The sequence below is a fragment of the Macrotis lagotis genome, chromosome 1 (assembly GCF_037893015.1).
Source record: "Macrotis lagotis isolate mMagLag1 chromosome 1, bilby.v1.9.chrom.fasta, whole genome shotgun sequence".
Lineage (NCBI taxonomy): Eukaryota > Metazoa > Chordata > Mammalia > Peramelemorphia > Peramelidae > Macrotis > Macrotis lagotis.
The window spans coordinates 922152982-922225070 of record NC_133658.1 but is presented as its reverse complement, the minus strand read 5'-3'; the positions used below and the strand labels follow the sequence as shown (position 1 = coordinate 922225070).

At 39.3% G+C, this 72089-nt stretch overlaps 2 protein-coding genes and 1 pseudogene across 2 annotated transcripts; 2 read left to right on the top strand and 1 right to left on the bottom strand.

Moving 5' to 3' along the window:
* Positions 1 to 21299: 21299 nt before the first annotated feature.
* Positions 21300 to 45586, bottom strand: LOC141509471 (uncharacterized). Its single transcript, XM_074219065.1, has 9 exons — positions 45582 to 45586; positions 42502 to 42670; positions 34676 to 34899; positions 32197 to 32347; positions 26119 to 26245; positions 25158 to 25223; positions 22732 to 22858; positions 22297 to 22647; positions 21300 to 22236 (listed from the first exon to the last, which is right to left on the bottom strand). The coding sequence occupies exons 1-9, from the start codon at positions 45584 to 45586 to the stop codon at positions 21300 to 21302; spliced, it is 2157 nt and encodes a 718-aa protein (XP_074075166.1).
* LOC141492770 (ubiquitin-conjugating enzyme E2 D3 pseudogene) lies at positions 27215 to 28094 on the top strand (annotated as a pseudogene).
* Positions 45587 to 56306: 10720 nt separating the features above from the next.
* Positions 56307 to 57251, top strand: LOC141509467 (olfactory receptor 14C36-like). The gene has a single exon (XM_074219052.1). The coding sequence runs from the start codon at positions 56307 to 56309 to the stop codon at positions 57249 to 57251; it is 945 nt and encodes a 314-aa protein (XP_074075153.1).
* The last annotated feature ends 14838 nt before the right edge of the window (positions 57252 to 72089 follow it).

Here is a 72089-nt window from a genome sequence, read left to right as displayed (position 1 = left end):
TGGAATCTGGAAGATCTGAGTTCAAATGTGATTTCAGACACTGTGTGACCATGGGCAACTTACCCACTCTTTGCCTCAGTTTCCTCACCTGTGAAATAAGGATAATAGCATTTAATTCAAAGGAGTCCTTTAAAGATCATCAAAAGTAGATGTGGAGAAGAGCTTAAACTCATTCCATTTTATCTGTTCTGTCTTGGACACGCCCTGGGGACCTCTTGGGGCAGTTGGTGGTACAGTGGACAGAGAGCAGACCCTGGAGTCAGAAGGATGTCAGTTCAATTCTAGCCCCAGATACTGCTTAGCTTGTTGACCCTGGGCAAATCTTTTCACCTAATTAGCCTGAGTTTCCTCATCTATCAAATGAGTGGAGAAAGGAATGGTCAATCACACCAGTAGCTTTAGCAAGAAAACTCCAAGGAAGGTCAAGGGTAAGAGTGGAATAATTGAACCAGAAAAACAAAAAGGGAGTCTAGTAATACCACCTTTCCCCCTGGGACTCTGAATAATTCCCAAAATTCCCTCTTTCTCCCCAATCTTAGGAGATTAGGCAAGCAGCAGGAGCTTAACAAATGCTAATTAAATAGCAGACTCATAAAGAAGATGCTGCTTTGCCTTTGTGATGGTTATGGTTCTGCTAAAGGTCTGGGAACTCTTCAAGCCAGCTCTTCAGGTTTTTTTTTTTAAAAATTCACTTTTGCGGCAGCTAGGTGGCATACTAGATAAAGCATGGGGCATGGAGTCAGGACTACCTGAGTTCAAATCTGGCCTCAGACACTTAATAATTACCTAGCTGTGTGGCCTTGGGCAAGCCACTTAACCCCATTTGCCTTCAAAAAACCTAAAAAAATATTCACTTTGTCTGTATCTTTTTTAGCCCAAGGGGCTTGCTGTATTTCAGGGGGTTACTTAAGAATTTTAACCAAAACTCCCTGCATGTCCAGCAGCTCAAGGAGAGAGAGAGAGAGAGAGAGAGAGAGAGAGAGAGAGAGAGAGATACACACAGAGAGACAGACAAAGACAGAGGATGGGAGGTAGAGAAAAAGGGAAAGAAAAGAGGTAAAGGGGGGAATACTGAACATATATGGAGAGAGCAAACCCAAGACCCTACAGAATAGAGAGGAAAGAGTGAAGCGGTCATCCGTGCAACTCAGTTTTTATAAAGGAAAACTAAAAAAATAGTAGGGAAGGGGTGGAAATTTGGGGAGGGGAGCCCTGCAGAGAGAGAGAGCATGAGGTGATAAACTTCGAAAAAATAGGTTTAAAACACAGAAGGAGGGAGCAGGGCAATGTTGTTACTTCTGTATTCAATGTCCTCTCTATTTTTGTAAAGAAATGACCCATAGCGGTAGCTAGGTGGCACAGGGGAGGTTCAGCTAGGGGGTGCAATGGATAGAACACCAGCCCTGGATACAGGAGGACATGTATTCAAGTACTGCCTCAGACACTTAGAAATTACCTAGCTGTGTGACCTTGGGCAAGTCACTTAACCCCATTGCCTTACAAAAGCAACAACAAAAAAATTAATTAAATGCTCTCTTAGGTTGAGAATGGACTCACCTGGGGGGGGGGGGGGGGGGTCTGGATGTATTCTGAAGTGAACAGGCAATTTTCAGAAAAAGGTATTGAAACTATTCCATAGTGGTAAGAAAAAATGCTCCAAATCATTTTTATTGATATTTTCTATTATTTTCTCCAACTTACCCTGTTATAAAAGTTTTTCAACATTCATCTATATTTACAAATCCTACAATTTTCTTCCACCCTCTCTTCCCACCTCTCACCTCAGCGGCAGTCTAGAGAATGCTGTATAAATATATTTACGTTTAACATGTTTACATATTAGTCATTTTTGATATGAAGAATTAGGATTACTAAGGGGAAAACAAAGAAAATCATGAGATAGAAGGAAAAACAAGAGAAATTTTTAAAAAGTAAACATAGTGTTCATTCAGATTCTCTTCTTTACTACTACCAAAAAAGCTCCCACAAATATTTTGGAACATCAAGAAATTTCTCCATTTTTCTATAACTTTCTTCTGGATATAGGTCTAGTATTGGTATTACTAAGTCAAAAGGAATGCTCAGTTTAATTTAATTTAATGCTCTTTGGGCACAATTCCATTTTGCTCTCCAGAATGGTTGAGTGATATCACAACTCTATCAACAATACACTAATGTTCCAATCTTTCCTCAATCTCTCCAACATTGTTTTTCCTTTTCTCATTTTACCTAATGTGAGAGTTATGAGGTGGTTCATAGTTGTTTTAAACTGCTTTTTGCTAATCAAGAATGATTTGGAACATTTTATCTTATAATTATAGATAGCTTTAATTTCCTCATTTGAAAACAGCCTGTTCATATCCTTTGACTATTTATCAATGATTTGCAATCTTATAAATTTGGTTCAATTTTCTCTATATATTTTAGAAATGAGACCATTATCGAAACTCTTAGTTGTGGAAATTGTTTCCCACCTTTCTTTTCCTTCCAATCTTGGAAGCATTGGTTTTATTAGTGCAAAAACTTCTTAATTCAACAGAGTTAAAATCAACCATTTGGCAATTTTTAATGTACTTTTTTTCTGATTTGGTCAAAAATTTCTCCCACTTTCCATTGATCTGACAGGATTTCTTAGTCTATTCATTTATCTATGATGTCACCCTTTATGTCTAAATCCTGTATCCAGTTTGACCTTATTTTGAGATAGGCTGTGAGATGTGGGGTTATATGAGTCAATATCCTAATCCACTGATCCATTACTGTTTTGTAACCAACAGAAGTGAGTTTGATGACTGCCACTTTATAGTACAATTATAGGTCTGATAGGGCCAGTCTACCTTCCTTTATATTTTTTTCAGCAGTTCCCTTGCTATTTTTGAACTTTTCTTACTCCAGATGAATTTTGTTACTAGTTTTCTAGCACAGTAAAAACAATTTGATAGGTTGATGGGTTTAATTTGGAAAGATGTCATTTTTATTATATTAGCTTGGCTTATCCATGAGCAAGTAATATTTTTTTATCCAATTGTTTAGGTCTGACTTTATTTGTGTGAACAGTGTTTATAATTGTGTTGATACACTTTCTAGGTTTGTCTTAGGAGGTAGATTCCAAAGTATTTTACGTTGTCCACAATTACTTGAAATGGTTCTCCTCATTTCTTGGCCTTTCGCATTGTTGTTCATATGAAGAAATATTGATGACGCATGTGTGACTTATATGTGTTTTATATCCTGCTACTTTACTGAAATTATTATAGTTTGTAGATGGTTTTCTAGGGTTCTCTCCAACTATACTGTCATGTCATTTGCAAAATGTTAAAACTTTGTTTCCTCTATGACAATTTTAATTCTTTTAATTTCCTTTTTCTTCTCTTGCTAACGCAAACACTTCTAATGCTTTCTCTCTCTCTGTCTTTATATTTATTTATTTATTTTGAAACAGTAAATGGTGGGGGGGTTAAGCAACTTGCGGAAGGTCACACAACTAGATAATTATGAAGTATCTGAGGATGGATTTGAACTCGGGCCCTCTTGAATCCAGGGCCAATGCTCTAGCCACTGCCCCATCTAGCTTCCCCTCCAATGCTATATTGAATAATAATGGTGACAATGGGCATCCTTGTGTCACTGCTAACCTTACTGGAAATACTACTTAGCTAATCCCCAACACATATAGTATTTGTTCATGGTTTTAGATAGATATTGCTTAGTATTTTAAGGAAAAGCTCCATTTATTACTATACTCTCTAGAGTTTTAATATGAATGGATTTATTTTGTCAGTCTTTTTTTAGCATTTATTGAAATAATAAGATTTGTTAGCTTTGTTATTAATATATTCAATTTTTAAATGTTTTCCGAACATTGAACCATTCCTGTGTAACTGGTATAAATCTTACCCAATCATGATACATTACCCTAGTATTAACATGCTATAATCTCTTTGCCAAAATTTAAAGATTTTTCCTTTAATGTTCATTAAGGAAATTAGTCTATAATTTTCTTTGTTTTGACTCTTTCTGGTTTAATAAGCACCATAATCACTCCATAGAAGGAATTTTACAAAACTTCTATGTTTTTAAAATAATTTATATAGAATTGGAATTAGTTGTGCCTTAAATGGTTGGTAGAATTCACTTATAAATCTTTCCCAACCTGGAGATTTTTCCTAGGAAATTTATTGATGATTTTTTAAATTTCTTTTCCTGAAATGGGGTTAAATATTTTATTTCCTCTTTTGTTAATCTGGGTAGTCTGGATTTATGTAAATATTCAAGCAGTTCCCACAGGGTGTTCAAACAGACTGGTATAACTTTGGGCAATATAGACCTGAATTCTCTCTTTAATTTCCTCCTCATTGGTGGTAAGTTCCCCCTTTTCATTGTAGAAATAGGTGAATCCAGATAGTTACTGATTAAAGAAATACAAAATAAAACAACTCTAAGGTATCACCTCACATCTATTATACTGACTAAGATGACAAAAAAAGGAAAATGATGACTGTTGGAGAGGATAATTGGGACTTCAATGCTATGTCCAAAGAGCAGCACAACTGTTCCTAACCTTTGAGCCATCTGTATCATTACTAGGCCTATATCCAGAAGAAATCACGAAAAAAGGAAAAAATCTCATATGGTCAAATGTATTCACAGCAGCTCTTTTTGTAGTGGCAAAAAATTGGGAATTGTGGGGATGGCCATCCACTGCAGAATGGCTGGACGAGATAGTGTGTGTGAATGTTGTGGAGTATTACATAGTTCTATAAGAAATTATGAGTGGTCAGATTTTAAAGATGCCTTCAAAGACTCCTATGGGCAGATATTAAGTGAAGGGAGCAGAACCAAATGAACATTGCGCACTTTAATATTCATTAATAATGGTCCTCCAGGATGGAGGTGGCTCCTCTCAGCTGTCCAGTGACCAAGGACAGTCCTGAGAGGAAACATTGAGAGGAAACAACTGTGGAGTCTGGGGGCAGAGCAAAGAAGGCCATGTTCATGTTTTACAAACTTTTTTTTTCTTTCTACCTCATTTTTAACCCCCTTAGTTCTAATTCCTCTTCCCCAATATGATCAATATGGAAATATGTGGAACACAAATGACCCTGTACAACTTTTACCAGACTCTGAACCTTCCTGGGGAGGGGGAGGGAAAGGAGGGTGGTAGAAAACTGTGGAGGACCTTGAAACAAAAGAAAACAGAAGCAGAGACCAGAGCAAGGTTGCTCCTCTACCTCCTCTCCACTTTTGTATGGAAAGGGCCCTTCAGGAAGGTCCTGCCAGTCTCCAAGACAAGGTGCTCTGAGGCTGATCTTGTTTAAATCTGAGATTGAAGGGCACTCACCTGGGCTGGGGGGCTGGGGCTCCCAGGGGCCATTCCCTCAGGTTCCAGGCTCCCTGCTTGGTCTGGCCTGGGTCCTCTGCAGACTGGAATGGAAAGGGAGGATCCTAGAGGGGCAGAAGTCTGTCCTTGTCCTCCTGGGCAGGGGGTTGACCTAGAGGGAGTTACAGAGGGTGAGACCCCACAAGGGACAGAGAGAGACTCTGGCCTTGCCCTCCGGGAGAGGCTCTAAGTTAAAGAAGGGGGTAGCAGGTTGGGCCCCCTCTCCCCTTTAGGAGACAGAGAGAGCTTTGGGATTCCAGAGGGGATGAGGACAATCAGGTCCAGGACTCCTCCCACTGACTCCCTGGAGGCTTTCCATCCCCTCCCCCAGCACCCCCACGTGTGCAGACACCATCCAGACCACGGACTTCTTGCTTGCCCCAGGAGGGAGGGTCAGCTAGCCATGGAGAGGGCTCTGGCCCTCTGGCCCAGGAATGACCAGGGGAAGCCTGAGACTGAATCCCTTCTGGGAACCAGATCCTGAAAGGGAACTGGGGCTCTGGAAGCTGAGGAGGCAGGGCCCCAGGAGTCTGGGGAAGGGGAGCAGGGGGAAGGTCTCAGAGGCCCCCAACAGAGAGAGATCAGGATGCCCAGAAGGACTCCAGAGGAACATTGAGCCTGGGAAAGCTGGAGGACCATGTTCTGAGGTCTAACTAGGAGCTGGGGGAACTCCTGGGACCTTTTGGGAGAGCAGAAGCTCGGAATCCAGTAGCCAGGGCAGGGAGGGGGGCTGCTCCCTCCAGACACTCACGTCTTGGTCAGATGAACAGGATGAGACCCCAGACAAAGGGCAGCCAGAGGACACCAGGATGTGGGGGTGCAGGGAAGGGGATTGGGCTCCTAATCATTTGAGACCTTCTCCCCATCCAGAGGTGGTTTCCAGGAGTCAGAGACGACAGGTCCAGGAAGGAAGAGAGATGTGGGCTCCAAGAGAGGAAGGCTGAGAGATCTGGGCTGCAAGTAATGAAGGCAGAAGTTTCTCAGCTAGAAAAGTTCTGGATTCTTCTCAGGCCACTTTAGAGGGTTCTCCAAGTCCCTAAAGCCCCACTCAGCCCAGGACCCCTCGTGCTCTTCTCCCCAAGCCCTGCAACCAAACCTTGTGGAAGGCCTTCCTAGAAGTCTCTAGCCACTGGAAGCAGCACTTCTCCACTCCAGACTCCACCCATCCTTAAAACTCCACCCAAGCCTGGACCCACCCAACAATCACCTTCAAGAACTGCTGCATCTGTTCCCCCTTCCCAGAGATTTAGACCCTCCCCCTCCTCAGGAGCAGCAATGTCATGATCCTCTTTGGGCAGCAGACTGAGGGGAAGACTTATAGTCTGAGGGTAAACTGAGGGTCCCTCTGTTACCCTTTAGAACTAATGGTCATTTGTTTTCAACCCAAATGGCTGCTGATCTAGTAGCAGTCTTCCATTGTCTGACCTCACACACAGGGAGGTCAGAACTGGGTGAAAAATTCACCTCAAATATGATAAGAAGGGGATTTGTTTAGAAAGTGTAAGAATCATAAAAGTGTCATTGGAACAAGATGCCCCGGGTCTCTGAATGCCAGGATTGTTGAACTGATCTGGGCAGGAAGGGATTTTCTAAGGACAAAGTTTGTAAATGAAGGCAACTGAAGGCAATCATTTTAGCTCCTGATCCAAGTCCAAAGTAGTATTCATTTTATTCTCCTATGTCTTCTATTTGAAGTTTTTGGAAACTCTTGTGTATAAAATGAAGCTAATGAAAAGTTGATTTCTACAGGGCGATGCAATGATGCCCTTACTAAATTAATCTCTAGATTTTGATGCTCTGAAATGATGAATTTACCTATTTTATTTGAGAGTGTGATACAATGTTTACAAACTATTTAACTATATTTTGCTTTAAATCAAATTAGGATAATTTGTTCTTTGGGAATGGTACCAAAGATCTGTTAAGTTCTCAAATCTAGGATGTGTTTTTGTGGGGTTTACAACAGGTTTCTGGGGACTTTTTCTGAAAAAGTTCCTAAAATGTTCCCAGATCCTTGGGAAGAAGCTGCAATTGTCCAATTCAGATTGAGTAATCAGCCTCCTCCCAGTTCCCAGGGGTGGGGAGAGAGGGCAGGTTTTGAGAAGTTTCTTTTTAATGAAGAAATGATTCAGATCTGATAGATCCTCTGGCCACTGATGATGTGAAGTATAAAACTGAGGAAGAAATAATAATATTGAAAGAAATAATTATTTTTCCTTATTCATAACCCATTATTATTAGTTTAGTAATCAGGAGATTTTTCCTTTTTTTCCCCTTCCTCCTTCAAAGACCTCTCCTTGAAGGTCAGATATTGTGGAGCTGAGATGGGATTAACCCAGGAAACATTCTACTGCATTTTGGGAAGGGCCCACCCACCTGGGAAAGGTGATTTCTGCTGAAATGGGAGAGAATCTTCTCCAGGTGGGCAGCACTAAGCTGACTTGCAATGTCCCCAGTCATGCTGAAAGGGCCTTGAGGGCAGGGACTGGCCCTTTGTGGCCCATGAAGTTTGGAACCAGGCCTGGGCCAGAGGAGTCCCCTGAGAAAAGGTGCCTGAGAGGGATTCAGAGAGGAATCCCTGTGGGAAAGCTCCTGTGACCTGAGCAGAAGCAGGGAGACAAATTTGCCTTGCCTCCTTCAGGGCCCAGAGCTGGGGGCAGCTTCAGGGCTCTCTCTGCTCCAGATCCCTAGAGGAAGAGACTAAGGGTGAAGAGCCCAAGCTGGTCAACACACTGGAAGGAGGGAGAAACTCAGAAACAAACCAGGGAGGAGTAGTGCCCAAGGAGGGAAGAAAAGGTGGAGTATGAAAAACTGAGCTCATGCTCCCATCATTTTTATTTCTTTTTTTAGGTATTTCAGAAGTGGTTGACATTTCGAATTTTCTGGCAAATATACAGCTTAGTTACTAGATTAAGAAACTGAGGCAGCTAGTAAGCATCTCAGGCCAGGTGTGAACTCAGCAAAATGAGCATTCCTGACTCCAGGCTTGGTCCTCTACTCACTGCTCCTCCTGGATGTGCTTTGACCACCCAAATGCCCTGATTTCCCAAAACATCCATATTGAACTTCTATTAATTAGCTTCAGAACAGGAAACAATTTCACAGTCCATTCTTATTTGAGAGTTCCCCAGGCTTTATGAACTTTCCTTTCCACTCTTGTCTTGAGTGACTATACTTAGTTTACACCTGAGAATCAACTATCCAGAAAAACTGAGCATCCTCTTTCAGGGGAAATGGTGGACTTGCAATGAAGCAGGGGACTTTCACACCTCTCTAATGAAACAACCTGAGCTGAACCGAATTTAATGTTCAAGTTCGGGACTCGGGGGAACCAGAGAAAGGGTGGACAAGAAGGACTAATTATGAGAATTGATGTTGAACTGTTTGTATTCCTGCATGGGAAGAAGATGCTGATAACTCCCACGAACTTTCTCATTTATCTGTCAGTTAAAAGGGGCATATATAGATAAGGAGCACAGGAAGGAGCTGCCTATATGGGATAATACAGAATGGTATAATATAGTCAAAAGATAGAGTCAATGGGTGATAAAGGAAAGTGATGGAAGGAAGAGTCAAGAAAAAAGCTTTTTTAATGGAGTGGAAAGGGGGAAGGCAAGGGGGGAATGAATGAGCCTCCATTCTCATCAGAAATGCCTCAGAGAGGAAATAATGCACGCTTAATACGGTGAGGAAATCTGTCTTACCCTAGAGAAAAAATGACAAGAAAGGGATGGGGGGAGGAGATGATAGAAGAAAGTGAAGATTGTGGAGAGAACAATCAATCAGACACAACACGCTTCTGAACAGAGCCAAAGTGAGAGGAGAGAGACAATAGAATAAATGAGAAGGGGGCAGGAATAAAGTGGAGGGAAATAAAGCTAGTAATAGCAACTGTGGGAAAAACTATTGAAGCAACTTCTCTAGTAGCCTTATTAGGCTTTTATTTTTTTCAAAAAGGCAATGGGGTTAAGTGGCTTGCCCAAGACCACACAGCTAGGTAATTCTTAAGCATTTGAGGTTGGATTTGAACTCAGGTATTCCTGACTCCAGGGCCAGTGCTCTATCCACTGCACCACCTAGCCACCCCTCTCTGGTAGACTTATGATAAAGAAGGCATCTCATCCGAGAGACAGAGCCATTGGAAGCTGAACACAGATTGAAGAATACTTTTGTTTTCCTCTCTCACTATTCTTTAGGTTTCTCATCTTTGGGGTGGGGGGAGATTTATGTTTACTCTCACAACAAGATTATCACAATAATATAAAGTGAAAATGAAGAAAGAAAGAAAGAAAGAAAAGAATGTGAAAATCATAATGAAAATTTATAAATTAAAAATTGAGCCAGCATCTAGCAAAAGCGTAGTGGTGAGATGGAGGTAAAGGAAGAGTCCTGAGAAAGGACTTGTTCAGATGAGGTGATAATGGAGACCTTGATGTGAACAGACATCAAACCTCAAACATAACTTAGTTATTTTTTTTTCAGGATATTCATAACATTTTTAGGAGACTAGACCTCATGTTTTAGAATGATGGCATGCCCTAGCAGAGGGTTTATGATTTGCCCATTCTTGAGTGTTCCACTGCCCCCCAATCTTGTGGAAGGCCTTCCTAGAAGTCTCTCCCCACTGGAAGGAGCATTTCTCCACTCCAGACTCCACCCATCCTTAAAACTCCACCCAAGGCTCCAAGTCTACCTGGACCTGCCCAGCAATCACCTTCAAGAACTGCTGCATCTGTTCCCCCCTTCCCTAAGATTTAGACCCTCCTCCTCCTCAGGAGCAGGAATGTCATGATCCCCTTTGGGCAGCAGACTGAGGGGAGGTCTTATAGTTTGAGGGAAAACTGAGGTTCCCTCTGTGACCCTTTAGAACTAATGGTCATTTTTCCTAAACTCCATTGGTTGCTAATCTAGTAGGAGTCTTCCATTGTTTGACCTCAGGGAGAGGGAGGTCAGATCTGAGTGCAAAATTCACCTCAAATATGATAAAAAGGGGATTTGTTTAGAAAGTGTGAGAATCATAAAAGTGTCAATGGAACAAGATGCCCTGGTTCTCTGAATGCCAGGATTGTTGAACTGATCTAGGCAGGAAGGGATTTTCTAAGGACAAAGTTTGTAAATGCAGGGAACTAAGCAGAAGGCAACTGAAGGCAATCATTTTAGTTCCTGATCCAAGTCCAAAGTAGTATTCATTTTATTCTCCTATGTCTTCCACTTGAAGTTTTTGGAAACTCTTGTGTATAAAATGAAGCTAATGAAAAGTTGATTTCTAGAGGGCGATGCAATGATGCCCTTACTAAATTAACCTCTAGATTTTGATGCTGTGAAATGAATTTAGCTATTTTATTTGAGAATGTGGTACAATGTTTACAAATTATTTAACTATATTTTGCTTTAAATCAAATTAGGATAATTTGTTCTTTGGGAACAGCACCAAAGTTCTGTTAAATTCTCCGTATCTAGGATGTGTTTTTGTGGGGTTTACAACAGGTTTCTGGGGACTTTTTCTGAGAAAGGTCCTAAAATGTTCCCAGGTCCTTGGGAAGAAGCTGCAATTGTCCAATTCAGATTGAGTAATCAGCCTCCTCCCAGTTCCCAGGGGTGGGGTTGCAAGGGGCTGGGATTGAATGGCCTGCCCAGGACCATAGGGCCAGGTGGATTCTGGGCCTAAGGGGTGGTATGGGGGCTCAGGGCTTCTTGGCCCCAGGGCCAGGGATCTGTCTGATGTGCCACTCAGTGACCCTACAGCAGAGTCAGAGTGAAAGGAGAGAGAAAATATAGTACATGGTAGTGGAAAAATAAGAAAGGAGGGAGTTGCGATCAGCAATGGCAACATTGGAAAAATATGGAAGTATCTTTTGTGATGGACTTATCATAAAGAATGTGATCCACTCACGGCAGAGTTGATGGTCTTGGAACAAAGACTGAAACACATTTTTTGTTATTATCATTTGGGGGAGGGTGCAGGGCAAGTGGCGCGGGATGGCCTGCCTGGGGCCACATGACAGGGTGATCATTGGGTGTCTGGGGCCGTATTCGGACCCAGGTGCTCCTGGCTCAAGGGCCAATGCTCTGTCTGCCACCCAGCCACCCCTACTATTATTACTATTTTATTTTATTTTGGGTCTTTTTTTTTTCTTCTTTTTGGTTTTTGCAGGGCAGTGGGGATCGGGTGGCTTGCATGTCACATGGCTGGGTGATTATTGGGTTTATGAGGCTGGATATGGACTCAGGTGCTCATGGCTCTAGGGCTGATGCTTTGTCCATTGCACCACCTGGCCATACCTACAATTATTACAATTATTTTTTTATTTTAATTTTTTTCTCCCCCCTTTACTTTTTTGCCCAAGCGAGTCCATCTATATTCAATGGGGTGAGGGGTATGTTGTTTACTTGAAAACAAGTATATCTTATTAATTTAAAGAAAAACATTTGTACAAAATGAGAATAAAAAAAGAAAAAAAAGAAAAAATATCACGAGTGGTCAGACTTTAGAGATGCCTTCAAAGATTCCTATGGGCAGATATTAAGTGAAGGTAGCAGAACCAAATGAACATTGCGCACTTTGATAGTCATTAATAATGGTCCTCGAGGATGGAGGTGGCTCCTCTCAGCTGTCCAATGACCAAGGACAGTCCTGAGAGGAAACACTGAGAGGAAACAACTGTGGAGTCTGGGGGCAGAGCAAAGCAGACCATGTTCATGTTTTACCATTTTTTTTTCCTTTCTACCCCATTTTTTTCCCCTTAGTTCTAATTCCTCTTCCCCAATGTGACCAATAAGGAAATATGTGGAACACAAATGACCCTGTACAACTTTTACCAGACTCTGAAGCTTCCTGGGGAGGGGGAGGGAAAGGAGGGTGGTAGAAAAATGAGGAAGACTTTGAAACAAAAGGAAACAGAAGGAGAGACCAGGGCAAGGTTGCTCCTCTGCCTCCTCTCCACTTTTGTAAGGAAAGGGCCCTTCAGGAAGGTCCTGGCAGTCCCCTAGACAAGGTGCTCTGAGGCTGATCTTGTTTAACCCTGAGATTGAAGGGCACTCACCTGGGCTGGGGGGCTGGGGCTCCCAGGGGCCATTCCCTCAGGTTCCAGGCTCCCTTCTTGGTCCGGCCTGGGTCCTCTGCAGACTGAAATGGAAAGGGAGGATCCTAGAGGGGCAGAGGTCTGTCCTTGTCTTCCTGGGCAGGGGGTTGACCTAGAGGGAGTTACAGAGGGTGAGACCCCACAGGGGTCAGAGAGAGACTCTGGCCTTGCCCTCCGGGAGTGGCTCTAAGGTAAGGAAGAGGGCAACAGGTTGGGCCCCCTCTCCCTTTTTTCTCCCCACTCCCCTTCACCAGACAGAGGGAGCTTTGGGATTCTAGAGGGGATGAGGACAATCAGAGGTCCAGGACTCCTCCCACTGACTCCCTGGAGGCTTTCCTTCCCCTCCCCCAGCACCCCCCACACGTGCAGACACCATCCAGACCACTGACTTCTGGCTTGCCCCAGGAGGGAGGGACAGCTGGCCATGGGGAGGGCTGGGGCCCTCTGGCCCAGGAATGACCAGGAGAAGCCTGAGACTGAATCCCTTCTGGGAACCAGCTCCTGGAAGGGAGCTGAGGCTCTGGAAGCTGAGGAGGCAGGGCCCCAGGAGTCTGGGGAAGGGGAGCAGGGGGAGGGTCTCAGAGGCCCCCAGCAGGGAGATCAGGATGCCCAGAAGGACTCCAGAGAGACACTGAGGCTGGAAAAGCTGTAGGATCATGTCCTGAGGTCTGACTAGTAGCTGGGGAACTCCTGGGACCTTCTGGGAGAGCAGAAGCTTGGGGTCCAGGAGCCAGGGCTGGGAGGGGGGCTGCTCCCTCCAGACACTCACCTCTTGGTCAGATGAGCAGGATGAGACCCCAGACAAAGGGCAGCAGGGGACACCAGGAAGTGGGGGTGCGGGGAAGGGGAGTGGGCTCCAACTCATTTGAGACCTGCACCCCTCACAGCTGCTTTCCACGTGTCACAGACCTCAGGTCCAGGAAGGCTGAGAGATCTGGGCTCCAAGTAATGAAGGCAGAAATTTCTCAGCTAGACAAGTTCTGGCTTATTCTCAGGACCCTTTAGAGGGTTCTCCAACTCCCCAGAGTCCCACTCAGCCCAGGGCCCCTCCTGCTCTTCTCCCCAAGCCCTGCCCCCCAATCTTGTGGAAGGCCTTCCTAGAAGTCTCTCCCCACTGGAAGGAGCATTTCTCCACTCCAGACTCCACCCATCCTTAAAACTCCACCCAAGGCTCCAGGTCTACCTGGACCTGCCCAGCAATCACCTTCAAGAACTGCTGCATCTGTTCCCCCTTCCCTAAGATTTAGACCCTCCTCCTCCTCAGGAGCAGGAATGTCATGATCCCCTTTGGGCAGCAGACTGAGGGGAGGTCTTATAGTTTGAGGGAAAACTGAGGTTCCCTCTGTGACCCTTTAGAACTAATGGTCATTTTTCCTAAACTCCATTGGTTGCTAATCTAGTAGGAGTCTTCCATTGTTTGACCTCAGGGAGAGGGAGGTCAGATCTGAGTGCAAAATTCACCTCAAATATGATAAAAAGGGGATTTGTTTAGAAAGTGTGAGAATCATAAAAGTGTCAATGGAACAAGATGCCCTGGTTCTCTGAATGCCAGGATTGTTGAACTGATCTAGGCAGGAAGGGATTTTCTAAGGACAAAGTTTGTAAATGCAGGGAACTAAGCAGAAGGCAACTGAAGGCAATCATTTTAGTTCCTGATCCAAGTCCAAAGTAGTATTCATTTTATTCTCCTATGTCTTCCACTTGAAGTTTTTGGAAACTCTTGTGTATAAAATGAAGCTAATGAAAAGTTGATTTCTAGAGGGCGATGCAATGATGCCCTTACTAAATTAACCTCTAGATTTTGATGCTGTGAAATGAATTTAGCTATTTTATTTGAGAATGTGGTACAATGTTTACAAACTATTTAACTATATTTTGCTTTAAATCAAATTAGGATAATTTGTTCTTTGGGAACAGCACCAAAGTTCTGTTAAATTCTCCGTATCTAGGATGTGTTTTTGTGGGGTTTACAACAGGTTTCTGGGGACTTTTTCTGAGAAAGGTCCTAAAATGTTCCCAGGTCCTTGGGAAGAAGCTGCAATTGTCCAATTCAGATTGAGTAATCAGCCTCCTCCCAGTTCCCAGGGGTGGGGTGAGAGGGCAGGTTTTGAGAAGTTTCTTTTTAATGAAGAAATGATTCAGATCCGATAGATCCTCTGGCCACTGATGATGTGAAGTATAAAACTGAGGAAGAAATAATATTGAAAGAAATAATTATTTTCCTTATTCATAACCCATTATTATTAGTTTAGTAATCAGGAGATTTTTCCTTTTTTTCCCCTTCCTCCTTCAGTGAACTCTCCTAGAAGGTCATGTAGTCTGGGGTTGAGATTGGATTAACCCAGGAAACTTTCTCCTGCATTTTGGCAGGACCTACCCACCTACAAGTGGTGATTTATGCTGAAATGGGAGAGAATCTACTCCAGGTGAGCAGCACTAAGCTGACTTGCAATGTCCCCAGTCATGCTGAAAGGGCCTTGAGGGCAGGGACTGGCCCTTTGTGGCCCATGAAGTTTGGAACCAGGCCTGGGCCAGGAGTCCCCCAAGAAAAGGTGCCTGAGAGGGATTCAGAGAGGAATCCCTGTGAGAAGGCTCTTGTGACCTGAGCAGAAGCAGGGAGACAAATTTGCCTTGCCTCCCTCAGGGCCCAGAGCTGGGGCAGCTTCAGGGCTCTCTCTGCTCCAGAGCCCTAGAGGAAGAGATTAAGGGTGAAGAGCCCAAGCTGGTCAAGACACTGGAAGGAGGGAGAAACTCACAAACAAACCCTGGAGGGAGCAGTGGGTAAGGAGAGAAGAAAATGTGGAGTATGAAAAACTGACCTCATGCTCCCATCATTTTTATTTCTTTTTTTAGGTATTTCAGAAATGGTTGACTTTTGGAATTTTCTGGCAAATATACAGCTTAGTTACTAGATGAACAAACTGAGGCAGCTAGTAAGTATCTCAGGCCAGGTGTGAACTCAGCAAAATGAGCATTCCTGACTCCAGGCTTGGTCCTCTACTCACTGCTCCTCCTGGATGTGCTTTGACCACCCAAATGCCCTGATTTCCCAAAACATCCATATTTAACTTCTATTAATTAGCTTCAGAACAGGAAACAATTTCACAGTCCATTCTTATCTGAGAGATCTCAGGGCTTTATGAACTTTCCTTTCCACTCCTGTCTTGAGTGACTATACTTAGTTTACACCTGAGAATCAACTATCCAGAAAAACTGAGCATCCTCTTTCAGGGGAAAATGTGGACTTGCAATGAAGCAGGGGACTTTCACACCTGTCTAATGAAACAACCTGAGCTGAACCGAATTTAATGTTCAAGTTCGGGACTCGGGGGAACCAGAGAAAGGGTGGACAAGAAGGACTTAATTATGAGAATTGATGTTGAACTGTTTGTATTCCTGCATAGGCAGAAGATGCTGATAACTCACATGAACTCTCAGTTAAAAGGGTCATATACAGACAAGGAACACAGGAAGGAGCTGCCTATATGGGATAATACAGAATGGTATAATATAGTCAAAAGATAGAATCAGTGAATGGGTACTAAAGGAAAGTGCTGGAAGGAAGGGAAAGGAGAGCAAGAGGGGGTAAGGTATTTCACATAAGAGTCAAGAAAAAAGCTTTTTCAATTGAGTGGGAAGGGGGAAGGCAAGGGGGGAATGAATGAGCCTCCATTCTCATCAGAAATGGCTCAGAGAGGAAATAATATGCATGCTTAATAGGGTAAGGAAATCGATCTTACCCTAGAGAAAAATGAGAAGAAAGGGATGGGGGAGATGATAGAAGAAAAGGAAGATTGTGGAGAGAACAATCAGGTACAACACACCTCTAAACAGAGCCAAGATGAGAGGAGAGAGAGAATAGAACAAATGAGAGGGGGGAGAAATAAAGTGGTGGGAAATAAAGCTAATAACAAAAATTGTGGGGAAAAAATATTGAAGCAACTTCTCTAGTAGCCTTATTAGGCTTTTATTTTTTTCAAAAAGGCAATGGGGTTAAGTGGCTTGCCCAAGACCACACAGCTAGGTAATCATTAAGCATCTGAGGTTGGATTTGAACTCAGGTATTCCTGACTCCAGGGCCAGTGCTCTATCCACTGCACCACCTAGCCACCCCTCTCTGGTAGACTTATGATAAAGAAGACATCTCATCCCAGAGACAGAGCCATTGGAAGCTGAACACAGATTGAAGAATACTTTTGTTTTCCTCTCTCACTACTCTTCAGGTTTCTCATCTTTGGGGTGGGGGGAGATTTGTTTACTCTCACAACAAGATTATTGCAATAATATAAAATGAAAATGAAGAAAGAAAAGAATGTGAAAATCATAATGAAAATTTATAAATTAAAAATTGAGCCAGCAACTAGCAAAAGAGTAGTGGTGAGATGAAGGTAAAGGAAGAGTCCTGAGAAAGGACTTGTTCAGATGAGGTGATAATGGAGACCTTGATGTGAACAGACATCAAACCTCAAACATAACTTCGTTATTTTTTTCAGGATATTCACAACATTTTTAGGAGACTAGACCTCATGTTTTAGAATGATGGCATGCCCTAGCAGAGGGTTTATGATTTGCCCATTCTTGAGTGTTCCACTGTGGCTTCAAAAGCATCACATAGCATTTGGGAATGAAGATGGAGACAAGTAAGCCACCACTAGAGCTCAAGCTGGAGAAGACTTCCACAGCTACCATCGCTTTCCCCTTGCTGCTCTGGTATGTGGGCAAAAATGAGATCCAGACACTACAGAACAGTAGCATGCTAAAAGTGATCAACTTGGTTTCATTAAAGGTCTCAGGAAGGTTTCTGGCCAAAAAAGCTACAATGAATGCCCCCAGGGCCAAAAACCCCATGAGGCCCAGGACAAAGTAGAAAGCAATGAGTGAACCTGTGTTGCACCTCAGGATGATGTGCTCAGTTTCTGAGTGAGGGTCTGTATCTGGCAAGGGGGAGAGAAACCAACAGCCAAAAACCATAGAGTACTGTTGGGAGCCAGGGTCTCTCAGCTGTTTGATACAGTCACAGTAAGAAGACTCAGCAATCACACTGCCTGATGGAACAACATTTCCTTCTTCAATATATATGGATTCCATGTATACCAATATTTATAAGTTTATTACTCATTGCATTATTTACTCACCCTAAAAGTGGAATGACTATAAAGGAAGGATTTCAGAAAAATTCCTTGAATAAAACAGATTGTTAACTCTGTCCAAATTTAACAGGACTGCCTCTCCCTGAGACATACAAAAGGCTTCAACATTATGAAATCTCTGGAAAACCCAACACTGGGAATTCCAAGGAGATATCAGAATACATACAGGGAATACAGATACAAGATGGGTCAGACAGAATTCCAGGGAAATTAAGTTTTGCCCCCCATTATTATACACAGGAATATATGAAAAAGATGGTGAGAAAACAGTTAATATGGGTGAAAGATATGTGAGCTCTAGGGGCCTTAGATTCATGGGAAAAAATAAAAAAGCCACAGAAACCATGGTTTCTACCAACAAGGCCTGCAAGAAAAATTGATTATTGTAAGAGTTAATGGATGGGTGGACAAGCATAAAGACCCTCACTACAGATTGTTAAGGAACTATATCGGTAAACATTACTTACACAGAAAATATAAAAAAAAAACTTTCCATTAATTACTTAAATTTGTAATCACATGATTAAAACTTGTAACCATATGAACTTGTATACTCTTGTGAACAAGGAAATGATCTCAGCTTGTTTGCTTGAAACATACATGATTCTGAATGTAAAAATAAATCCAAGCAGCTGACAGTCAGTCAACCTGCTTCCTGTCTTTACCCACTTGTTGACTCAGCTCATTTCGGCTACTCTCTCCCTCCTGTCAGGTTCCAAGGACCCCTCGGAGGCTGGACCCCTGCAGAGTATCTCTTGAATCAGGGAAGATCTTTCCCCTGCATGTTGATTTTCTTGAGTTTATCCAGTTCTGAGTCACTGCATTCACTTACTTCTGTTATTTCCTTATCTTGTGTGCTCCCTTTCATCTTACATGAACTGATGAGGAGAGAAATGAGGAGAACCTGGAGAACCCTTTGCAGTAAGTATTATCCAAATGCAATGATCACATTAAAGTAAAGGAAAAGATGAAGCTAGTAGCCCAGTGAGTAACGGTCCAAAACAGCAGATGTCTCTGGTACAGGACAATGGAGACGTCTCTCACCACCAAGAGACCTTGTGGCCTCACTGCTAGGAAGGAAGGTTATCTCCATTAACCATGGGCTTGTGGGACTGGATTCCTTTTCTTAGTTATTTTTCTTTGTCAAAAGAGAAAATTCAGACTGAAGAAAGCTTTGTTTCCCTCTGAAATGGCATTGATATTAAGACACACTGTGCCTGGAGCATAAGTCCTATTCAATATTAGATAATTTAATAAAGAATACTTGCAATAAGCTTTATGGAAATGGATTCAATCCATATTTCCAGTTTTTATTTTTATTTTGGCTGTTACCATGAGACAATATTGTAGGAGAAAAGCCTTAGAAAAATTGGTGGTTGTCCTTTCTGGAGGACCAAAATGACATTAGAGCCAAGTTGCAATGTGTCTGTGCTGATTAGACCTGATTAGACCACTATAAGTTTGGAATACTCTCTCAGGTTGCGCACAAAAATTCATGCAAACACCTTGGGGGGAATCTCTAAGCGTGAGCATCTTGAGCTATGTTTTTTTCCTTTGAGCTACTTCAGATCAGATTTTATGACCTTGCCCAAAGAGAAGGTTCCCAAAGCATTTGGTTCATTTCCAAAGAGCTTCCCAGAGTAGAATTTAGAGATTTTTGTTTCTTTTCCAAACAGTAAGTTATTATTATTATTCTTTTTAAAGCAAAATATATGCAGTTATTTAAGAATTTTTAGAGTTTAGAACCACATTCTCTACCAGTTTGATTCTTTGAATCACAGCATCCAGTTGAAAAGAGGAGTGGATTTCTAGGAGTGGCCAGACTTCAGAAAAGTCTGGAAATACCTGCATGAACTGAGGCTGAGTGAAGGAGGCAGAACCACTGTATACATTAACAGCAACACTGAGTGATGATGACCTAGGGTGGCCCCATTGTTTCCCAAGGAGTTCAGTGATAAAGGACAATCCCGAGTCTGTTATGGACAATGCCATCCATGCGGATCCAAACCAAAAACTATGAATGAAAAAGGAAAGCGTATTTTGTCTTTATTTCTTTTTCATGCCCCCCCCCCAGTTCTTATTTCACAGGGGTGACAGCACTGAATTAGGAGAATGGGAGTACCAATCTGACCTCAAGACATTTAACACTTACTAAGCTACATGACATTGGGCAAGTCACTTAACCCTGATTATCCAGCATCCAAGTACATCTCCAATGACCCAGATCCATATCTGGTCATTGAATTCAGATGGCTCTGGGGAAGAAAGTGAGGTTGGTGACTTAGCACAGCGCCCCCCTCCACTCAAATACCCTTCATGGCCTCACCTCTCTAATGTCATAGTATTCTTCAAGAAAGGACAAAGATCATCATCAATAAGGAAATATTTTAATCACGACTGTACATATACAAACTATATCAGATTGCTCACTGCCACAGAGAAGGGAGGATGGTAGACAAATATGGAGCCCAAAAGCTTACAAAAGGATGAATATTGAAAATTATCTTTGCATGCACTTGGAAAAATTAAAAAGAAATTAAGTTAAAAAAATGAGAGGAATTGATTTCCTAAGAAGAGAATTGTATCCTTCTAAGTAATCATTTTTTGAATTAAAATTAACAACATTTCTCATAAATACCTCCCAAAATCAGAAAGAAAAGGGGCAGCTGAGTTCCAATAAGTCCTCAGACACTTAATAATTACCTAGCTGTGTGGCCTTGGGCAAGCCACTTAAACCCCATTTGCCTTGCAAAAACCTAAAAAAAAAAAAACCTAAAAAAAAACAACACAAAGAAAAATCTGAAACATAAAATCAATATTACAGATTTAAAACAAAACCTATTTTTTGACAAAGTAGATTTGAAACAAAATCTGAAACAAAATTTGAAGCAAAACTGCTGCCAATCAATTGACAATCCAACTGAATATATATTTCAAATTATTTTACATAGAAAATAGTCTTATTTCAAATTTCAGACTCAAACTGAAAAAGGAAAGAAAACCATCAGACTCTAAAATATGTGATCTATTAACATTGCTTATGAACAGGAAGTAGAAGTGATTATTGAAGGGATTAGAATTAGTAAATAGCATACCTGGGAAAGATAAGCGACCTTTTCAAAAAAAATGAGATATCAAAGGAATAGATCCAGTCCAAAAAATGGGCATGGGGACTGGGAGGCTTCCATGATTCATCTTTGGTTTACAAGAGATAAAAAAAATGTCTATTCTGTCAATAACTTTTCTTATGCTAACTTTTTGTTATCTATGAATGAAATGAATACCCAGAAATTGTACTGGGAATTGTCAGTTTTTTGGCAAGGTGGAAGTGTTTAGGAAAAGCTTTACATACTAACCCCACTCATAAAGATTCTCTCCAGGGTGGATTCTTTGATGTCCAGTAAGATGAACAGATGAACGTGTATATTAAAAGCTTTGGAATGTAATAGATACTGCTCAGGTTTCTTAGCAGTATTCATTCTCAGACATGGGGCAAGATTTCCCAAATTGATTACATTCACACATTTCACTCCAGGGTGGATTTTCTGATACCTTTGAAATTGGTTGGGCATCTTAAAAAGCCTTTTCATATTGATTATATTCATAATGTCTCTCTCCAGTGTGGATTCTAGGATGTACAGAGAGTTGGGAACTTGTTCTGAAAGACTGTCCACATTGATTGCATTCTTAAGGCTTCTCCCCAGTGTGGATTCTCTGATGTGTAGCAAGCCCAGAGCTCCGTGTGAAAGTTTTTCCACACTGATCACATGCATAAGGCCTCTCACCAGTGTGGATTCTCTGATGGTAAATAAGAGCGGAGCGTTCTCTGAAAGATTTTTTACATTGATCACATTCAAAAGGCTTCTCCCCAGTGTGGATTCTCTGATGAGAAATAAGAGAGGAGCGTTCTCTGAAAGCCTTTCCACATTGATTACATTCATAAGGCTTCTCCCCAGTGTGGATTCTCTGATGTACAGCGAGTCCAGAGCTCTGTGTGAAAGTCTTTCCACACTGATGGCATTCATAAGGCTTCTCCCCAGTGTGGATTCTCTGATGAGAAATAAGAGAGGAGCGTTCTCTGAAAGCCTTTCCACATTCATTACATTCATAAGGCTTCTCCCCAGTGTGGATTCTCTGATGATTAATAAGAGAGGAGTGTCCTCTGAAAGCCTTTCCACAGTGATTACATGCAAAAGGCTTCTCCCCAGTGTGGATTCTCTGATGTACAGCAAGAACGGAGCTCTGTGTGAAAGCCTTTCCACATTGATTACAAGCATAAGGCTTCTCCCCAGTGTGGATTCTCTGATGTACAGTAAGATGGGAGCTCTCTCTGAAAGCCTTTCCACATTGATCACATTCATAAGGTTTGTCCCCAGTGTGGGTTCTCTGATGTACAGTAAGATTGGAGCCAAAAAAGAAAGTCTTTCCACACTGATTACATTGGTAAGGATGCTCTCCAATGTGGATTCTCTGGTGATAAATAAGAGACGAATGTTCTCTGAAAGCCTTTCCACATTGATTACATTTATAAGGCTTGTTCCCAGTGTGGATTCTCTGATGTACAGCAAGTCCAGAGCTCCGTGTGAAAGACTTTCCACACTGATTACATTCATAAGGTTTCTCCCTAGTGTGGATTTTCTGATGATTAATAAAAGAGGAGCGTTGTGTGCCAGTCTTTCCACACTGACTAAATTCATAAGGGTTGTTCCCAGTGTGGATTTTCTGATGTGCTGCAAGTCCGGACCTCTGTGGAAAAGTCTTTCCACACTGATTACATGCATAAGGCTTCTCACCTGTGTGGATTCTCTGATGATTAATAAGAGTGGAACGTTCTCTGAAAGCCTTTCCACACTGATTACATTTAAAAGGTTTCTCTCCAGTGTGGATTCTCTGATGTACAGTAAGACTGGAGCTCCATGAGAAAGTCTTTCCACACTCATTACATTGATAAGGTTTCTCTCCAGTGCAGGTTCTCTGATGCACAGCAACTTTGGAGCTAGGAGAGAAAGTCTTTCCACATTGATTATACTCATAAGGTTTCTCTTCAATGAGGATTTTCCGACGTTCAGTGAAACTGTCATTTCTTTGACAAGTCGTTCCATATTGAGTATATTCATACTGTTTCTCTATAGTGTGGATAAGCTCATGGTTACCAAGATGAGTCCTCTCTTCACCAGAAGCAGTAAAGTCTTTCCAAGAGGTCATTTTCAGATTTGCACTCATCTCATCACACTTGGTCTCTGCATCTGGTGGAAACAAACAGACACATATACATATGAGGATATCCTCTTCCTACTGGCAGAAAGTTGTCCCAGTCAAACAAAAAAGATTTCAACCTTAAATGAGAAGAATCAATCATTTGAAAATAATATAAGCTTATACTTATAATATAATTTAATGAACAAAAAGTTCCACACACAACTGCATCACGAACGTGAGACAATACAGAGCTACCTTGTCATTATGTGTTACTTTTCCGGTCATGAGTGGCCAATTGGCCAAGTGACCTGACCCGAATGTCAGCACTAGAGAGAAGAACTCCAACCAGGTGAAGGAGTACGCTCTGGCCACTGCACTGAACAGATTCTCCTTATTTTCCTTTGCATCAAGGGCTTTTTTGTTGGCGACAATGCTATTTTCTTATATTCAGGTAATTGCCCAAATGTTCCAAGTGGATCAGTTTTGATGCTTTATCGTGTGGTCATTCGTTGTAAATTTTATGATAACCTGAGAACTAAATTTCCTCTATTTACTAGCCCTGTCATCATTTTCAGTTAGATCTGCTTTTCTGATCATTTATTCTGATGCATAGATAGTATGCCAAGTACCTTTTTGCAGGCTTGGATACTATCAATCATCCACTTTTTCTTGATACTGTTTTCTTTTCTCTAAGTTTCTTGGATATTACTTTCCCTTGGGACTCCTCATTTATTCTGTCCCACCCATCTCTCACAATCCAATGTTCCTGTAATCTTGCTGTGCTACTACTATACAGGACAAAAACCTCACAATCATTCATGGGCCAAATTAGGTGTCATCCACTCCTCATTATCACTCCCACACCCCTGCCCCAACATTGCAGCAGGAGATTGCACCTTTGGAAACTTTCTCAAATACTTCCCTTTCTGCACCATCATTACCCCTTTTTGGTTGGGGGTCCAAATGACCTCATGTTTAAGGTATTAAAAGAACTTACTCATGTCTCTTCCAAGGTCACTCAGTCCTCCATCACCTCTTAAATTCATCTTCCTCAGATTCTTTGCCTAACCATGGCACTCCCTACCTAATTCCAGGGGCTCAAAGACCAAAGATAAAATTCTGGGGTGGGCTGTTCAAGCTCTTCATCTTCTGCCCCCTTGTCTTCCTCCACATAGGCTAGAAAGCAGTGGGGCAGAGGCCTCTTTTTTGCTCCAAAAGTGTGGGTTTTCCTTGGCTGGTGCTCCTGCGTGGAACTCTTACCCGGGCTTTTTTGAACCTTAGTACCTGCCCACCCTGTCTTGATGGGCTGCAATAGCAGTTGTGTCCATGCTGTCTTTCTCACCAAACTGTGGGATCCCAGAAAGCCTTATGCTTTCAGAGGATGAGCCTTGCACTTTCTTATATCCACTTATCACATAATAGATTCATAATGACTTAGAAAGAACTCATATTTGACAGCCTCAGCCCTCTCAAGAGAGTCAAAGGAGAGCTGCATGACCCCAAATTCCCAACAAAGATCTCTAATAGGTTCAGTGAAATGTCACTAGAAGAAAAATTGCAGGGGAGTTGGGTGGCATAATAAATAGAGCACTGGCCCTGGAGTCAGGAGGATCTGAATTCAAATCTTGCCTCAGACAACTAGCCATGTGACTGTGAGCAAGTCACAACCCCATTGTCTTGAAAACAAAAAACAGAGAAGAAAACTAATAGAACCAGGAGAAGACCGCAGATTTTAACAGAAAAACCACAAGAAGGCCAATTATGTTGAACTCAGCTCTTCTCAGAATTTCAGAGATCAAAGACAATTTTCAAAGGCCTGCAATGGAAAATGTATTGCAGAATCAAAGGAAAAAATATGAAGACTGAATGTAGAGCAAAGCATACTCGCATCACTTTTTTAAAGTTCCTTTATGGTTTTGCATTCTTTATCATTGTTACCCCCCCCATGCCAATGGAAGATACTGTGGAAACACATTATCGTGAATGTACTTGTAAAACCATTATCAGTTTGCTCAATGCTCATTGCCATAGGGAGCAGGGTGGAAAGGGAGGGAGGAAGAAAAATTCGGAACTCAAGAGCTTACAAGAGGATGAATTTCCAAAAAACTATCTTTGTAATTAACTAGAAAGAAATATTTTAAAAGAAGGGAACTGAAAATCCAGGGAATTCAACCGCTCATATTACAAATGAGGATACTGGAACTCAGAGATCCTTACCCAGGATCCCACTGCTGAAAAGTGTCTGAAAAGAAATAACAAGTGAGGTATTGCTGAGTCTAACACTTTTTTACTGAGATGTGCAGAAGCCTCATGGGATGCCCACCACACCCCTCACTCCTCACTCACCTGGACAGGAGGTCCTTAGACCCTCTTGCACCAAATGGGGGATCAAATCTCTGGAAACTGGAAATCCTACGTAGAAGGGATGAATTAGGCATGAGAATAGAGAGAAGTTTGTAATTAATCCTTATTACGGAAGGGGGAGGTGATGCAAAGCAGAGCCACATTACTTTAAGTAATTTGAGAATCAGAAAATTCCATCCTTGCTTGTCTCCTTCATAGAAGGATGTCCACATTTCATAGCTTCTATGGCCTAGAAATTTGCAACCAGAAAGGAGCGTAGTGGGTTGCAGTCAGGATCACCTGACCTCAGACTCTTACTGAGCCATGAATTAGTCACTTAATCTATTTGCCCCAGTTTCCTCAATTATAACATGGGATAATAACAGAAATCCAAAACAAAAGATAATTGTGAGGATGGAGTGGGATAACAAGCATGGAGAAAGTTCTTAGTACAGTGTCTGGCTCCCAGCAGATATTTATAAATACTTATTCCTTTCCCTTTCTTTCCATGCATCTCTTCTGGACTTGGGTGGCATTTGAAGGAAGAACAAGGGTACTCTTTCTATACTAGAAATCTATGATTAACACCAAGAGCAGTGAGTTACACATTTGTCCTTAGTAACGAAAAGAACATTCTAATGACCAAACACTTCCCTAAAGAGGAAGAGGAGCCTTGGAAGGAAGGGAGTTCCCCCCTCATTGCCTCACTGCCCATCTTCAAGGAGAAGCTGCAGGATCAATGTTTAGAGACTTTGCAGACTTGTGTCTAGCTCCCTATCACATGGAACAAAGGTCTCTCTTAGGAAAGCTAGGCAGCAGGAGGACCTGATCTCTTGGATGCAGGAGGCCATCACTTAAGCCTTTCTAAGAGGTGATCAATGGCCCAAACCTTCCTCTAGGGAGAGAGAGCTGAGGACAATCCTTTTAATGCAAGATTCCCAGTTACCTGGGGAATGGTCCTTACCCAGGAAAAGAAAGTTCTGAGCATTCTCCAGCATGACGTCTTTGTGCAGCTGCTTCTGATCATTGTCCAACAGGTCCCACTCCTCCGGGGTGAAATCCACAGACACATCCTTGAATGCCACCACCTCCTAAAACATCCACATGCAGACAACTTAAAAGTTCAGACAGGCTTCAGAATTGATCCAGGTCAATGCTCATAAATGTACAAAAGGAAACTGAAGCAAAGACACAAAATTGCCCAAAGGTCCCACCCTTTATAAGAATCTGAGCCAGCACAGGGAACTATAATCTTGAAAAGTCCAAGGGAGTATTGGAAAAAGCAATAGATATTTTCAGTTGAAATAAAACTGAGAAATATTCTTCTGTGGAATGCTAATCTCTTTAGAAGAAGGAAATTGATGTGTTCTCTCAGAAAGATAAGAGGATTTCTAGAGGAAAACTAAGAACTGTAGGCAAGGACAGATTATGAAAATTTCATGAAGTCCTTGTGAGGGGCAGATAGGTGGAGTAGTGGATAGAGCACTGGCCCTGGAGTCAGGAGGACATGAGTTCCAAGACACTTCATAATTGCCTAGCCGTGTGACCTTGGGCAAGTCACTTAACCCTATTGCCTTAAATAAATAAAATTTTCCAAAAAAGGGTTCAGGAGAAACTATAGTAAGTGCTGTATTTTGGTCACTAGAGAGAAAAAAATCTTATTTTCCTCAAAGTGAGAAAGTCTGAACAAGATGAAAATATGAGGAGGATTATTTTGACTTTCTTTTTTGGATTTTTGCAAGGTCATGGGCTTAAGAGAATTGCCCAAGATCATACAAACAGGAAGGAAATTATTAAGTGTCTTAACTGGATAAGAACTCAGGTGCTAGAGCGGACATCTTGTGGCTGTGTGTGCGTGAGTCCCGTGGGGCCGGGGAGGCCAAAGCTGTGGTGTGGGGACGAGGCCAGCTGGAGGGAGGCCCTGGGCCCTGTGCACCTGTGTCAGGCGGAGCTGCTGAGAGAAAAGCGATCCCCTTCCCCCACCCCTCCCTGTGGGCCGGACCTGCTGCCCACCAGCTGCCCACCGAGAGCTCCGCGTCGGGCAGGAAGAAGCAGGCACCATGGCGCTGACACGGATCAATAAGGAACTTAGCGATTTGGCCAGTGACCCTCCGGCACAGTGTTCTGCAGGTCCAGTTGGGGATGATGTCTCATTGGCAAGCCACAACTATGGCCTAATGACAGCCCATAGCAAGGTGATGTATTCTTTTTGACAATTCATTTCCCTACAGACTACCCCTTCAAACCACCTAAAGTTGCATTTACAACAAGAATTTATCATCCAAACATTAACAGTCATGGCAGCATTTGTCTCGATATTCTAAGATCACAGTGGTCTCCTGCTTTAACTATTTCTAAAGTTCTTTTATCCATTTGTTTGCTGCTATGTGATCCAAACCCAGATGACCCCTTAGTGCCAGAGATTGCACGGATCTATAAAACAGACAGAGACAAGTACAACAGAATATCTCGAGAATGGACTCAGAAGTATGCCATGTGATGCTACCTTAAAGTCAGAATAACCTGCATTATAGCTGGAATAAACTTTAAAATTACTGTTCCTTTTTTGATTTTCTTATCCAGCTGCTCCCCTATCAGACCTCATCTTTTTTAATTTTATTTTTTGTTTACCTCCCTCCATTCATGCACATGCTCATCTGAGAAGACTTAAGTTCTTCCAGCTTTGGAAAATAACTGCTTTTAGAAACTGTAAAGTAGTTACAAGAGAACAATTGCCCAAGATTCAGAATTTTTTTTAAAAAAATGGAGCATGTGAATTATATGGCCAATGTCTTCACTCTAACTTGGTTATGAGACTAAAACTATTCCTCACTGCTCTAACAGATGCTTGAAGATACCATCTGAGGGGGAGGGAGATGGATGCTCAATTGTCATATCAAAGGAAGCAGCATTACTGTAGTAGCATCCATCTTGTTTAAGCCTTCCACTGTTAGAGATTTAAGGTTTCATGATATACTTTATGCTCCTAACTGATATGGTTGGAGAATTGGTACTGAATTTATAGCATCAGCAGAACAGAAAACGTGATGTATTTTATTCATGTCAATAAAGGAATGACCTGTTCTTGTTCTACAGAGAATGGAAATTAGAAGTCAAACATCCCTTGTATTCCAAAATAGGGTCTTGAACTTTTTTGTAATTTTCATTCATTTAAATTTTGTTAGGAGGCTTGGAGCTATTAGTTAATCTATCTTCCAATACACTGTTTAATACAGCACTGAATAAATGATGCAAATTGTCAATGGATGAGTGATCAACTAATAGCTCTGCTAGTAATTGATTTATTTTTCTTCAATAAAGTTGCATAAACAAACAAACACAAAAAGAACTCAGGTGCTCTTGATCCAGGGCTAGCGCTCTATCTACTGTGCCACCTAGCTGCCACAAAATGGATTTTTTATATTTTTTTATTTATATATTTTGACAACTACAAACAAAGATAACTTTAAAAAATGTTTTGTAAGGTTTGGAATTTCACATTTTTCTCCCTCCCTCCCTTCCCTATCCCTCTGATAGAAAACAATCTAATATAGGTTATACTTGTGTAATTTTGTTAAACACATATCCACATTAATCATGCTAGGGAAGATTAATCAAATCTAAAATGGAAGGGAAAAACAGGAGAGGGGAAAAATCATAATACATAAAAAATTTTACAAATTGAAAATTGTAAACTGTGGTCTATATGTAGACTCCAAAGTTCCTTCTCTAGAAGTGGATGGAATTTTCCATCACAAGTCCATTAGAATTGTCTTTGAGCATTGCTCTCCAGAAGAGTTGTATCAGTTCACAACTCTAACAATGCATTAGTATTCAATTGTCACTCATCCCAAGCAACAGGAATCCTTTAACTTTTTAATCTAATTGCATTAGCCATTTGATACATGACGAGTAGTGCCTTGTTTTAATTTGCATTTCTCTAATCAATGATTTAGAGCATTTTTTCAAATAATTGTACTGTTAACTTCTTCATCTGAGAACTGCCTGCTCATGTCCTTTGACTATTTATCAACTGGGGAATAGCTTGTATTCCAATGAATTTGACTCAGTTCTCTGTAAATTTTAGAAATGAGTCCTTTATCAGGAACACTAGCATTAAAAATTCTTTCCGAACTTACTATATTTGTTTTAATATAGGTTGCATTGATTTTACTTGCACAAATACTTCAATTTGATGTAATCCAAATGATCTATTTTGCATTCTGCAATGTTTTCTCTCTTCTTTGGTAATAAATTGCTCCCCTTTCCATAGAACAGATAAAATATTCTTTGTTGTCTCAATTGGCTTATGGTGTCTCCTTTCTTGTCTAAATCCAGTACCCATTTCAACCTTATCTTGGTATAGGATGTGAGGTTGAACTATACCTCAGTTTTTATCAGGGAGTTCTTATCATTGAAACTGAAGTCTTTAGATTTGTTAAACAGTAGGTTGCTTTAGGAATTTGTTACCATTTGTTTAGTACCCAATCTATCCCACAGATCCACTTCTTTATTTCTTAGCCAGTATCACAGTTTTGATGATAGATACTTTGTCATAGAATTTTAGATCTGGTAAACCGAGGTCTCCTTCCATTGTATTTTTCTTCTTGAATTCCCTTGATATTCCTGACCTTCTATTCCTCCATATAAATTCCGTCACTATTATTTCTAGCTCAATAAAGTCATTTTTGATAGCTTGATTTGTAAGGCATTCAATAAGTAATTCAATTTAGGCAGCTTCATCACTTTTATCATATTATGAAGAGGATTCTTAGGCATCCATAACTGCAATCTACATTGAGGTAGTATGAGCCTGTTTCCATCAAAGACAGAAGTTATATCTATTTTTATATTAAGGGCTTCAAGAGGCTCTGGGGGTGATGTGCCATAGAACAAAATCTTATGCCTTGGCTTATTTTTGCTTTATTTGACTGATACATTTTCATTAATTTGGATGTTTATATAGAAATAAGAATGATCATAATGGGGACAGAAAAAGTTCTTTCACTCTTCTTTAAAATAATTTATGCTCCATTTGGAACCAATATCTTATCTTTAACTTCCTTTATTTCTGTAAATTAACCACTGAACAGGAAACATATTAATCCATTCACACTTTGGGAGATCCCTGAGACTTTACAAGCTTGTCCTTACATTAGGGTCTCTTGATTCACTATTCTTAATTGCAGAGAATTTTTTTTAGGTTTTTTTTTGCAACGCAAATGGGGTTAAGAGGCTTGCCCAAGGCCACAGAGCTAGGTAATTATTAAGTGTCTGAGACCGGATTTGAACCCAGGTACTCCTGACTCCAAGGCCGGTGTTTTATCCACTATGCCACCTAGCCGCCCCCTTTAATTTCTTTTATATTCTCATTGTTAAAGCTAACACTTCTAATGCTCGCTCTCTCTCTCTCTCTGTCTTTATTTATATCTATTTTATTTATTTTGAAATGGCAAATGGGGTTAAACAAATTGGTCACACAACTTGGCAATTATGAAGTGTCTGAGGTTGGATCTGAATTCAGGTCTTCTTGAATCCAGGGCCAGTGCTCTAGCCACTGCCCCATCTAGCTTCCCCTCCAATGCTATATTGAATAATAATAGTGACAATGGGCATCCTTGTGTCACTGCTAACCTTACTGGAAATACTACTTAGCTAATCCCCAACAAATGTAGTATTTGTTCATGGTTTTAGATAGATACTGCTTAGTATTTTAAGGAAAACTCCATTTATTACTATACTCTCTAGACTTTTCGATATGAATGGATTTTGTCAGACTTTTGCAGCATCTATTGAGACAATAAGATTTCTGTTGGTTTTGTTATTAATATATTCAATTTAAGTGTTTTCCTAACATCGAACCATTCCTGTGTAACTGGTATAAATCTTACCCAATTGTGATGCATTACCCTAGTATTAACATGCTGTAATCTCTTTGGTAAAATTTAAATATTTTTTCCTTTAATGTTCATTAAGGAAATTAAGCTATAATTTTCTTTGTTTTGACTCTTTCTGGTTTAGTCAGCACCATAATCATTTCACAGAAGGAATTTGACAAAACTTCTATGTTTTTAAAATAATTTATATAGAATTGGAATTATGTGCCTTAAATGGTTGGTAGAATTCACTTAAATAAAACACCTCTGAGGTATCACCTCACATCTATTATATTGACTAAGATGACGAAAAAAGTGAAATGATGACTGTTGGAGAGGATAATTGGGACTTCAATGCTATGTCCAAAGAACAGCACAACTGTTCCTAAAGTTTGAGCCATCTGGATCAATACTAGGCCTATATCCAGAAGAAATCATGAAAAAAGGAAAAATCTCACACGTTCAAATATATTCACAGCAGCTCTTTTTGTAGTGGCAAAAAATTGGAAATTGTGGGGATGGCCATCCACTGCAGAATGGCTGGACGAGATAGTGTGTGTGAATGTTGTGGAGTATTATATAGTTCTATAAGAAATCATGAGTGGTCAGACTTTAGAGATGCCTTCAAAGACTCCTATGGGCAGATATTAAGTGAAGGGAGCAGAAGGAAATGAACATTGTGCACTTTAATATTCATTAATAATGGTCCTCCAGGATGGAGGTGGCTCCTCTCAGCTGTCCAGTGACCAAGGACAGTCCTGAGAGGAAACATTGAGAGGAAACAACTGTGGAGTCTGGGGGCAGGGCAAAGCAGGCCATGTTCATGTTTTATAAATTTTTTTTTCTTTCTACCCCATTTTTCTCCCTTAGTTCTAATTCCTCTTCCCCAATATGATCAATATGGAAATATATGGAACACAAATGACCCTGTACAACTTTTACCAGAGTCTGAAGCTTCCTGGGGAGGGGCAGGGAAAGGAGGGTGGTAGAAAAATGGGGAAGACCTTGAAACAAAAGAAAACAGAAGGAGAGACCAGGGCAAGGTTGCTCCTCTGCCTCCTCTCCACTTTTGTAAGGAAAGGGCCCTTGAGGAAGGTCCTGGCAGTCTCCTAGACAAGGTGCTCTATGGCCGATCTTGTTTAATCCTGAGATTGAAGGGCACTCACCTGGGCTGGGGGGCTGGGGCTCCCAGGGGCCATTCCCTCAGGTTCCAGGCTCCCTGCTTGGTCCGGCCTGGGTCCTCTGCAGACTGGAGTGGAAAGGAAGGATCCTAGAGGGGCAGAGGTCTGTCCTTGTCTTCCTGGGCAGGGGGCTGACCTAGAGGGAGTTACAGAGGGTGAGACCCCATAAGGGTCAGACAGACTCCAAGCTAAGGAAGGGGCAGCAGGCTGGGCCCCCTCTCCCCTTTTTCTCCCCACTCCCCTTCAGGAGACAGAGGGAGCTTTGGGATTCCAGAGGGGATGAGGACAATCAGAGGTCCAGGACTCCTCCCACTGACTGCCTGGAGGCTTTCCTTCCCCTCCCCCAGCACCCCCCACACATGCAGACACCATCCAGACCACTGACTCCTTGCTTGCCCCAGGAGGGAGGGACAGCTGGCCATGGGGAGGACTCTGGCCCTCTGGCCCAGGAATGACCAGGGGAAGCCTGAGACTCAATCCCTTCTGGGAACCAGCTCCTGGAAGGGAGCTGAGGCTCTGGAAGCAGAGGAGGCAGGGCCCCAGGAGTCTGGGGAAGGGGAGCAGAGGGGGGGTCTCAGAGGCCCCCAGCAGAGAGATCAGGATGGCCAGAAGGAATCCAGAGAGACACTGAGGCTGGGAAAGCTGAAGGACTATGTCCTGAGGTCTGACTAGGAGCTGGGGGAACTCCTGGGACCTTCTGGAAGAGCAGAAGCTTGGGGTCCAGTAGCCAGGGCTGGGAGGGGGGCTGCTCCCTCCAGACACTCACCTCTTGGTCAGATGAGCAGGATGAGACCCCAGACAAAGGGCATCCAGGACACCAGGAAGTGTGGGTGCGGGGAAGGGGAGTGGGCTCCTAATCACTTGATATCTGCACCCCTCAGAGCTGGTTTCCAGGTGTCAGAGACCTCAGGTCCAGGAAGGCAGAGAGATCTGGGGTACAAGTAATGAATGCAGAAGTTTCTCAGCTAGACTAGTTCTGGCTTCTTCTTAAGACACTTTAGAGGGTTCTCCAACTCCCCAGAGCCCCACTCAGCCCAGGACCCCTCCTCCTCTTCTCCCCAAACCCGGTCCCCCAATCTTGTGGAAGGCCTTCCAAGAAGTCTCTCCCCACTGGAAGGAGCATTTCTCCACTCGAGACTCCACCCATCATTAAAACTCCACCCAAGCCTTCAGGGTCTATCTGGACCCACCCAGCAATTACCTTCAAGAACTGCTGCATCTATTTCCCCTTCCCTGAGATTTAGACCCTCCTCCTCCTCAGGAGCAGGAATGTCATGATCCCTTTTGGGCAGCAGACTGAGGGGAAGACTTAGAGTTTGAGGGTAAACTGAGGGTTCCTCTGAGGCCCTTTAGAACTGATGGTCATTTGTCCTAAACTCCATTAGCTCCTGATTTAGTAGGAGTCTTCCATTGTCTGAACTCAAAGAGAGGGAGGTCAGATCTGGGTGCAAAATTCACCTCAAATATGATAAGAAGGGGATTTGTTTAGAAAGTGTAAGAATCATAAAAGTGTCACTGGAACAAGATGCCCTGGGTCTCAGAATGCCAGGATTGTTGAACTCATCTAGGCAGGAAGGGTTTTTCTAAGGACAAAGTTTGTAAATGCAGGGAACTGAGCAGAAGGCGACTGAAAGGAATCATTTTAGTTCCTGATTCAAGTCCAAAGTAATATTCATTTCATTCTCCTTTGTCTTCTATTTGAAGTTTTTGGAAACTCTTGTGTATAAAATGCTGCTAATGAAAAGCTGATTTTTAGAGAACAATGCAATGATGCCCTCATTAAGTTAACCTCTTTAGATTTTCATGCTGTGAAATGATGAATTTAGCTATTTCAGAGTGTGGTACAATGTTTACAAACTATTTAACTATATTTTGCTTTAAATCAAAGTAGGATAATTTGTTCTTTGGGAATGGTACCAAAGATCTGTTAAGTTCTCAGTATCTAGGATGTGTTTTTGTGGGGTTTGCAACAGGTTTCTGGGGACTTTTTCTGAGAAAGGTGCTAAAATCTTCCCAGGTCCTTGGGAAGAAGCTGCAATAGTCCAAATCAGATTGAGTAACTCAGCCTCCTCCCAGTTCCCAGGGGTGGGGTGAGAGGGTAGGTTGAGCACTTTGTTTTTAAATGAAGAAATGATTTAGATCTGATAGATCCTCTGGCCACTGATGATGTGAATTATAAAACTGAGGAAGGAATAATATTGAAAGAAATGGTTATTTTTCCTTATTCATAACCAGTTAGTAGTAGTTTAGTTATCAGGAGGTTTTTCCTCTTTTCCCTTCCTCCTTCAGTGAACTCTCCTAGAAGGTCACATAGTCTGGAGTTTTGATGGGATTAAGCCAGGAAACATTCTGCTGAATTTCGGACAGGACCCACCCACCTGGGAGAGATGATTTCTGCTGAAATGGGAGAGAATGTACTCCAAGTGAGCAGCACTAAGCTGAGTTGCAATGTTCCCAGTCATACTGGAAGGGCCTTGAGGGCAGGGACTGGCCCTTTGTGGCCCATGAAGTTTGGAACCAGGCCTGGGCCAGAGGAGTCCCCTGAGAAAAGGTGCCTGAGAGGGATTCAGAGAGGAAGACCTGTGGGAAGACTCCTGGGACTTGTGCAGAAGCAGGGAGACAAATGTGCCTTGCCTCCCTCGGGGACCAGAGTTGGGGCAGCTTCAGGGCTCTCTCTGCTCCAGAGACCTGGAGGAAAGAGACTAAGGGTGAAGAGCCCAAGCTGGTCAAGACACTGGAAGGAGGGAGAAACTCAGAAACAAACCAGAGAGGGATCAGTAGGGAAGGAGGGAAGAAAAGGTGGAGTATGAAAAACTGACCTCATGTTCCCATCATTTTTATTTCTTTTTTTAGGTATTTCAGAAGTGGTTGACATTTGGAATTTTCTGGCAAATATACAGCTTAGTTACTAGATGAACAAACTGAGGCAGCTAGTAAGCATCTGAGTCCAGGTGTGAACTCAGGAAGATGAGCATTCCTGACTCCAGGCTTGGTCCACTACTCACTGTTCCTCCTGGCTGCCCTTTGACCACCCAACTGCCCTGATGTCCCAAAACATCCATATTTAACTTCTATTAATTAGCTTCAGAACAGGAAACAATTTCACAGTCCATTCTTATCTGAGAGATCCCCAGGCTTTATGAACTTTCCTTTCCATTCCTCTCTTGAGTGACTATACTTAGTTTACAACTGAGAATCAACTATCCAGAAAAACTGAGCATCCTCTTTCAGGGGAAAAGGTGGACTTGCAATTTAACAGGGGACTTTCACACCTCTCTAATGAAACAGCCAGAGCTGAACCGAGTTTGATCTTCAAGTACAGGACTCAGTGAACCAGAGAAGGGGTGGACAAGAAGGACTCATTATGAGAATTGATGTTGAACTGTTTGTATTCCTGCATGGGAAGAAGATGCCGATAACTCCCATGAACTTTCATTTATCTCTCAGTTAAGGATCACAGGAAGGAGCTGCCTATAATGGGATAAAACCTTGCAAAGAATTGATTGTTGAAAACAACCACTGCATGTAGCTGGAAAGATAAATAAATGATTTTTAAAAATTGTAGTAGAAATGGTAGCTCTAAGGAATGAAAAAGAAATGCAAAGTATTAGAATGGACAATCAGGAAACAAAACACTCACTCTTTGCAGATGACATGATTCCATATTTAAAAATACCACTTGCATCAATTAACTCATTATCAATATTGCAAAATGTCAAATAAAGTCACAGAAATCACCAGCATTCCATCAGTGCAACAATCGGGCAATTGGGGCTTTCTGCAATGGAGAATACCATCTGTATCCAGATATAGAACCTTGGAGTTTGGACAAAGACCAAGGACTAGTACTTTAAATTCAGAAAAAAAACTAATATCTTATTTTCTGATCTTGCTATCTCTTATACTTTACATTTCTTCCTTAAGGATATGACTTCTCTCTCAACACATTCAATTTAGTTCAATGTATACTATGGAAACAATATAAAGACTAGCAAATTGCCTTTTATGGGCCGTGTGGGGAGGGAAGTAAGATTGGGGGAAAAATTATAAGACTCAAAATAAATCAAATCTTTATAATAATGAAAAAAAGAAATGATCAGCCATTCTGTACATTACCAACAAAGCAAAGCAGCAATGAATAGGAAGGACAAAATCATTAAAGTAATTGTAGACAACATAAAATATTTCTGAGCCAACACAAACCAAAAAAGCATATGGAAACTATTACCAAACACTTAACATTCAAAAACATCTGATATAAACAGTTGGAAAAATATCAATTGTTTATGGGAAAACAATGGCAATATAATAAAAATGACAATTCTACCTACATTATATTACTAATTCAGTGCCAAACCAGTCAAAAAAATAGTAAGAAAATTGAACTGGAGGAACAAAAGATCAAGTATATGAAAGGAATTCATGAAATAAAATAAAAAGGAAGGTGACCTAGCTCCAGCAGATGAAGAATTTTAATGTAAAACAGCTGTGATCACTGTCATTTCTTACTGGCTTAGAAATAGGGAAATGTATTGGAGAACAGATTAGGTACAACAGAAACATCAGAAACAGCATTATAGAAATCTACATTTTGTTAAATCAGCGACCTCCATGTTCTCAAACAAGAACTCACTATTTCACAAAAAATGTTTGAAAACTGGAAAACTGCATGACCGAAGCTAAGCAATGAACAGCATCCTATACACTACAGCAAGAAAGTCAAAATGAGTATATAATTTAGCCATAAAAAGTGATGCCATAAGCCCTTTAGAAGAGACAGGAATAGTATATGCATCATATAGTTGGAAAGGGGAGGGGATTTACGACTATGCAAGAATTAGGGGACATTATAAAATGCAACATCGCCATTTGATTGTAATAAAAAGTTTTGTATAAAAACAAAATCAATAGAAGCAAGACTGAAAGGAATGCAGAAGGCTGGGAAACTTTTTTTTTTTACAGCTAGGGTTTTCCATTAATTGATAAATGGCTGAACAAATGGCAGTATATGAAGATGATGGAGAACTATTGTCGTGTAGGAAATCATTAATGGTCAGTCATTAGAAAATCCTGGAAAGAGTTACAGAAACTGATGCTGAGTGAAGTGTGCTGAAGCAGGAAAACATACTACACCATGTATAGCAAACTTATGCTATGATCAACCATGACAGACTTGGCTCTTCTCAGCAGTACAATCATCAAAAACAATTATAATGAATTTGTGATGGAAAATACCAGTTGAAGGCAAAGAATGAACTACAGATGAATGAACTACATATTATGTTCAATTTTTAAAAATGTTTGTTTTATTTTTCCCTTTCATATTTCTTTTTCTTTTGTTTTACAAAACATGACTAATAGGGAATTATGTTTAACATAGTATTCATGGAGAAATCATATTGCTCATTGTTAAGCAGATGGAGGAGGCAAAATGGGGAAGAGATAAACGTGCAATGCAAAATCTGAGAAAAAATGAATATTAACTATTTTTGCATGCAGTGGGGAAAAATGAACAAATAATTTTATAAAAATACTATTTTGGGTGGCTAGGTGGTGCAGTGGATAGAGCACCGGCCCTGGAGTCAGGAATACCTGAGTTCAAATCTGGCCTCAGGCTATTAATAATACTTAACTGTATGGCCTTGGACAAGCCACTTAACCCCATTACTTTGTAAAAACTAAAAATAAATAAATAAAATAAAAATAGTATTTCAGGGAACTTCTGGCCAAGATAGTGGAGAGAAGCCTGGCACTGTTTCAAGTTCTCCCTCAGAACCTACATGAATCAAGTCACTTAACAGATTTTGGTTCAGTAAAAGAACAGAGGGGATCCTATTCCCAGTAAGATCTGTCACGGGGAAACTGTGGGCAAGCCCAGGGCAGAGAGCAGAGATCCAATCCACAGGCAATAGGGTGAGGTGGGGAACTATCCTGAGCAGCCCAGTGATGGGAGTACATGCCTTTGTGGTGGGTACAGTGGGTAGACTGAAAGAGTTTCAGTGCTTGCATTAGTAGCGCTTCAGTGGGGCTGCCCAGGACAATCATTCCACTAGCTAGGCTGATCTGGAAGGCCAAGTATTAGGGAACATATTCTATCTCTAAATACTTACATGACTAAAATAGAGAAAGAGATCAATGAACTAATTATAGAACAAAAAAAGTTGCAAAAAGAACAAATTAAAAATTTCCAATTAGATACCACTTAAGAAATTCTGAAAATTAAAGATAAAGTTAATAAAATCAAAATCAGAAAAGCTATTGAACAATGATTAGCTTTATGAAAAAATAAAAGATAAATTTTTGGTTAATTTAATGAAAAAAGAACAAAACCACTAGAATCAAAAATGAAAAAAGTGAATTTACCATCAAAGAAGCAGAAATTAAATAATTCAGACCTATTTTGCCCAACTGTATGCCCATAAATTTGACAGTCTATGTGAAATGGATATTTGCAAAACTACAAACTGTCCAGGTTAAAAGAAAAGGACATTAAATACTTGAATAAATCCATTTCAGAAAAAAAGAAATTCAATGATTTATTAATGAAGTCCCTAAAAAGTAATCTCCAGGGCCTGATGGATTCACAAGTTAATTCTCCTAAATATTCAAGGAACAATTGGTGCTAATTTAAAATAAACTATTTTTAAAAGTTGATCAAGAATTAGGTCTGCCAAATTCCTTCTATGACACCAATATAATGCTGAAACCTAAACCAGGAAGAGTAAAAACACTGAATTCTCCTAGTAGATATGGATGCAAAAAGTTAAATATTGGAAAACTATCAGCATAATTGACTATATCCATAACAAATTAACAGAACTCAAATAATTATTTCAATATGTACTGAAAAAATTTTTGAAAAAATACAGCAACCATTCTTACTTAAAAAAATACTCCTAGAGAGCAGAGGAATAAATAGAACGTTCCTTAAAATTAGCAGTATCTAACTAAAACCCTCAATTAATGTTCTATGTAATGGGGATAAGTTAGAAGCATTCCCAGTAAGAACAGGGGTGAAACAAGAATGTCCATCATCACCACTAGTATTCAATATTGTATAAGAAATGTTAGCTACAGTGATAAGAGAAAGAAAAGAGACTGAAGGAATCAGAATCTGTAATGAGGAGTCAAAACTCTCATTCTATACAGATGATATGATGGTGTACCTAGGGAACCCTAGAAAATTACTGAAAACAGTTAGCAACATTCGCAAAGTTTCAGGATATAAAATAAACCCACATGAATCCTCAATATCACTTTATATACTAACTGGATCGAGCAACAAGAGATAGAAAGAGAAATCTCATTTAGAGTAACTTCAGACAACAGAATGAACTTGGCTTCTACTTGACAAAGCAGACTCAAACCATCTGAAAACAATTATAACACCATTTCACAAGTATAAAACAATTTTCAGATCTAAATAACTGAGCAAATGTCAATTATTCATGTGTACACTTAGCTAATATTGTAAAAATAATAAATTCTCCTTAGGAGGTGTTGGCAAGTGCAATAGCATCAAACTTCGAAAAAAGTATTTTGGTGAGTTAGGAAAAATAGTAACTAAATTCGTATGGAGGAACAAAAGGTCAAAAATAACAAGGGAAAGAATAAAAAAAAATTAATGGAAATGCAGCCTGGCCATACCAGATCTAAAATTATGCTGTAAAGCATCAGTCACAAAACCTGTTTCGTAGTGGGTGAGAACAGAATTGTAGACCAGTAAAAACAGTAGTAAATGGCTACAGTAATCTCCTGTTTGATAAATTCAAATAATCCATCGTCTGGGATAAGAACACACTCTTCAATAAAAACTACTGGGAAAACAAAAAGACAGTTTGACAGAAACAAGGCAAAGACCACCACTTCCCACACTATGATACTATGATATAAGGGTGAAATGGGTGCCGCATTTATAAGCCCATTGGGAGAAAAAGGAATAGTTTACCTGTCAGATCTATGGAAAGGGGAGAGGTCTAAGACCCAAAAGAGATAGGAACATTATTAAAAAGAACTGGATTATTTTGATTACATTAAACTAAATGGGTTTTGCACAAACAAAACTAGTACAACTAAGATTAAAAGAAATGTCATTAGTTGGGAAATAAATTTTATAACTAGTGTTTCTGACAAAGTATTCACTTCTAAAATATATTGAGAACTGAGATAAATTTATGGGAAAAAAAATCATTCTCCAATCGGTAAAAGGATATGGAAAGACAATTCTCAGAGAAAGAAATCAAAGCTCTCTATTGTCACATGAAAAACTGCTCTAAATCATTACTGATTACAGAAATGTCCATTTAAAACACCTTTCAGATTGGCCAATATGACTAGAAAGAAAAATGATCAAAGTTGGAGAGGATGTGGGAAAACTGGGACATTAAAACATTGTTTGGTGGAGTTGTGAACTGATCCAAGCTTTCTGGAGAACAATTTGGAATTTTGACCATAAGGTAATGAAAATGTTCAAAGCTAATGAAAATGTTCAAACTCTTTGATCTAACAATGCAACTCTTAGGTCTGTATCCAGAAGAGATCATGAAAAAGGTAAAAAATCCCACATGTACAAAAATGTTCATAGCTGCTCTTTTTATAGTGGCCATGAATTAGAAATTGAGAGGATGCCCATCTACTGAGGAATGGCTAAATAAATTGTGGTATATGTATGTGAAGGAATTCTATTGTTCTAGACCACATCATGAGGATCAGGATTTCAGAAAAGCCTGGAAAGACTTGCATGAATGAATGCTTTGTGAAATGAGCAGACCAAAAGAATGTCATACACACTAACAGTAACATGGGATAATCATCAACCATGATGGACTTGATCATTTCAGCAATACAATAAGCAAAGACATGTGAAAAATACAGGATGGAAAATAGCATCCATACACAGAGAAGAGACTATGAAGTGAAAATGAAGACCAAAGTTTATGATGTTCAATATATGTCATTTTTATCTCTAATTTTTTCTTCCATTTTGCTCTGATTTTTCTTTCACGTGTTCAATACAGATCTATATTTAGCATGGTTAAAAAAATAAAACTTACCTCAGATTGTTTTCTGTCATGGGGAGGCGGGAGGGAAGAGAGGGAAGGGAAAAAAGGTAAAACTCCAAGCCCCTAGCAAGAATTGATTGGTAAGATTTATGGGAGAATGTAGATGGAAAACCAAATAAAGAATTTAAATTTTTAAAAATAATCCTTTATATACCTATCATTCATCTTCCCCTAAGTATAGCTTTTAACTCCCTTCATGCTAAAAATACCCAGTATATTCACTGAAGCATAATAAATCTTGAGAACAAGACTCCTCTGTACAGCATACATCTTATTTCTATTTGTCTTTATTTATGAAGTATGAAAATTGAACATCAAGTACCCTTCTTAGCCTCCTAACTATACAAAATCAATGAAGGGGCAGATTTGACCCTCAAGTCTTTGAGTGCTGTCCCTTCCTAACCTTGGTCTTCCCCCAACTTTTATTAATCCTTAGTCCCATCAGCACATATTACTGTCAGGAAATTCTTGTGTCACTGATGTAGCCATGTCAAAGACCCCTTTGGCAGCCAGGTGAAGCCTATGGTGCCCATCAGCCAGCTGTGGTACATTTTGTGAATGGGAACTAACTAGGTCGTGAGTGATTTCAATTTGTAAACTATCAAATGTGAATAAAGTAGCAGAGACCGAGGCTGATATTACAATAACATCATTGTAGTTGGTAATGATGATTCTATTTGGGATTTTCTTCGTCAAGTGATTTGCCATTTCTTCCTTCACTTCATTTTCCTTTGGAAAAACTAGGCTCAAGTGACTTGCACAAGGTCACAAAGGTAATAAGGGTCTGAAGTCAAGTTTTTATTCATGAAGATGAGTATTCATGCTTCCTAATCTAGCCATTGTTCCATCTAGCTTTCCCTTTATATATTTTAATCCATGTAAACTATAGTTCCACTCAGACATTTATATGGAACATGGAAATACTAAGATGAATGTAATCATTGAAATGTAATGTAATGTTTCCATGAATGAAATAGAATGTTATCTAAATAGAGAGATGGATGATAGAGAGATAAAGCAGTTAGAGCCATCACTGCATTCTGGCAGTGGGAAATTCTAATAGAACAATGATGATAACTTATATCAGTATCTTATCTCTGTGAAGTCCTTGCCCTGAGCATCAGTTGAAGAACAATTCCAGAAGATAAGATTTCTCTATGTTGACCATGTCACATATCCAGATCAATGTTTTCCTAACAGTACTGGCTGTTTTTACCATGATTCTTACCTGTGGAAACTTGTAGAGTTCAAGGAGGGAAGCCATTTGGACAGACAAATCAGAAGAGGCTCCTCCAATGACAACCAAGAATTTGCCCAGCTTCTCACAGTGGTAATTCAGAATGGCTACTTCTTGTCTGGACCGCCACTTTAAGGAGCTCTCCAAGGCACTGACATCACTGGGACAGGAGTTTTACATGCAGAAACCTAGAGTAACATTGAGTAACAGAGTGGGCCAGCACTTGATGTCAGTGTTTCTCCTGAAACCTCAAGTGAAATGTCAGGACTCATAAACCTGTTTTATCTGTAAAGAAGATAGAAATTATCTTTGTAATTGAACTAATAGTATTTTTAATTTTAGAGTCTATAGTTCAGGCTACTTAGTGTAATTCTCCTTGCTAACTCTCAAGTTCTCATTAAAATATTATTTTACAGTCTTCTGGTAATATCACCCTCATGTTTACTTATATTTATACATATAATATATGTGTATGTTCAATTTGAATGAATATATATATATACTTAAATTTGTATATATATATTATCATCAAAATAATATTTTACCTTCTTCTAGCAATATCAGCCTCATACTACCTTATATAAACATCTATATTTGACATTCTATGTATTTGTGTAATTCTTTATACATCTAAGTTTCTATCATCCATCCACCCACTAAACTTTGCCAAGAAAAATAGATTAAAAGGGTAAATTTTTGTGTCACATCAGTCTACTTTTTATTCCACAAATTCAAGAATTGTTATCTCTTGAAGAGCCAGGTCACATACACTTTTTCATCAAGAAAGTATAACACATGTAATGCTGACAAGCAGGACTGGAAATTGGGCAGCAAGGGGCTATTCTGATTTTAAAAGTTAGGGCAAGTATCAGTATAATGGTGTCCATTTCTATACTACCAGAAAGAAAGCATATAACTGGCCTTGTGAAGAGAGGCAAATACAAATCAAGATTCAAATTCCTGGACCTGACAGACTTGACTTCAATGACCTACATTCATCATGACAACCACCAATCCTGCTAAGCAGTGGCTAGAATGATAACAGTAAATTCTTTGAAGATCAGTCCAGAAGGTAAGCTTGCTTTTTTGTGCTTGCCTTTATATGACCTCTTAAGAGGATATTTTTTTCATCCTTTAAACAGTTTCCATAGATTGCTTTAGTTGGATATTATTAGTGATTATTATTAATTGTTTTTCCACTTGATACTGTACAGACCAGGAAATGTGAAAGAATATATTGGTGTCTAGCTAGATATGAAGAAAACAGAAGATTAGATCATGGGATAACACATCCATTATAAAGTAGCAGTTAGCAAGATAGGGTTTGACCTGACTCTGAAAGGATTCTGTCACATGAAATTGAAAACCTCAGGCCCAGAGTTTCAAGGAATCATAAAAAGGGTTGGTTCAAAATTTGAAAGGTATTAGCTTAATAGAGTAAATTAATAACAAACCTAACAGAAAACATGATTATTTCAATAGGTGCTGAACAATCTTGTCAAATTATAGTACCCCTTCCTATTAAAAGCACTAGAGAGCATAAGAATAAATGTAGTATCTAAAGCCATCAAAATGCATGATGTGTAATTGGGTTAAGATGTGTAATTGGGTTAAGATGTGTAATTGGGTTAAGGTAGAAGCACTCACAGTATGATGTGGGGAGAAACAAGAATGCAAATTATCGCCATTATTAATCCATATTGTTGTGAAAATGTTAACTTTAGCAATAAGAGGAAAAATAAATAGGAGGAATTAGAATAGCTAATTAGGAATCAAAACTTACTCTTTATAGATGATATGAAGGTAGAGAGCCGGAGGGCGGGTGGCTGGATGGCAGCTGGATAGTGGCTGGACGGCGGCAAATTCAAGTCAATTCAATTACTCATTCAGTGCCATATCAAACTACCAAATAACTATTTTACTGAGCTAGAAAAATCAAAATTCATTTGCAGCAAAAAATAATATTAATAATAATATTATTAATAGGTCAAGAATAGCAAGGGAATTGATGAGAAAAATGGAAAGGAAGGTGGCCTATCTCTACCAGTTCTAAAACTATATCTCAACTTTAAAACTAATAGTGATAGTCACCAAAATTGCCTGGGACTGCTCAGGAAATAGACTAATGGATTCTCTGTGAATGACTACAGCAATCTCCTATTTGACAAACTCAGAACATCTGCTTCTGGGATAAAATTCACTATTTCACAGAAATTTTTGGAAAAACTGGAAAAGAGAATGGTAGAAACTACATCCCCAACTCACACCGTGTTCCAAAATAAGGTCAATATGGATGAAGGATTTAAACATAAATAAATTACTACATGAAGAAATATTCTCAGATCCATGGACATTTATGGCCATACAAGAATTAGAGCACATTTCATACTGCAAAATAAATTATTTTGACCTTATTAAATTAATAAGCTTTTGCACTAATAAATCACAATGCTGCTAAAATTAGAAGAAATGCAAAAAGCTGAGAGCCAATCTTCATTACTAAGAGTTTTCATTCTCCAAGTGATAATTATTCAAAAGGAAAGGAAGACAGTTTTCAACTGAAGAAATTAAAGATCTCTCTCTCTCTATCTTTATATAATATGAAACATTGCTCCAAATTATTGGACAGAGAAATGCGAATTAAAAGAACAATTAGGTATCAGCTCACATGTATTAAGATTGCCCAAGATGAGGAAAAGGGAAAAATGATCAATGTTGGAGAGGCTGTGGGAGAACTGGGACACTGATGCAGTGCTGGTGGAGTGGTGAACTTATCCAACCATTCTCAAGAGCAGTATGAAACTATGCACAGTAAACCTGTTCATACCCTTTGACCCAGCAATTCCAATTCTAGGGCTATATCCAGAAGGAATTCTAACAAAGGGCAAAACCAACATGTTCCCAAAAAATATTTATGCCAGTTATTTTTTGTAGTGACAGAGAATTGGAAATTGAGGGGATGCCCATCGATTGGGGAATGGTTAAATAAGTTATGGCACACAAATAACATCTTTTACTATTATTCTAGAAGAAACCAAAAGTGGACTCTGGAGCAGCGTGTAATGACTCACGGCATCTGATCCTGAGCCAAGAGAACGATATACCCCTCAACAACATCATGAGATTAATAACCTTAATGGAAGCATTCCTCTCAGCAGTCTAGAGCTAGGACAACATTTGATTTGCTATGGACTATATTGTCCCCATCCAGAGGAAGAGAAACTAAAGCACACACAATGAACAACCCTTCTGAACCTGATAAACACTTTGTATCTCCGTCAATCTTAATTCCTCATACCAAATATTACTAAATTGTAAAAATGTTTATCAAAATATGTATGCACAATCCTTACTATGACATTTTTGCCTGAGGGGAGGGAGGAAGAAAATTCTGTAACTTAAATGTACATATGTGCGTATGGGTGAAAATAGATAAATAATTTTAAATAGATAATAGATAAATAGATAAATAGATAAATAATTTTAAAGGCAGTCTGGAACGGGGGAACCATATGCATGGGGAATTCAGGTAGCTTGTCCACAGTAATGAAGCTGAATTACCTTTACAAAGACAGACTGCAGGAAGTATCCCTAGCAAACAAAATCATTTTTGATACAGTCACAAGCTGTAAACCTTTATTATGATTTTCTTCATCTTTCATCAAAATCATGGGGAACAAAGGGAGATGGATCTGTCTCCTGTAGTTCTTTATCTGCCAGCTAGTCAGAACAAGGGATTCATAGTCCCCCTCCTTCCCTTTCATCTCAGGAGAGCAGGAAATATATATGCAGTTATACACTTCAGATAAATCGTATAATTGGTAGGTGACTCAGTTGGATTTAGAATTCAGTTCTTCCCTACCCCAGATCTCATGTTTTAGCCGATGTATTACCCGACTGATTTGAACCACATGAGTTTTATTTTTATTCCCTTAAAACATGATTCTGAGATGGGGTCGATTAGGATCCTCAAACTGCTAAAGAGTCAGTGGCACATTAGTGGAGGACAACTAAAGCTCTGACTTTAGGAGCAACATCTATCTTGACCATTTCTATTTATCCCTCCAGATTTTCAACAGCAAATCCATCATGTTCAAAAAAAACCTCATAGGTTCCTTCCTAAATCTTCTCAACTTCTTTATTTCTGTATTGAAAGAACCGCTAAGGGCATCTAGAGGGCAGAGTGACTAGAGCACTGGACCTGGAGTCAGGAGGACTTGAGTTTGAATGCTGCCTCAGACACTTCATAATTTCCTGGTTGTGTGACCCTGGCCAAGTGACTCAAACCCATTCCTTAAATAAAATAAAAAAAAAGAGAGAACCACTAAGCTTCCTGCCACTCAAGCTCTTAAACTCCAAGTTACAGATAACTCGACTCTCACCATCTTCCCCAGTCAACTCAGTTATCAGGAATTATCAGTTTGAACACTCTCTCTGCCCTACTTCTTGGTTTCTATACTCCCAGAACTTCCAACATAAGGTACGCATTATTTAAAGCACAACTGAAGGTTCAATAGTTATTTCAATGACCTCCTGATTGGGCAAGGAAGAGAATTTGTTTCAGAAAACCAATCTATTCTCCACATAGCAACCAAATCCTATTTCTAAAGGACCACTTTGATTATTTTCTTGGCCAAAAATGCCACCTTAAGCCCTCTAAATTAAAAAGCAGAACTAGCTACTGGATGTTTTTTTGTTTGTTTGTTTTTTAGGGTTTTGCAAGGCAAATGGGGTTAAGTGGCTTGCCCAAGGCCACACAGCTAGCTAATTATTAAGTGTCATGAGACCGGATTTGAACCCAGGTACTCCTGATTCCAAGGCCCATGCTTTATCTACTACACCACCTAGCTACTGGATATTTAAGACTCTATATCATCCGAATAAAAGCTGTTTATTTCATAGACTCATTTACCCAGTAGTGGCAAATTGGGTCTCCAGAAATCATATGCTCTGCCTTCCCTCAGTTTCCTCAAGAAGGAGAAAGAATTCAAGATATTTTCTAGCTCTAGAGTTTATTTGCCATCATCATAGCACTTCTATGATTATCAGCTAATATAAACTATTGAGTTAAAAGTAATTACCTTTTAAGTGTCATCCAAAACACACATGGAAGTCTGAGATACTTTCTGCACAAGTATATACACATGTAGTCCAAGGAAATATAGCCTCAATTTAAGAATGCATATATATAGAAAAAGGGATAATTCACAGATCTTCCCAAATTCATTTTTTCCCAGTTCAAGACATTCCTCCTAAGTGAAGTATGGCTTTTTTCTGGCCTTCCTAGTGAGTCCTGAAGTTGTCTTTAGCATGTAGATGACAGCTTATTTTATGCTGCAGACAGTAGTCCTGGTCCTGAGGATTCTGCTGTGTTGTCAGAAAGGTTTCAATCATTGGAATCTCTGAAGCTCACAAAGTCATTCTCTGTTGGGGCAAAGTAGGTAGAGATTCCCTCCAGTCCCCATCAATAGAGTTCTCTCTCTGGATTCTCTAGAACCTTTCTTGCATCTATGCTGCCAAGCAATGGAAGGAGGTTTCCAAACTGGTTTGTCCTTTTATATAAAGCCCCTAGGTCAGGAATATTTTTCCCTTCAACCAATTACATCATTCTTCCTATTACACCCAATTGACATTACTTTTTTGTGCCACCTGGGTCTCATTCATAGTTAGGTCCCATTTGTGACTGAGTGATTAAAGGGAGAAGTCCGGGTGACTCTAACTCTTATAGAGCATTTAAGGGTGATTTCACAATCCTTTTGCAAGCACAATGCGTGAGCCAAATTCCAGAAGACTCTAGAAGGAACTGAGGTATTTCACAAGTTAGAGGTGGAAAGGGTCAGTATTCAAGGCAAAGAGAGTTCAAATCTCGCCTCAGACACGGAACATTTATTAGCTGTGTGATTCTGGGTAAATCACTTGACCCTCACATTCAGGGTCATCTACTGTCATCTTGATTCCTTTCTGGCCCTTGGACCCAGGTGATTTTTGAGGAGAAAGTGAGACTTGAGACTTAGCATAGCTGCCCCTCACTCAAAATCAGTTTATGTGCTTATCACCTCCCTGATTTCATGGTCTTCTTCAAAAACAAAGGATAAACATCACAGATGAGGAAACTGAGGCAAAATAGTTATAACTTGTCCAGGTTAACACAGTCAGTAAGTGTCTGAGGTCCAAATTTGAACTCAGGAAAGTGGGCCTTCTTAAAATGAATCCAGTTATCTATCCACTGTGAAACCTATCTGACCTAAAGGACTATATGAAGTTTAATAATCACCCTTCAAAGTTAAAACTTATTACAGACCTCAAAAAAGATGAAAGTACTCATAGAAAGTACCATTCTTCTTCAGGTTTTCATGGGCAATGAAATATTCCTTCAGATATAGAAGGACTTTCACATAAAAACACAACATTAAATCAAGGGGAGGCAGCAGAACATGATTAGAAAATGCAGCAACACCATCTAAGGATAGTGACAGGCTTAGAATTTTCAGAATGTTGCAACAAAAGCTGGCCACAGCAAAGATTTGTTCATTTTAGTGTTTTGGTGTGTGTTTGTTTTGTGAAACTAATAACTGTGTGGAAAGGATCCTCTAAGAAGAGATTTAACTGTTGTTTGGGATGGATAGGTCAATGAGAGCTGACAGCAAAATTTGTAGAACATAGGGGGTACAGATGATAGAATACAGTTGTTAGCTGTGGGACTTTGAACAAGGCACTTAAACTTTCTCTCAGTTTCCTCAACTGTAAGGTAAAGATTATAACAGCACCAACCTCCCAGGGTTTTGTCAAGGTCAAATGAGAAAATATTGGTAATGTACTTGGCATAGGATCTGGAGAATAGTAAGTTCTATACAGATTCTAGCTATTATTGGAAAGGAAACTGATCTTTTGAAACATCATCCTCAATTTTCTGGTTTCTCTTCCAAGTAGAGAGAAATTAGGACTGTCAAGAACTGAACAGAAAATATTCCTTGAGAGGTGATGCTCTGGACTAGAGATTAGAAGAATCAATGAAAATGGCTGCCACTGGTGAATTCAAGCCCCTGTATTAGATGAAAGAAATCATTGAGTCCTCAAAGTACCAGCAAATGTGATTTCTGAGTAACAGTCAAGGGTATTTGAAATGTCATGGACAATGGGAAAGCCACCCATAATAAAGGAGAAAGACGCAAATTCTTGAATTCCATAAGTGAAGAAAATGTTGTCATAAATCTATAAACTGAAATCTTTTACTTGAGGGAAGGAAACTTTCCTAAAAATCAGTTACCTAAAGAGGAATGGTCTATTCTAGAAACCAGTAGACTTTCCCTCATTGGAGATCTTTGAATAAGAATTTCAATGAGCATCTATCAGTTATGGTGTAATGAAGAATATTTTTCATTTGTGGATTTCACAGTATAGACACTGAGTATTTCCTTCAGGCAAAAAAGCACAGTAATTTATCAAAACCCGAAGATGAACATCATATCTCAGGGGATGTTGGGGGACTTGGGATGGGAATGTATCAAAAAGAAAAAGGATAAGAAAGCATAAACAAATTTTGGGAGCTATAAAACTTATGAGAGGCTCTCCTTGATTAACAGTGTGATGATATCTTGGAAAAGGAATTCAATTTAATAACATATTTCCAGGTTTGCTATGTGTAAATGTTTGAATCAAGTGTTGAAGATAAACTTAAAATGAAACAAGGATCTTATATTCAAATAAGAAGACATATAGAAATAAATATGAAATAGATTTGAAAGGAAAAGTGTTGAGAACTGGGTTAGATACATATAGGTTATAGACTGATGGACATCAGTATAGTTACAGTTAGATGTAGAGAACAACAGACAATTTAACAAATGTAAAATTTCAGTATATTAGAGGCATATCATATTCCTAGCTAAGTAAAAATATGGTGTAAACAAAAAGTTAAAATCATTCCTTTATGAAAAAAAAGGGAAATGCTTGAATTTAATTCTAAAAAATGACACAAAGGGAGATTAAAATAGATCAATGCTCCTGATTCTACTTGTCTTTTAAAGAAGTTGAATATGTGTGAGCTTGTTAAAATGATTTTCATGTGTTCTCAATTGATTTAAATTGGGGATGTTCCCTTATGAAATGGAAACAGCTGTTGTGATTTTATTATTTATTCCTAAATTTTGAAATCCTTACATTAATTCATTCTCTATATTTTTCCTTAGGTGTCAGTTGAGCCTTCTCACTGGGACATGAGCTTTGGAATAGAATGAGACCTATATATAATTTTCTAGAACCATGATTCTCTCTCATTATAAAATGACCTTAAAATACACAAACATGAATATTTCATTAAGCTAACAATTTTTTAAAGTAAGCCTGTATAAAATCTGAAAATTCTGTTTATACATTTTTTTCATCAACAGCAAAATAATGATGATTTGGGGCACAAAGATTACCCAATGGACAGAGTGCTGGGTCTGGTGTCCTTTCTGAGTTTCAATCTGACCCAAGCTACTTCTATCCATGTGTATCTGGGCAACTTATTTAACCTTGTTTGTATCATTTTTCTAATCTGTAAAATAAGCTGGAGTGGGAAAGCAAACCACTCCAGCACCTCTGTCAAGATTCTGACATCATGAAGAATCAGACAAGACTGAAGATAATGACTGATGAACAATAGATGATCTGTTATAGAAATGCTGCGAGTTAACCAATACCAGACAGATTGATGATTATTACTTTATGGTATAGTTTTAGATCTGGTAGAGTGAGGGACCCGCCTTTACATGTTTTTATCAGTTCCCCTGATATTATTGACCTATTTTACTCCAATTGGATTTCTTCCTGTTTTTTCTAGCTTGGTAAAAAAAAAAAAATATTGGCTAGTTTAATTCATATAGCACTTGAATAAATAATAGATAGAACTGCTATTTTTATTATATTAGCTGGACCTAACCATGTTTTTCCAATTGTTTAGATCATAATTTGTGTGAAAAGTGCTTTGCAATTGTTTTCATATAGTTGCTGAGTTTGCCTTGGGAAGTAGTTTCCCAAGTATTTAATATTGTCTATGGTTATGCTAAACAGAATTTCTCTTTGCTCTTGAGCTTTGATGTTCATATATAGAAATGTTGATGATTTATGTAGGTTTTTTAATATCCTGATACTTTGCTGAATTTAAATTGTTTCTAGGAGTCTTTTTTGATAATTTTCTAAGGTTCTCTAAGTATACCATCATATCATCTGCAAAGAGTGAAAGCTTTGCTTCCTCATTGTCAATTCTTATTCATCCAATTTCTTTTTCTTCTGTTATTGCTAAAATTAACCTGGCTAAATCTATGTTGAATAGTAGAGATGATAATGTTCACTCTTATTTACCCCTTACCTTATGGTAAATAAAGCCCCATTACATATATTATTTTGATGGTCTTATATAAATAAAACTTATTATTCTAAGGAGAATTCCATTTATCCTTATACTTTCTAGTGTTTTTACAAGGAATAGATTTTTTGGTCAATGATTTTTTTTTAACATCTATTGAGATAATCACATGATTCCTGTTGGTTTTGCTATTGACATGAACATTATGTTGAGTGTTTTCGTAATATTGAATCATCCCTGCCTACCTGGTATAAATCCTATCTGATCTTGCTCTAATCTCTTCACTGAAATTTTCATTTATAATTTTTGCATCAATCTTTATTAGGGACATTGCTCAATAATTTTCTATTTTTTTTTTTATTATTCCTGCTTTAGGTATCAAGTTCACATTGGTTTTCACAACAGAATTTTTGCAGCACTCCTTTTCTAAAACGATTTTTGAAGAACAGGAATTAATTGTTCCTTAAATTTTTGGTAGAATTTACTTCTAAATTCATCTAGACATTTTCTTTGGAAGTGTATTAATGATTTCTTCCATTTCTTTTTCTGAAATGGGTTATTTAATCTGGGAATTTCATATTTTTGCAAATATTCATTCATTTCAATCATGTTACTAAATTATTGTTGTACAGTCCAGGAAAGTAGCTCCAAATTACCCCTTTTATTTCTTCCTCATTGGTGGTTAGTTCACCCTTTTCATTTATGATACTGGTAATTTGGTTATCTTTTTTCTTTTTTTTAATTCAGATTAACCAAATTTTCATCTTTTTTTTACTTTCATAAAAACAACACTCAATTTTATTTATTAGATCAATGCTTACTGGCCTTCAATTTTATTAATCTCTCCCTGATTTTCAGAATTTCTAATTTGATACTTCATTGAGTATCTTTAATTTGTTCTTTTCAACTCTTTTAGTTGTATAACAAATTCTTTACTCTCCTCTTTCTCTATCTTGTTCATACGAACATTTGCAGAAGCAAACTTTGTAACTTGGAAATATAACTGTACAAATGGATGAAAATAAATAAATAAAGTTTTTTAAAAACTTCATAGTACTGGTTATGAAATAGAATTGTGAGGGGCAGGTAGATGGTGCAGTGGATGGCACACCAGGCCTGGAGTCAAGAGAACCTGAGTTCAAAGCCAGCTTCAGACACTTAATAATTACCTAGCTGTGTGACTTTGGACAAGTCATTTAACCCATTGCCTTGCAAAAAAAGAAAGAAAAAAGAAATAAGAGTAGTGGATCGATGGACTAGGATATAGGTTCGATAGAAACAGTAGTCAATTACTGCAGCATTCTAAATTACAAAATGTATGCTTTTTAGTATATTAACTTAAGTTTTTGCTCAAATAAAATCAATGCTACCCAAATTAAAGGGAAAACAGAAAGTTTGGAAACAATCTTCACAACTAGGAATTCATATAAGGTTTCATTTCAAAAATAAATAGAGATTTGTATAAAATTCATGAAGTTACAAGTCATTCCCCAATCGATAAGTCATTCAGATCATTAATAAATAGAGAAATGCAAATTAAAACAACTATGAAGTTGCACATCACACCTATCACATTGACTAAAATAACCAACAGTCAAATGATCATTTTTGTAGAGAGGCTGTGGGAGTATTGGTACATGAATGTATTGATGGTGGGATTGTGAACTGTTCTAGTCATTCCAGAAAACAATAAGGAACCATGACCAAATATCAATAAACCTGATCACACCCGTTGACAGAACAATATTAATGCCAGGCCTATCCAGAAGAAATCATAAAAAATAAGAAAAGTCCTACATGTTCCAAAATATTCATAGGGATTCTTTTTAAAGTGACAATGAATTGGAAATTGAGGATGCCCATCAATTGCGGAATGGCTGAAAAAGTTATGGTATCTGAATTCTATGGAATATGATAAGAACCCATCAATAGTCTGACTCTAGAGAAGTATGTTATGAACTACAGGATCAGATGCTGAGGGAAGGCAGCAGAACCAAGGGAGCATTGTTCACATTGACAACATTGTGAGTTGATCAACCTTGATGAATGCAGCCCTACTCAATAGTCCCGAGAGTTAGGGCAACTGTAGGAGACTAGCAATGGACAATGCTATCCCCATCCAGAAGAAGAAGAAAACAAAATAAAACAAAACAAAAAACCCCTACAAAATTTGATTGACTAATCTGTAAACATGTTAAATACAAATGTGTATGTCCACTATTCATATGACTTTGCCACTGATGGGGAGAGTGGTGGGTAGGGAGGGTAGAAGAAAATTATGTAACTTAAAATATGCATATGCATGTTAATAAATGTTGAAAAACTTTCATAAAACATAATTGAAAAATAAAATATCAGATTTTTAAAAAAGAATCATCTGTGTCCAGTGATAGGATATAGATAAGGAGAACTGGAGATGACCCTAGATGCAAGAGAATCAGTATTAAGTGATTTGACCAAGGTCATGCAATAAGTCAGTATCAAGTGCTTAAGGACAGATTTGAACTCAGTGTTCCTGACTGTTGGTTCAGTGCTCTATCCACTGTGCTACCTTCCTGTTAATTCGAGGGAGTTTAGATATAGGGTGTTGGCATAGGTTGAGATTGATGTAACAGTAAATCACAATTATAAATCATGGAAATATTCATTTACTCTAAGATCAAATGAGAAATACAGAACAAAATTAGGTACTAGAGAACCAAAGTGGAACACACCACTTTTTTCTTTGGAGAAATTTGGGGAACTGTGATTTTGAAAAGTTTCCTAATGTGTCAGATACCATTACTTTATTGGTGGGTTTCCCTAACTAGTTTTTCTCTGTAAAGCAAGGCAAACGTGTGATAAGGGATTATTGCATAAAATAAAATGTATTTTGAAAAATTTTATACAAAATTTTTGAAATGTTCTTTCCTTTATGTTGATCAAATCAATAATCATAGACTTCAATAAATTTGTATCAATTGAGTTTATAAACCAAATCACTTCTCTGGAAACTTGAATTTTTCCTCTTCTACCCTTTGAAAAATGCATGAAGAGGGCTTATGTGATTCCTTTGAAGGAACCTAAGAGATAATGAATCATGTAGTCATAGTAAGTATTCATACACATGCACATTAATTAACATTTCTCAAACTCCAAACCAATCCTTCTGAGAGGACTAATTAGAATGTTGCAGCACTACAATGATCTCTGCTTCTCTGTATTTTACTGAAGTGCAGGGACAATGTCCCCAAAGAAATGCTACCAAGTGTGAAGTTGGTCTATAGAGCCATCCTCTCAAACATACTGGCCAATTTCAACTACAAATATCACTGGGAAGATTGAGGGAAAATATGCTCCCTGATAGTGGGCAGTCGAATTGTGATGGCCAGATAACAATGGAATCTTTATATTTTTCTCCCAATACAAGCTGAGTTGAGTGTTTTCTGGAGGTCTTTTCCAAGGAAAAAAAGAATTCAGCAAATCTTTGTGAAATTCAGACAGGAGAAATTAATAGCAAGAAAATTTGTTGTCTTATTAAGGTAAGATACAATGACTCATTACCCTTCCTTCCTTCCTTCCTTCCTTTCTTCCTTCCTTCCTTTTTCTTTTTTCTTGTCTTTTATCAGGACAATTGCCTCCCTTGAATGCCATTCCATAGGAGACAATAGGGAGAGATAGGTAACTCATTTTCTTTGCCTTATGAGCCTGAATGGAAGGAAATCAAAGTGATAAGATCAGCAGAATCAGTGAAGAGGATGATAAAAGCTGAATAGATATTATTGTGAGCATCAGAGAGAATAACAGGCCAAATTAACAGACTTCACCCTCCTCCTATCCCTGTATAGGGGAAATACATTGCTATATGTATTGCCACCTTTCACTTGCAACTTTCAGTCCTTGGATAAGTATATAGAGAACAGTGGAAGGAAGAAAAAAGTATTACAGCTCCTAGCAGTACTGTAGCAAAAATAAACAACAGATTTTTTAATAACAAGTTTTTTTTTAAATTTCTGACTTTCTCTTCTATTTTGTTTATGGATATTCAAGAAGATAACATATTGATGGGAAAGGAATACAGTGAGAGGCAACTTAATACTTAAAGATGATCAATTTCATTGGTGGCTTCTGGCCTCAGATTATCTGTACTGATGTATTTATTGACAGATAATCAATACATTATTAGCTTTAAGCATCTGTGTTTAAAAGAGATGGAATTCCAAGATATAGAAATATTCTTTACTAGTGAAAATCTATACCTCTCATAAAACACTTTGAGAACTTTTTCTTGATAAGCAACTGAACTGACCAGAGTCAAATAGCCAAGAAATCATAGGTTTCACATATTAGGAAGTAATGATAAAAAATGGAATAATGACTGTTCCACTTTATCCACAATATATCCCTCATAATCTCTGACTGATCACCTATATAATTTCACTTCCTAGGTCATTTAGTGAATCTGAAAATGTCTAACATTACCACCATCGTGACTGAGTTTCTACTTCTGGGATTTCCTGACACTCAAGCACTGAAGATCTTATATTCTTTGCTTTTCTTTCTACTTTACTTATCAGGTTTGATGGGGAATCTCCTCATTGTCATCATCACCATTTTTGACAGGAGACTCCACACCCCCATGTACTTTTTCCTTAGGAATTTGTCCATTGTCGATGCCTGCTACATATCAGTCACAGTTCCTCTAGCATCCATTAACTCTCTTCTGAACAACAGAGTTATTTCAGTTTCTGGATGTGCAGCTCAGATATTTCTGCTTGTATTCTTGGCATATTTTGAATTAACTTTGCTCACCGTCATGGCCCGTGATCGCTATGTTGCCATCTGCCACCCACTTCACTACACAGTGATTATGCATCCCAGTGTCTGCATGAAGATGACACTCACATGCTTGGTCACTGGCCTTTTTTATTCAGGTTTCCATACTGGTTACACATTTCGATTGTCTTTCTGCCAATCCAATGTCATCCATCAGTTCTTCTGTGATATCCCCTCTTTACTCAAGATTTCTTGCTCAGAAACATTCAGCAACATGCTATCTTTATTTATTACTATTCTGGTGGTTGGATTAGGCTGCTTTGGCTTCATCATTGCTTCCTACATTAGAATATTTTCCACTGTGCTTAGATTTCCAGTGATAGAAGACCAAAGAAAAGCATTCTATACTTGCCTGCCCCATATTATAGTGGTTTCTTTGTTCCTTTTATCAATTGGCTTTGTGTACCTTCAGCCAAGTTCACAATCTGGGTCCATTAAAGACATAATCCTTTCAATATCCTATTCTATAGTGCCTCCATTTTTGAACCCCATTATATACAGTCTACGGAATAAGCAGATAAAAGCATCTATAAGATTAGTAATGAGTAGAAAGCTTTTGCTAAGTAATGTAGAATAAATTATCATTCTAATGTAATTTTTTGGACCTAATTTATCCAACAAGGAAAAACGTCATTACGCTATTATTTTACTGGTGAGATTCTGGGATTATAAATTGTTCTTTATAGCAGGATAGTTACAGATGAATCAAAGATCTCAATGAAAAGAAAGTCCCTAGAGTTATAGGCAGCTAGGTGGTGCAGTGGATAGAGCTCTAGGAATGGTCAGGAAGACCTGAGTTCAAATCTTAACTAACTGTTGTACCCCAGGCAAAGAACCTGATTGCCCACAAAAAAAGAAGGCAAGTCTTATAGTTATCTATGATGTTATTTATATCATTTCCATTAGCATCATTTTGAATCATATTCAAAAATTCTAAATAATACCATCATTTATTCTAATGTGTTTGGCAGCATTGCTTATGAAAAAAATAAATAAGAACTCCATGCCAGATATGAATCATAGGGTCTTCTTTCCACTTCAAATTCACATAGACTTGTCTGGTTCCTTAGAACAAGACTGGATTCATTTCCACTTTAAGCTTCTGCTGGTTGCTCCTGAAGGTCAGTTGGATCCTTTCTTGTTTTTTTAAGTAACAAGTTGAATTTTTATTTTTATGCAGAATACAACAATAATCAACATTGTCTACATAATGTAAATGACATATCAGTACTGTGTCTTTACCAAGAAAACCCCAAAGTAAATCAAAAAGTGTCATACTTGATTAAAATGACTAAGCAGCAACATCTACTTTTCTTTTGGATATTTTGTTTTTTGGTATTGAAATTTAATTTTTTTTTCTAGAATGAATAAGAGACGGCAAGGAGTCCAGGTAATTCTTATATAATCTCATTGAACCTGTATTTCACATGTTTTCTAAGTCCAGATATACTACTTTTTCCACTGTGCCTTGCTATCTCCCTAAAAATGGAAGAACAAAAAAACACAGACATGGATGAGGCTATGAATTCTCAAAGAGAAATTGAGCATAAGGAAAAGTAATTCACTGAAAGCAGAGAAAAGAAAAAAAGGAATAGATTATTCTAAAGTTTATTATACAGAGAAAGAACAGTGATATTTCCACATAAACATTTTGGAACCAAACTAGAGCCATGCTTTACATTTTAATATCCAAACTGGGGACATTTCAGAATGATGGAGTTACAGGGAATCAAGATTCAATACTTGGGATGCTAGAAGAGCAGTAGATTGGGCACTGAAGTTAATTGGACCTGAGTTCAAATTTGTCTTCAGTCATTTACTAGCTAGCTATGTGACCCTTGGCAACTCAAGAATCCTGCATGCCTAAAAATATTCATTACTGATGCTGCTATAAAAAATAAGACTGCAAAATCACTTTATCCTGAGAAAACTGTCTGAATTATGTCTCAAAGAGATGATTGTAGCACATGGTGACTTCTAACTTTTCTAAGGAAAGTCATGATTTCTGGACTGAAGTTTCTGAATAAAATTAAAAAAGAAAAATTAAAATTATCTTATTGTTTGTGTCCTATATTTAAGAGAAAATGATGGTATCAACAAAAAAGAAAGCAATGTAGGATACATTTCAGTGTGAAAACTAATCAGGAGTGACTATCCTGAATTAGAAAATACAAGACATTTCTCTCATCCAGTCAATTACTCAAGGGATCAATATGATAAAAATGTGCTGAAAGATTGGAAGAAAAAGTTCAAGGTCTCTGTTGTTGGCTAATTGGAGGAACTTGATAATAAAAAGGAAAGTCTTTTCAAAGTAGCATTATAATTTACCCAGTTTCACAACTAGGCACAACTGTAGAATGGAACAAAGAGAGATCTTTTTCACTTTCACTGAAATGTATTTATGTTTTGATCTGTTGAAATTAATTTTGTAAGAATTATGAATACAAATTGCATAAAATCAAATAAAATCTTTTCTCAGAAGAATCTTCATTTTCAAATCAATAGATCAAGAATAATCTACAATGTAATCCTGATTTTTGGCCAAGGGGTTTACTAGGGTAACAATAAAATGAATAGTTGCATCTTCTACATTTTAACTCTTTCTTTGAAAGTGAGAATATCTGTTGCTGGGAATAAATTAAGGATTTGGTGTAAGTTGAGAATCTTTTGGAAATTACTTTGGAGAACTAAAATCCCTGTCTGAATTAATTACTTTATTATTTGCTACTGTAAATGAAATTTTTGTGTTCTTAAAAATGAATACTGCAGTCCAATGAAATTTGATTATCATTTATTAAGTACCTAGATGATGCTTTTTGCATTTCCAAAAGTGAGTCTTCCATGCTGGAAATGAACATTATAAAAAAAAAAAGAAACCTAGATGAACATGGAAATTTTACCTCTAAAATGAGCAATGTAGATGAATTAAAAATTAAGTAATTATCCTGCCTCTTGTCTTTTTGTTGTTGTTTTTGGCTTGAAAGGCAATAGGATTAAGTGACTTCCCCAAGGCCACACAGCTAAGTATTATTAAGTGTCTGAGGCTGGATTTAATCTCAGGTACTCCTGACTCCAGGGCCTGTGCTCTATCCACTGTACCACCTAGCTGCCCCTTGACTCTTGTCTGTAACTTAAAAATTCTATTCAAAACTTTTCTAATCCAATCACAATCCTACAAATAACTACCAGGTTGAAATCTTTGATAGGTGGGAAAAATTATTATTAAAATAGCATTTTCACATGGACATTAAATTACTTTCACTTCTCTCCCATATTTTCTCAGATGTGAAGGAAAATCATAAACTGAAATTGAAGGCTTCCTCACATTCAGAAGAGTTAATGATTTCTATCTAGTACAGATATTCTAAGTTTGCATTGGAAATTTCATTTCCCATCTTCTAATTATCCCATATACTATTGTAGGCAAGTCATTTTGATTCCCTGTGCCTCAATTCCTGTAAAATAAAAGAAATGAACTAAATGTTTCTAAGTGTTTTCTAACTCTTAATTCTAGAGTTCAATGATTTAAAGTTCATAATGGTTTGTTTTTTGAAAATTTTCCCATTTTCAATACAGTGAAATAATCCCCCTCCCCCAATAAAAACTTTCTGAGAAAAAAAGGTGTCTGTGACTGGTCTTTTTCACATGCATTGTATTGAGTCTTTATCCAATTTTCCACATTGATTACACTAATAAAGTTTCTCTCCACTATGAATTTAATGATGCATAATATATTTCCCATTCTTACTGTCCCTCTTTACAGTATCTTTTACATCCAGTAAGATGTTCCTATTCATAAAGTTTTTCTGCATTCATTTCACAAAGTCTCTTTTTTATGATGGCCTTAGTTAATCATCCTTTTTGTTAAATAGATCAAGCAAAAATATAGATAGTATTTAAAATAAAATAGGTGAAATTAAGTTTCAAGAGCCTGAAATGCCACATGTCATATATAAAGTACTTTTATTTATGTTTGTTTCACAATGGGAAATAGATCAACCATGAAAAGATACAGTAAAAGCAAAATGTCTTTCCTCATTCAACTTTTAGCCCACAATAATGATGTACTTCAATTTTGTCCATGAACAAAAGTCTAATATTACAATTAAAAATATAAGATTTCTAGGAACATTTTATAATAAAGTGATTCATAATTTTGCTTTGTAGATAGATTGAATACCTCCAAATCACAAATTACTATTCATAGTAAGTATTTTTCTTAAAGTAAACCAAGTAAATTGAGTATGTGGACAGACTCAGAACAAGTGACATTATAATATTCATCTAGTTGGACAAAAATCCATAGTGGAAAATGGGGTGAAACTTTATTTAAAAATAAATATTAAAAAAACTAAGTTAACTTTCTATAATTAAATATAGAATGTTACTGAATTGCTAAATAATATTATGATATATTAATACTTCACTATAAATAATGCTTAGCAGAATCCTTATATATTGTCAGTTGTTCTTGTCAAGAAGTTACTATAATAATGCTGGCTAAATAAAAATTGCATCTTGTGAAGCACCATAAATGGTCCATATTTTGCCAAATACTTTGGCTACCTTTAAGTGGATGACACATCTATATTAAATTCAATATTTATTTTCATTTGCTGCTGGTATCACGCAGAGTTCAGCTGTTGGGATAAAAACTCTTTTTGATAAAAAAAACCTATTGGGAAAATTAGCATTAGTATGACAGAAACTTGGATTAGAACAACACTTCACACTCTATACTAAGATAAGATCAAAATGGATACAGGATTTAGTAATACATATAAGGTAATATTTTAAGCAAACTAGGAGATCAAAGAATAGTTTACCTGTCAGATCTATGGAAAAGGCAGCAGTTTATGACCAAGGAAGTGAAGGAGAACAACATTAAAAAGAAGCTAGATGATTTTGATTACATTAAATTAAAGTTTTAGCAATGACAAAACCACTGTAACCAAGATCAAAAGAAATGTAGTAAATTGGGAAACTATTATTACAACTGGTATTTCTGACAAAGGACTCATTTCTAAAATATGCAGAGAACTGAGTCAAATTTATAAAAAACAAGCCATTCCCCAATTGACAAATGATCAAAGGATATGTAGAGGCAATTTATAGATGAGGAAATCAAAGTGATCCATAGTCATATGAAAAATTGCTCTAAATATTTAATTATTAGAGAAATGAAGATTGAAGCATCTATGAGGTACCATTTCACACCTCTCAGACTGGCCAGTATGACAAGAAAGGACAATTATCAGTGTTGGAAGGGATGTAGGAAATCTGGGACACCTATACATTGTTGGTGGAGCTGTGAACTCATCCAAATTTTCTGGAGAGAAATTAGAAATTATGCCCAAAAGGCAATAAAAATGTATATATCCTTTGATCCAGCAATACCACTATAGTGTCTATACCCTACAGAGGTCATGAAAAAGGGTAAAAACCTCCTTTGTACAAAAATATTCATAACAACCCTTTTCATGGTGACAAAGAATTGGAAACTGAGTGAATGTCCAACAATTCGAGAGTGGCTGAACAAATTATTGTATGTGTATGTAAGGAAGATTGTTGTTCTATTAGAAACCAGGAGGGATGGGAATTCAGAGAAGCCTGAAAGGATTTTCATGATCTAATGTTGAGAAAAATGAATACAACCAGAAGAACATTGTATACCCTAACAGCAACATGGGGGCGATGAGCAACATTAATGGATTCGCTCATTTCATAAATACAACAATCAGGAACAATTTTAGGGTATCTGCAATGGAGAATACCATCCGTATCCAGAAAAAGAACTGGAAGGGGCAGCTAGGTGGTGTAGTGGATTGGAGTCAGGAGTACCTGAGTTGAAATCCTGTCTCAGACACTTAATAATTACCTAGCTGTGTGGCCTTGGCAAGCCACTTAACCCTGTTTGCCTTGCAAAAACCTAATAAAAAAAAAAAAAAAAAAAGCCCAAACTGTAGAGTTTGAACAAAGACCAAAGACTATTACCTTTAATTTAAAAATAAAACTTATCTTATGTAATTTTGTTTATTCATATTTTATTTTTTTCCTTAAAGATATGATTTCTCTCAACACAATCAATTTAGATCAATGTATAGCATGGAAGCAATATAAATACTAATAGACTGTCTTTGGGAGTGTGGGGAATGAAGGGAAGGAAGTGAGATTAGAGAAAAATGGTAAATTCAAAAATAAATTAATTTTCAAAAAAGAAGCTATTAATGAATTACAAAAGAAAAAAAAAGAAAGCCTCTTTACTTTGTTGTACCCCAAACTTGAGATCCTCTACTGGTTTGTCCTGGTAAAAATTTGTCCAAATTACTGTTATGTGTTTTCCTTTTCAATTAGTTCATCCTTTATTACTCCCCCCCCCAAAAAAACTGAACTATGAGAAAACATTCCTCCATTACCAACAATGCTTGTTATCCCAAGAATATAAATGCAAACTTTAGAGTCAAATTTGCTATTCCTTTTCCTATTTTTCCCTGCTTACTGACTTTATTATCAAACTTTTCATTTCTAATTTGTTCAGGAAGCATATTTGGCATTTTTATTGTGAATTAAGTTGAATAGTGCCTGAAAACATAATCACACCAAATTCTTGATCCTTCTCCCTTACTTTTTCTTTCTTCTTTTATCTCTCATCCATTTTTAAAATTGATATTTTATTTTTCAAGAAACATGTGATGAAAGTTTTTCAATATTCATCAATATGCATGTGCATATTTTAAAGTTCCTAATTACCTTCCATCCTCCCTTCCCAACCTCCTTCTCTCAGCTGAGAACATTTAAGTGAGCATTTTACATATACATTTGTGTTTGAAACATTTACAGATTAATTATTATCAGTTTGAAGAATTAGAATTAAGGGAAAGCAAACATAAGAGAAATTTTATTTAAAAAAGTGATTTTGGTGGACATCAGATTCTGAAAGGATTTTTGGTTTTCATTGCTATTTTGTTTGTCCTTTGGTTGGGGATAACATTGCCCATTGCTGGTCTATTAGGGCTGACCTAGCTAGCTCTCTGAACTGCTGAGGGCAGTGGCATACATCAAGTTTCATGAGCTCACAAGGTTGTTTTTAATGTGTGCAATGTTCTTTTGATTCTGCTCCCTTCAATCAGCATCAGATTCCGTAATTCATTCCAAGCTTCTCTAGAGTCTGACCATTTGTGGTTTCTTAGTTATTCTATAAGCATTCATGTACAATAAATTGTTCAGCAATTGCCCAATTGATGGACATCCCCTCAATTTCCAACTGATACAACACAAAGATCTGCTATGAATATTTTGTAACATGTGTAACTTTCCCAATTGAAACTGCTCAGTCAAAGAGTATGATCAGTTTTAATGTTATATGGACATAGCTTCATATTGCTCTCCAGAATTGTTGGATAAGTTCACAACCCCACTAACAATGAATTAATGCCTGAATCTGCCCACAAACTCTCCAACAAAAGAGAATTTTTTTTTTTAAGGAGCATTGTATTCATTCAGATTGTGTAGAGTTTTTTTATTTGTTTGTTTTGGTTTGTTTTTTTTATCTGAATTTTTTTTATGTAGGTCCATTTCCATTTCTTATGATATTTTATTTGGTCCAATAGTGGCATTGCTAGATCAGAGGGTATGCACAGGTTTTTTTTTGCACTTTGGGTGAAATTTAGGGAGATGCAAAACTCTTTGCTCAGTAAGTTGGCAAATGAAATTCAATTTCACGCAGATAGTAACAAACCAAAGAAATTTTTGGTGTCCTGAAGGCTATTTATGGACCAAAGAGCTATGGTGCATCTCAACTACTCAGTGCTAATAGATCAACAATGATCAATGCTATAGACATAATCTTAGAGAGATGGACTGAGTACTTCAATAATGTTCTTAACTGACCTTCATCGACTGATCATTTGCCTCAAGTTAAATTCAATCTGTCCCTAATTGAAATGCCAATTGAATAAAGATCCATTAGGATCCTTTAAAGTGGCAAAGCACCTGGAGCTGATTGTATTTCACAAGAATCTACAAGGTAGTGGAGCCATTATTCATCCAAAAGCTGTCTGAAATTTTCCAGGTTATATGGCATGAAGAGGTTATCCCCCAAGAATTCAAAAATGCCTCCGTCCTCCATCTCTATACAGGTAAAGGGAATAGATTATCCTGTGACAATCACAGGGGTATTTCTCTTTTGATCATTGCTGGTAAGATTCTCGCCAGAGTCCAATGGGTATATTGATATTGCCTTTGCATTGTTTATAGTTAGAATTACTAAGGAGGAAGATTGGAAATATTACTACTTTCACCAAGCATTGAGTTAGCATTGGGCTATCAAATCAAGACAACTAAATCCAATTTCTTCTATCACTTCTGAACATTCATTGAAATCAAGAAATGTGATGCAAAAGTGGAGCAGCTCAGTAGATAGAGCACACTACCCTGGGCTCCATTCTGGCTGAGTTACTGAAGATCCTTTCTCAGTCATATATATTGTCTCTTGCCTACCCTCCTCCACATTTTCCCACATCCTCTCTCACAACATACACATATCTACACACAAACGTACATAAGCAAATATACTCTTCCAAACTCAGACTTACTTGAAGGCTTGGAGTACTTTTGTCACATGTAGTGTTGCCTACAATCACATGCATTTTCTCTCAGTCCCTCAGATTTCCAGCATGTCCATGAAATAGAATCTACAATTATCTTTCTCTCTCTGTAGCAATCATGGACTCCTTTCTCAGGCCCAGGTTTTAAAACAGAGCCTCCTCCCTGAATCACAGAAGTACCAAGCCTACCCTATCCTTGACAAAGAATAATCTGTTCTTCTTATGAGGAGATTACAGATTTCTGTGCATATATGATCTTTCATATTTATATATGATCCATATGTATTTTTTGCCAGGGGCCAAGAAGCCCCATGTCAGAAACTAAGATAATATAAAAGGAACAAAACAAATTCCAGACATACCAGGGGCCAAGAAGCCCCATGTCAGAAACTAAGATAAGATAAAACGAGCAAACAAATTCCAGGCATACCAAGGGCCAAGATAAACGAACAAACAAATTCCAGGAAAGGGGCCTCACTCTCCGTTATCAAGAACAACCTGACTGCAGAATATCCCTTCTCTCAGGTCAAGGCATACCAACTCCACCCCTAAGCTAACTTCCTTGTTCCTTCTCTACAGTATATAAGCATGTACTTTTTCTCAATAAACTCAGACCTTATCCACCACCCTTGGGTCTCACTCTCCTTATTCTCACCCATTCCTTTTCAGGCTGGGTCCTCCTCGACACCCCACTTTGCTGTCCCGCGGGTCAGGGTAAGTGGCGCCCAACGTGGGGCCCGAGGCACGGACTCTCGCCAGGCAGACCCTGTGAAGAAGAATCGTCATGACCCCCTCTGATCGCTCCGGAGAGCCCCACGAACAGGTAACTGATGTCTGCCTCATTCCTTTCTCATGGGTTCCAAGCTGTCTAAAGAACAGGTCTTTATACAGGACCTCAAACTGGCACTTAAGGACAGGGGAGTTAAAGTAAAGAAAAAGGATCTTGTTAGATTCTTCCTTTTTATAGATGAAGTATGCCCGTGGTTTCTGGTAACGGGACCTGAGATCCACCCAGGCAAATGGCAGAAAGTAGGAAGAGATCTTAATCAGAAATTGAAAATAGAAGGACCCGATGCCATCCCTGTTACAGCCCTTTCTTACTGGGGTCTTATAAGAGACATAGTGGAAAGCGCCACCGGGGACCCCACAAAACAACAGCTTCTTTCAGTTGCAGAGTCCTGCCTCCGTCCTCTTTCGCGTACAGCCTCTATAAAGTCTTTGAAAGAAGAGGAAGCGAAACCCCCTAAAACTCCATCTAGATCTCCCTCAGCAGCTATTGAAATCCCCCCAAGCAAATCCCTCTATCCTCCTCTCCCTTCTGAGATAACACCAGCAGAGGAGCCCATAACCTGCCCAGTGTTTACAAGAAATAAGAATCTCCGGTCTGGTCCAGAGACGGACCCAGATTCAGAACCTCTAGACCCAGGCGATGAGGCAGAACTTGAGGAAGAAGCCGCTAGATATAATAACCCAGACTGGCCCCTAGCCTCCACTCCCCCTCCATACCTAACTGCCCCTGCCTTCCTGCCCCTGGGGCCTAATATGACCACACTCACTAAGGCACGGGAGCAACTATCCACGCAAGTAAAAGAACTCCGTGAGGTTTTAGACCTCCAAACACAATATGCGCAGCTCTCCGGTGAGTTGTCTGCCCTACAGGATTCATTACAAAGGTCCCTTAAAATCCCCCTCTTAAAAAACCAGTTTAATTCGAAAACCAGAAGTGAAAGCAAAACAAAACAGAGACACTCTAAGGCAGGAGCTGCCACGAATTATAAAAAACAGATGGCATTCCCTGTCATGACAAGATCACGCCAAGATGATAGTAATCCAGGTACAGGGGATATTGAGCCCCCCCGAGTCCTCTCATAGTGAGGAGGAAGAGGAAAAGGAAGACGAGAAAGGGGAGGATGAGGGAGAAGAAGCAGATAGCCGAGGGAGGCAAAAATAACAGGAATACAGAAAAATCCATTTCAAGACACTGAAAGACTGACATGCAGCCGTTAAGGCTTACGGGCCTAATGCCCCCTTCACTCTCTCTGCACTGGAAGCCATATCTCGTGGGGGATATCTTTTACCCTCTGAATGGCTCAGAGTCGTCCAGGCAGTACTTACACGGGGACAGTTCCTCACCTGGAAGGCTGACTTTTTTGACCACTGTCAAACTACTGCCATGGCCAATCTCAAGGCCTCAGAGCATGCTACTGCAAAGTGGTCATACGAAAAACTCACAGGGCAGGGCAAGTATGCTAGTGAAACCCGGCAGTGCTGTCTCCCGATCAGACTGCTCGCTCAGACAGCTAGTGCTGCCATTTCTGCCTGGTGGGCCCTTCTCAACACTGGCTCCCCTTTTGCACCCCTCAATAAAATCGTCCAAGGAAACCAGGAGGAATTCTCAGAATACGTGAGCAGGCTCCTGGAAGCCACAGAGAGGACCCTAGGGCAGGAAGCGGCTGATGACCAGCTTGTTAGACGCTTAGCCTACGAGAATGCCAATGCCGCTTGCCGTTCCATTTTATGGGGAAAATGGAGAGACAAAACCTTAGATGAAATGATAAGACTCTGTAGAGACATAGACCCCCTTACATAAAAAATGTCGCAGGTAGTTCATTTAGCTGTTGGGGCAGCCCTTCAGCACTCTGACCAATCTAAGACCTGTTTTAGGTGTGGCCAGGAAGGCCACTTTGCCCGCCAATGCCCAATTACCAACACCAACACAGGAGGTTTTTACCAAAGACCTAATCAACCACAGACCCTCTGCCCCAGATGTAGGAAAGGAAAGCACTGGGCCAACACCTGTTGATCCACCACCAACGCTGAAGGCCAACCCGGGAAACGCCAAGAGGGGCCAGCCCCGGGCCCCTCAAACAACCCCCAACCTGCAAGCCTCGGGGAAGAGCTTGCCTGCCTGCCATTATGCAGAGCCACCACAGGGAGCGCAGGGGTGGACTTGTGTTCCTCCTCCTGTAAAATATTAAACCCGGAGGATGGTCCCAGTATGATCCCCACTGACATCTATGGCCCCCCACTCAGGGATTCCTTTTTCTTATAATTGGCCGCGCCTCCTCCACCTTGGGCGACCTTATCATCCACCCCTCTCTTGTAGACAATGATTATACTGGAGAAATTAGAATAATCGTGTCTGCTCTTAATAACCCCATCACTATTCAGAAAGGACAACGCCTTGCCCAAGCACTCCCGCTCCCTCTGCAAACCCAATATCCAATAGTTACACAAAGGAGGGGAGCTTCCAACCCAGGGTCTTCAGATGTTTATTGGGCTCAAACCATTTCACAGGAACGCCCTACACTTAAATTGACCATTCAGGGCCGGATCTTTTCCGGCATACTAGATTCTGGGGCGGACTCCACAGTCCTCTCCAAAGAAAGTTGGCCGCCCTCCTGGCCCCTTCAGCCCTCTATGACCCACCTACAAGGAATAGGACAATTTCAAAATGCCCTATAAAGTTCTCAATGGCTCCCCTGGAAAGATGAGGAAGGAAATGTAGGTACTGTTTGACCCTATGTATTCCCTGGCCTCCCTGTTAATCTCTGGGGAAGAGACATTCTCTCCCAAATGGGAGTCATTATGTTCAGCCCTAATTTTACAGTAACCAGCCAGATGCTTGCTCAAGGATTTCTCCCTGGACAAGGCCTTGGAAAAGAAAAGCAAGGCCAACCGCTCCCTTTGCAAATTACAGGAAAAACAGGGCGCTTGGGATTAGGGTTTGAAAACCATTTTTTATAAGGGCCACTGGTCCCCCTGCACTACAGGCGGAAAAAATATCATGGAAAGACGACCATCCCGTCTGGATTGACCAGTGGCCCCTTCCTAAGGCTAAATTGGATGCAGCCTTTAGATTAGTGCAGGAACAATTAGATGCAGGACACATCGAACCTTCTGTGTCCCCCTGGAACACTCCCATTTTTGTCATCCGAAAACGCTCAGGTAACTGGCGACTTTTACATGACCTCAGAGCAGTTAATAAAACTATGATCCCCATGGGGGCAATGCAACCTGGTCTTCCCTCGCCTGTAGCCATCCCTGAAGGTTTTACCAAGGTAGTTATTGACCGCAAAGATTGTTTCTTCTCAATCCCTCTCCATCCCGCTGACTTCAAACGCTTTGCCTTTAGCCTACCCATCACCAATTGCCGTGGCCCATTCCCATGCTTGCAATGGAAAGTCTTACCCCAGGGCATGACCAATAGCCCTACACTCTGCCAAAAGTACGTAGCCCAGACTATTGACCCCTTTAGGATGCAATATCCCTCACTCTATATCATCCATTATATGGACGATATCCTCCTTGCGGGACCTACGGAAAAAGAATTGGTAACTATCTCTCAGAAACTTATAGAGGCACTAGAAAAAAGAGGACTCCGGATCTCCCCGGAAAAAGTTCAGACCTGACCCCCCCAGTTATTTCTTGGATTTGAACTTTTCACTAACAAAATCTTGACCCAGAAAGCCCATATTCGTATTGATCATTTGAATTCCCTCAATGATTTTCAGAAATTATTAGGAAACATCAATTGGCTCCGACCCTATTTAAAACTAACAATGGGGGAATTAGAGCCATTATTTGACATCTTAAAGGGAGACCCAGAGCCCACCTCCCCACGCTCCTTGACACCAGAAGCCCGCTCAGCCCTGATGCTAGTCGAGCAAGCCATAAAAAACCAACATATAGGATATTACAGCCCTGAAAAGCCTCTCTGGCTTTTGCTCTTTCCCACAAATCTCTCTCCCACTGGCCTGCTTTGGCAAAATCATCTGCTTTTCTGGATACACATGCCAGCCACCCCCACCAAAATTCTCCCATCATACCCACACCTCACTGCTGACCTCTTTAAAGGAGGAAGAGAAGCTGCAGTAAGACTCTTTGGTAAAGAACCTGATCGCATCATTTGCCCATACACAGCATCACAAATAAATTGGCTCCTATTAAACGATGATGACTGGGCTGTGAGCTGTATCTCATTCCTGGGGGTCATAGACAATCACTACCCCCCTGACAAACTTATTCAGTTCCTGCAAATAACACCTGTAGTCTTCCCCAAAATAACTAAAAGGGCACCCCTCAAGGAGGCCCATCTCATCTTCACAGATGACTCAGCATCTGGGAAAGCCGCAGTGAGCATAAATGGGAAGATCACCTCCCTCACCTTCCCATACACCTCAGCACAACTTGTAGAGCTTGCTGCGATCATCTGGGCTTTTGAGGCAGTCCCTGGTCCTTTAAATCTGTACACAGATAGTGCCTACGTTGCCCACTCAGTACCCCTTTTAGAAACTGTCCCTTATATATGACCATCTACCAATGCCTCCCCTCTCTTTGCCAAGTTACAGTCACTCATACTTTCAAGAAGTCAACCCTTTTTCATTGGTCACATTCGCGCCCATTCCGATCTTCCGGGCCCCCTATCGAAAGGAAATGCACAAGTAGACCGTGTGACCCAGGAAGTCCTAGCAGCACTTTCTCTGAATCCCCTAGAGGCAGCAACGCAGGCTCATAAGCTACACCACCTAAACTCACAGACGCTCAGACTCAAGTATAATATAACCAGGGAACAAGCAAGACAAATTGTTAAGCAGTGTCCAGGGTGTCTTGTCCTACTTCCAGAGCCACACCTCGGCGTCAACCCCCGGGGGTTGGTCCCTGGTGAAGTCTGGTAGATGGATGTCACCCACTATGCGCCTTTTGGAAAGCTTAAGTACATCCATGTTTCTGTTGACACCTTTAGTGGGTTTATTTTTGCCACCCCCCCAGAGCGGTGAAGCTACCCGCCATGTTATTAACCATGTTCTGGCCGCCTTGGCCACACTTCCCAACCCCAAGATTATTAAAACAGACAATGGCCCCGGGTATGTAAGCGCCTCCTTCCGTAACTTCTGTCAGAGTCTAGGTATCAAACATATTACAGGAATTCCCTACAACCCTCAAGGACAGGGCATTGTAGAAAGAGCCCACCAAATGCTCAAGAATATGATTACCAAGCTGCAAGGAGGTTTGGAGGCGCTCTACCCCAAGGCCAATAATGCCAAAGCCATTCTTAACCATGCCCTCTTTGTCCTAAATTTCCTCTCCCTTGATGCTACCACCAAATCAGCAGCCGATCGCCTTTGGCACCCCACTACCGAACACAACTATGCACAGGCTGTGTGGAGAGATCCCATCTCCAACAAATGGCAAGGACTTGACCCAGTCCTTATCTGGGGTAAAGCACATGCCTGTGTTTATGATTCATCAGCCCAAAATGCTAGATGGCTACCCGAGCATCTAGTCAAATTATTTAACCCACCCAGGGAAGCCCCTGAGGATTCCCCTTCTGTGCTTTTTTGCAGAACTCAAGAACCGTCATGAGGACCTTCCCTATCTTGTATCTGCTGATCCCAGCCACCTGCTCATACAGACTACTCAACTATACCTGGTCCATTGAAGACTCCCGAAGCTCCCGTATTTGGAGCACATCTAAAATAGATTCAACCACCCCGTGGCCCCCTCTATATCCCGACCTTTGTCAGCTCTCGCAATACGATTCAGGATGGGATGCGATATGGGGCCCTGATGGGAACACTGGGTGCATCACTAAAGACCAAAGAGGAAAGCTTGCCGGCCTATCCTTCTATGTATGCCCCGGACATGACTCCCCCCCACGTTGCGGCTGACCGGCAGATTATTTCTGTAAACAGTGGGGTTGTGAAACAACAGGTACTGGATACTGGATAAAACACTCAGAAACAGACTATTATAGTCACCGCCAACTATAGCCTCACACAGAATTCTTGCCAGACTAACAACCAATG

Coding starts and splice junctions, on each gene's coding strand:
- LOC141509467 (XM_074219052.1), top strand. CDS start 56,307: ATGTCTAACATTACCACCATCGTGACTGAGTTTCTACTTCTGGGATTT.
- LOC141509471 (XM_074219065.1), bottom strand. Junction 22,648..22,731: donor ATCCACACTATAGAGAAACA/GTATGAATATAC, acceptor TGAAGAGAAACC/TTATGAGTATAATCAATGTG. Junction 22,237..22,296: donor AACCCTTATGAATTTAGTCA/GTGTGGAAAGAC, acceptor AATCCACACTAG/GGAGAAACCTTATGAATGTA.